Raw genomic sequence first — 72,089 nt, forward strand, 5'->3', positions numbered from 1 at the left:
TGAAACGTTATAGAGCACCAAGTGGACAAGCTCCAGGCAATACTTGCTCTTCAAACCGAGCAGCTCTGTGCCTGCCCTCCCCTGCAGCTGCTGTCGCAAAACTCTTTTCCATGCACCCCCCCACACACACACCCCACCAACACACTGTTATCAACCTCCTGGCTCCACCCACTACCCACTGCACTCAACACCCATCCCTCTGCAGTTTGGCACTCCTGAAGTACAGCACCCGCTGCATTATACTCAGAAGGAGAAGGCTGGATATGATCCCTGGATGTACACAAAACTGTAGCCGTCCCAGGACCCCTCCTCCTCTTGAGACTTTCCCTTCCCCCCATCCCCCTCCCTCCTGATGAATTTTTTTCATTGAACTCTCTCCTCCGGTTGTTGTCTTTTAATAGAAGAATTGTGTTGGTTTGAAAGCAATCTTTATTCTATTTAATGAAAGCAAAAAGAGCACTGCAAAGCAACATACAATTATGTTAAGGCCCCTTCTTGCATCATGTGCACCAATCACCTCCTAGCATTACAAGCACTGCAATCCCAAGCATAGCAACAAATTCATGCGTATTAATGTTTGTGGTCCCAGATTATATGAAACTACATTAGACTCTGAAATATTTTTCTTCATGGTGTAATACATCACCCTGGAGCAATGCAAAGCAGCCAGAGACCAGTTACTGAGCATACTAGATTTGCAGGTGCTTTGCATCACCAGAGCAATACAAACACGCAGCATGGACACCCCTGTTCCACCTACATCCTGTCCTCCACTTTCCCCTTCATAAATACACACCCTAGTTTGCTCCTGCCTCCTGGATCTCCACTCTCCTCTGCATCCCTAACCAGTTTCCCCTTTCTGCCCACACTCATGGGGGTTAGACATGGTACAATAGGTAGTTTTCTTGATGAAATCTTTAGGATTATTGACAGTTTTTGTCATTTTTCATAACTGACAATTTATTCAATAGCAGAGGCTGACACATAAAATCTCTTCCGAAACTCATACCGAATTGCTCACATTCAAAATGGCTGTCATCTCCTACTGAATAGGACTTAGGCCATACATGGCCCTCAGTTAACATGCCTTCTTTCAAAATGGTGACCATCTCCTTTTGTTCTCTAAGGAGCTGAGACCATGGCAGCTGGTGACCTCTCATTGTTTGTAACAGGAATGAAACCAAGCTTCCCTCAATGGAGATGGTGGCTCTCTAGGCTGTCAGGAGGCTGAGGGCAGCAGAGTGAGAAGACAATGAATGGGTACAATGGCCATCTTTGCTAAAGACAGCCTGTGGCCTCAGTCTCATTGAGAACAATAATAGCAGCCATTCTGAAAAAGGGCAGTTCTTCATGGAATTCTTTGAAGAAGACACTTTCAATTATGAAGAAGAAGAAGAAATGCCCATTAATGTTTTTACAAACTCTTCAGATGCAACCAAGCACAACATTTCAGTGGGATAACTACATGGGAAGTTTCAAGACTGTGTTATTCTGTTACTGAGGTCATCCAAAACAAATAAAAGATCTGACACCTAATGCTATAAAAGGACCTATTTAAATTCATTTTAATGCATTAACAAATTAACTAATTTACTTGTTCATTTTTAGAAAATTCATTCTATATTAAAAAGGTGAGTGCTATAAGTTTGGGACAGATGAACTGTAGCCTTCATATATGAAACAGCGGTTCAATCCCTGTATTAAGTACAAAACTCATTTCAGTGTCAACTGTGGACCTGTGACTGTTGCAATGATACTAAAAAAGGGTGCTAGGCATGTGTCATAAATATAAAGGGAAGGGTAAACCCCTTTAAAATCCCTCCTGGCCAGAGGAAAAATCCTCTCACCTGTAAAGGGTTAAGAAGCTAAAGGTAACCTCGCTGGCACCTGACCAAAATGACCAATGAGGAGACAAGATACTTTCAAAAGCTGGGAGGAGGGAGAGAAACAAAGGGTCTGTGTCTGTCTGTATGCTGCTTTTGCCAGGGACAGAACAGGAATGGAGTCTTAGAACTTTTAGTAAGTAATCTAGCTAGGTATGTGTTAGATTATGATTTCTTTAAATGTCTGAGAAAAGAACTGTGCTGAATAGAATGACTATCCCTGTCTGTGTGGCTTTTTTGTAACTTAAGGTTTTGCCTCGAGGGATTCTCTATGTTTTGAATCTAATTACCCTGTAAGGTATCTACCATCCTGATTTTACAGAGGTGATTCCTTTACTTCTATTAAAAGTCTTCTTGTAAGAAAACTGAATGCTTTTTCATTGTTCTCAGATCCAAGGTTTGGGTCTGTGGTCACCTATGCAAATTGGTGAGGATTTTTACCAAACCTTCCCCAGGAAGTGGGGTGCAAGGGTTGGGAGGATTTTGGGGGGAAAGACGTGTCCAAACTACGTTTTCCCAGTAAACCCAGTTAAAGTTTGGTGGTGGCAGTGGAAATTCCAAGGGCAAAGGGTAAAATTAATTTGTACCTTGGGGAAGTTTTAACCTAAGCTGGTAAAAGTAAGCTTAGGAGGTTTTCATGCAGGTCCCCACATCTGTACCCTAGAGTTCAGAGTGGGGGAGGAACCCTGACAGCATGTTAAAGAACAAATAATAGACCCAGTCCATGCACTCGGGAGCTTACAGGTTAATGACATAACAAATAGCAACAATAAGGATAGAGTAGAGCAGTAGGAAGTTTAGTCTTGTGGTGGAGGCACTGCTCAGGAGATCTGGGTTGAATTACTGGCTCTGTCACCTACTCTGTGTGTGACTTGGGGTAGGTTGCTGCATCTCTCTATACCTCAGTTTTCTCCATCTGTAAATGAAGGAAAATCATACTTCTCTGTCTCCTGAGAGTGTGGTGAAGATCTATTTATACATTCTTTGGAGACGCTCAGAAATTTCAATGGCATGTAAAAGCATAGCTAGAGTGAAAGTGTGGTGAGGGTTGCAATAGTAAGATGACGGAGTGTAGCAGGTTAGTGATCATCCCTCCCGCTCTGGCTCAGCGGGAGGCCACTCCACCTCACTACAACACTGGGGTACCAACCAGTATCAGGGAATTGGTGAATCAAGTTCCAGGGACCGAGTCCCCTTTGGTGGGTTAGGATAGAACAGCAAAGTAATCTAGGTAGCTCTGACCCTCAGGCAGGGTGGAGCAGTAATCAGTCTAGCTCTGGCCATCAGGCAGGACAGAGCACCAAACAGTCTACGGGTTCAGGCCCTCAGGTGGGGCAGAGCACCAACATTCTAGGGGCTCAGGCCCTCAGACAGAGAGGAGAACCAAACAGTCTAGGGGCTCAGGCCCTCAGACAGAACAGAGCAACAAATAGTCTAGGGGGCTCTCGCCCTCAGGTGGGGAAGAGCACCACATAGCATATCATCCTAGCTCTGGCAGATGGTAGACAAATGGAGGCCTCTTGACCTAACACTGGGAGGCAACCACTCCAGAGGTGGGGTTGGCAGCAGAGGGTTGAGGGACCCAGGCCCACTCTACTCCACTGTGTCCCAGCCCAGGGCCCTAACAAAGGCAGAGGGCTCCACCACTGCGTCAGCAGAGATCCCACTGCAACATGCTGACTCGGGTTCTGATACAAAACCAGACCAAAGTCTGCTTTCTCTGGACTATTTCCTACCAGCGTCCAGGTGAGGGGTTCTGTAGTCCATAGGTCCCCTGTTTCATCGGGGTATTCAACCACTGGCAATCCTGGCTGGTCTTCTCTGATCTCAGCTTCCTCTGAGGTCAGGGTGCTCCTCCTCCTCTGAGCCTGCACCCCTAGATGGATTCCTCAGCCCCCTCACTCTCTGGCACCCCAACCCCCTGCCCCATTCCAGAGCCTCTTCATAGAATATCAGGGTTGGAAGGGACCTCAGGAGGTCATCTAGTCCAACCCCCTGCTCAAAGCAGGACCAATCCCCAATTTTTGCCCCAGATCCCTAAATGTCCCCCTCAAGGATTGAACTCACAACCCTGGGTTCAGCAGGCCAATGCTCAAACCACTGAGCTATCTCTCCCCCCCACTTCCCACAACCTGAACCCCTCTGCCCCATCCCCCCACTTGGAGCCCCCTCCTGCACCCCCAACCCCTCATCCTTGGCCCCACTCCAAAGCCTGCACCCCCACCTGGAGTCCTCACCCCCTCCCACATCCCAAACCCCTGTCCCAGCCCAGAGCCCCCTCCCACACCCTGACCCCCTCATTTCTGGCCCCACCCTGAAGCCCCACACCCCCACCCCCTGTTCAGCCCAGTGAAAGTGAGTGAGGGTGGGGGACAGCGAGCCACCAAGGAAGGGGGAATGTAGTGAGCAGGGGGCAGGGCCTCAGGGAAGGAGTGGGGGCAGGGGGCGTGGCCTCAGGAAAGGGCCTAGGGTGTTCGGGTTTGTGCGATTAGAAAGTTGGCAACCCTACCTCCAGAACCGTTTTTTCCATGACTGCAGGCTAACTCCCTTGAACCCCTGAAACTCTTGACTGGATGCTGGACTGCCAATGACTGAGGGCAGAGGCTCAAAACCCATTTCCACTCCCAAGATAGCTTCCTTTATGTCTGATTGCCTGTGATGAAGGATCAGTCTCCCAGAAATCTCCTGTTGTGCTTGCTCCTGCTGTTGATGTCATCATAGAGATGTCTGGGTGGTATCTAAAGTTGCAAAGGGTTTCCCCATGGATTGGTGGCAGCTCCTGGTCTCTAGGAACATCTGCCCAGTGCTGATACCTAGAAAAAGTTTGTGTTTTATTATTCACATGATTTAATTTTCTCTTGATATCAAGAGTTCCCAAGAGCCCAGCTGTACAATCATGAGGAATGAACACTGCCATGAGTCCAGGAAGGAGGCTAACATGCCTGTAGGTGAGGATGGGAGTTCAGCCAGGTTTGGGGGTGCACACGTTTGCCAGATGGCAAGGAAGAGAGAGCCCAGCTTGCATGCTCCTGGGCCTTTGCAAAGGTTCTCTCCCCTCAGTGCCGCTCCCAGATATGTGACTGACAGATTTTTTATTTTCAGTTTTAAAGGCTGAATGCAACAGTGATTTTGTTTTAGGTTCACTAAAATCTAAAACCCCAGTGGAATTAGCCCAAAATCAAACTGCATCCAGAGTGTGACTTGTTGCAATCACCTTCCAAATGCTATGCATTCCAGCTGTCAGCACAGAGCACACAGAGAGCGCCGTGCTTGACCCATCACATTGATAAAGGCTCTCCATTTTCTCGCACAGAGGCAGAATCACAAATGAGAAGAATAAATGAACAAAAGGCTCCAGCAAGCTGGCTTCCATGCAGCAGCCAGAGTGTGTGAAGGAAGCAGAGCTTGTGAGAGACTGAACTGTGTACCAGTGCTTAACATAGACAAAAGAGCCACTTAGAGATCTTCTTGATGGGAGACAAGTGACAAACGAGACCGGTCTCCTAGCACTACACGTTAGCGTGTTTCAGGCCCTGCGATGCAGGTTGAGACAGGGCCGGGCTTCCTGCGTGTGAAGGTGAGCCAGGCACTGAATGAATGCACAGGAAGATGAGATCATAGAATCATAGAATATCAGGGTTGGAAGGGACCTCAGGAGGTCATCTAGTCCAACCCCCTGCTCAAAGCAGGACCAATCCCCAATTTAATCATCCCAGCCAGGGCTTTGTCAAGCCTGACCTGAAAAATATCTAAGTAAGGAGATTCCACCACCTCCGTAGGTAATGCATTCCAGTCTTTCACCACCCTCCTAGTGAAAAAGTTTTTCCTAATATCCAACCTAAACCTCCCCCACTGCAACTTGAGACCATTACTCCTTGTTCTGTCATCAGCTACTACTGAGAACAGTCTAGATCCATCCTCTTTGGAACCCCCTTTCAGGTAGTTGAAAGCAGCTATCAAATCCCCCCTCATTCTTCTCTTCCGCAGACTAAACAATCCCAGTTCCCTCAGTCTCTCCTCATAAGTCATGTGTTCCAGTCCCCTAATCATTTTTTTTGTCCTCCACTGGACTCTTTCCAATTTTTCCACATCCTTCTTGTAGTGTGAGGCCCAAAGCTGGACACAGTACTCCAGATGAGGCCTCACCAATGTCGAATAGAGGGGAACGATCACGTCCCTCGATCTGCTGGCAATGCCCCTACGTATAAATCCCAAAATGCCATTGGCCTTCTTGGCAACAAGGGCACACTGTTGATTCATATCCAACTTCTCGTCCACTGTAACCTCTAGGTCCTTTTCTGCAGAACTGCTGCCAAGCCATTCGGTCCCTAGACTGTAGCGGTGCATGGGGTTCTTCTGTCTTAAGTGCAGCACTCTACACTTGTCCTTGTTGAACCTCATCAGATTTCTTCTGGCCCAATCCTCTAATTTGTCCAGGTCCCTCTGTATCCTATCCCTACCCTCCAGCATATCTACCTCTCCTCCCAGTTTAGTGTCATCTGCAAACTTGCTGAGGGTGCAATCCACACCATCCTCCAGATCATTTATGAAGATATTGAACAAAACCGGCCCAAGGACCAACCCTTCGGGCACTCCACTTGATACCAGCTGCCAGCTAGACATGGAGCCATTGATCACTACCTGTTGAGCCCGACAGTCTAGCCAATTTTCTATCCACCTTATAGTCCATTCATCCAGCCCATACTTCTTTAACTTGCTGGCAAAAATACTGTGGGAGACCGTGTCAAAAGCTTTGCTAAAGTCAAGGAACAACACATCCACCGCTTTCCCCTCATCCACAGAGCGAGTTATCTTGTCATAGAAGGCAATTAGATTAGTCAGGCATGACTTGCCCTTGGTGAATCCATGCTGACTGTTCCTGATCACTTTCCTCTCCTCAGTGCTTCAGAATTGATTCCTTGAGGACCTGCTCCATGATTTTTCCAGGGACTGAGGTGAGGCTGACTGGCCTGTAGTTCCCAGGATCCTCCTCCTTCCCTTTTTTAAAGATGGGCACTACATTAGCCTTTTTCCAGTAGTCTGGGACTTCCCTGGATCGCCATGAGTTTTCAAAGATAATGGCCAATGGCTCTGCAATCACATCCGCCAACTCCTTTAGCACTCTCAGATGCAGCGCATCCGGCCCCATGGACACTTCTTTCTCCACAGAGGGCTGGTCACCTCCTCCCCATGCTGTGCTGCCCAGTGCAGTAGTCTGGGAGCTGACCTTGTTCGTGAAGACAGGGGCAAAAAAAGCATTGAGTACATTAGCTTTTTCCACATCCTCTGTCACTAGGTTGCCTCCCTCATTCAGTAAGGGGCCCACACTTTCCCTGACCACTTTCTTGTTGCTAACATACCTGTAGAAATCCTTCTTGTTACTCTTAACATCTCTCACGAGCTGCAACTCCAGGTGTGATTTGGCCTTCCTGATTTCACTCCTGCATGCCCGAACAATATTTTTATACTCTTCCCTGGTCATTTGTCCAATCTTCCACTTCTTGTAAGCTTCTTTTTTGTGTTCAAGATCAGCAAGGATTTCACTGTTAAGCCAAGCTGGTTGCCTGCCATATTTACTATTCTTTCTACATATCGGGATGGTTTGTCCCTGTAACCTCAATAAAGATTCTTTAAAATACAGCCAGCTCTCCTGGACTCCTTTCCCCCTCATGTTATTCTCCCAGGGGATCCTGCCCGTCAGTTCCCTGAGGGAGTCAAAGTCTCCTCTCTGAAGTCCAGGGTCCGTATTCTGCTGCTCTCCTTTCTTCCCTGTGTCAGGATCCTGAACTCAACCATCTCATGGTCACTGCCTCCCAGGTTCCCATCCACTTTTGCTTCCCCTACTAATTCTTCCCGATTTGTGAGCAGCAGGTCAAGAAGAGCTCTGCCCCTAGTTGGTTCCTCCAGCACTTGTACCAGGAAATTGTCCCCTACCCATACCAAAAACTTCTTAGATTGTCTGTGCACCACTGTATTGCTCTCCCAGCAGATATCAGGGTGATTGAAGTCTCCCATGAGAACCAGGGTCTACGATCTAGTAACTTCCGTGAGTTGCCGGAAGAAAGCCTCGTCCACTTCATTCCCCTGGTCCAGTGGTCTATAGCAGACTCCCACCACGACATCACCCTTGTTGCTCACACTTCTAAACTTAATCCAGAGACATTCAGGTTTTTCTTCAGTTTCATACTTGAGCTCTGAGCAGTCATACTGCTCCCTTACATACAGTGCAACTTCCCCACCTTTTCTGCCCTGCCTGTCCTTCCTGAACGGTTTATATCCATCCATGACAGTACTCCAGTCATGTGAGTTATCCCACCAAGTCTCTGTTATTCCAATCACATGATAATTCCTTGACTGTGCCAGGACTTCCAGTTCTCCCTGCTTGTTTCCCAGGCTTCTTGCATTTGTGTATAGGCACTTGAGATAACTCGCTGATCGTCCCTTTTTCTCAGTGTAACCCTTCTGCCTGTCAGAGTTGGCAGCAACAAGGGCCGGGTTCAGTATCTAGGGGTTGCATTCCAATAACACAATGCAAAACCGGCTCGAGCCCCCACCCAGTGACCTGGGACAAATATATACCACCCCCGCTGGACGCCTCCCAGAGGCAATACTTCCCTTCTCGCAAGCACAGTGTAACAAAAAGCCTTTTAATAACAGAGAGAAACAATATGGCATTATGTTGGGGAAACACCACCAACAGGATTCATAACACAACCCATGAGCAAAAAACCCACCCCAAGCAAATTGGGGCATGTCCTTTCTCTTTAGTTCTTGAGTCCAATGACCCAAAAGTCTCTGTCCCTGGTCAGGGCAGCCCCAGAGTTCAAAAGTTTACCTGCAGAGTTTTACCTCCCAACCTGGGTGGAGATTGCGGGGGGAGGGTGGTTAAGGGGCACCTTACGTTGTCCAAAGCTGATGGCCGCACCGCTCCATGGGGCTCCGCTCTGCCAGCCACCCCATGGGCTGCTCTAGGAATCCAACAAACTGCTCTGCTCCACCAGCCGCTCCGCTCTGCTCGCCATCCCGCAAACGGCTCTGCTCCACCAGCCGCTCCGCTCGCCGTCCCACAAACTGCTCCACTATATATCTTCAGGCTCCCCCACTACTTAACACAACACTCAGTGATCTCAGCTCTTAGTAAGTTTAGCTCTTTTGTGATTTCAGTTTGTAAGAGGGGAGCCTCAGTGCTGGTGCACTATTAGTCCAAAGTGAATTCAGCTCAGCAGCCTGTAACTAGACTCCTATTGGAATCAAAATTAGCTCTGATATTCCACAGTGGAGAGAGAAGGAAGTGCAATTAGCATACAAGGCCCTCACCAGGGGGCCCATACCACCAAGTATTAATACCTGTCCCCAGCCCCTCTCAATTAACAGAGTTTTGGAACCCACGTCCCTTGCCTAGCAAGTGCTACTTAGTTGATGGCGAGTCCCTCCATCATAACAAAAGGCCAAGTGCTGTTCCACTGTCCTTGATTCCCATAATCAGGGTAATAATTTATTCTTCCTGTCCCAATAACAGAGACACTGGGGATCCCACAGCAGTCAAAGTGACCGTTTGGGCAGCTATGGCCTCATTCTAGATGGGGTGGGTGTGCCTATGCAAATGAGATCAGCTCCTGAAGTTCTTTTCCACAACTTGACACACCTCACCACCAGATGTCAGGGTGGAGCTCATCCTGACTCTGCTTACATCAGTATGAGGCAGGAGTCCTGCCCTCTCGCGTGTTCCTGCTTCCTCCTGGTGTCCCACTTCCCCACTTAGCTGACGGCTTTGGTCTCCTTCCCCCAGTGAACCTAGTTTAAAGCCCTCCTCACTAGGTTAGCCAGCCTGCTTGTGAAGATGCTCTTCCCTCTCTTCGTTAAGTGGAGCCTGTCTCTGCCTAGCACTCCTCCTTCTTGGAACACAATCCCATGGTCAAAGAATCCAAAGCCTTCTCTCTGACACCACCTGCGTAGCCATTCATTGACTTCCACGATTCGACGGTCTCTACCCAGGCCTTTTCCTTCCATGGGGAGGATGGACGAGAAGACCACTTGCGCCTCAAACTCCTTTATCCTTCTTCCCAGAGCCACGTAGTCCGCAGTGATCAGCTCAAGGTCATTCTTGGCAGTATCATTGGTGCCCACATGGAGAAGCAGGAAGGGGTAGCGATCCGAGGGCTTGATGAGTCTCGGCAGTTTCTCCGTCACATCGTGAATCCTAGCTCCTGGCAAGCAGCAGACTTCTCGGTTTTCCCGGTCAGGGCGGCAGATAGATGACTCAGTACCCCTGAGGAGAGAGTCCCCGCCCACCACCACCCGCCTCCTTCTCTTGGGAGCGGTGGTCGTGGAACCCCCAACCCTAGGACAATGCATCTCATGCCTTCCAATTGGCGGAGTCTCCTTCTGTTCCCTTCCTTCAGATGTAGCATCTAGTCCACTATCCGCATTAGTACCTGTGGAGAGAACATGAAAACGGTTACTTACCTGTATCTGCGTTGCTGGTACATGGATGCTCCCCTTTCTTCTTCTGGAGGTCACATGCTGCCAAATTTCTTCACCGTCCTCCTGTCCCCGCTGCGCAGCCTGTTCTGAATTTTCAGAACATTGTGCCCGTAGAAGCATATCCTGAGGTCTGTCCAGGAAATCTTCAGTTTCTCTTATGCAATGCAGGGTCGATACCTGTTGCTCCAGACTTTGAACCTTCTCTTCCAATATGGAGACCAGCTTGCACTTTGTACAGACAAAGACGCTTCTGTCCTCTGGAAGAAAGACAAACATGGCACATCCAGTGCAGGTCACAACAGCTGAACACCCCCCCATCCATATTACCTTCCTTCTACGAGCTCACTCAGGAGTTGTAGTAACTACTCAGAGAAGCCAGCCAGATGTAAGCCTCAGCAGGCTCTCCCCAGGCGAACTCCCAGGCAAACTCCCTCTGTTAGCCGCTCTGCTGTTCGTCACTCAGCTGGTTCGCAGCTGACTGGCTTTTATACAGTCAGGCACACTCAAGGCTCACCTGGAACAAAGCACTCCCTATTCACACTTTTCAAACCACCATTCAAGCACACTGTCAAACTGTCCCCACAACAGGCACTCAGATACTCTCCAACACAGCCTCCTTAATGCAGCCCTTAGCATACCTCCTCTCAGGCAGATGTGGAGGGGAGCTGGGCCCTGCCTGGCTGAGTGTGTGGAAAGCTGTGCCCTACCGGGCTGTGGGTGATGGATCTGAGCCCTACCGGGCTGTGGGTGGTGGATCTGGGGCCCTACCTGGCTGTGGGTGGTGGATCTGGGCCCTACCTGGCAGTGGGTGGGGGGAGCTGGGCCTTGTATGGCTGTGTAAGGGGGAGCTGTGCTCTGCCTGGCTGTGTGCGGGGGGCGGGGGAGCTGAGCCTTGCATGGCTGTGTGTGTGGGGAGCTAGGCCCTGCCTGGCTGTGTGGGGGAGCTGGGCAGTGCTTGGCAGGGGGCAGGGGAAGGGAGCAGGGCTCTTCCTGGCTGTTGGTATGGGGGAGCTGGGTCCTGTCTGGCTGTGTGTGGGAAAGCTGAGCCCTGCCTGGCTGTGGGTGGGTGAGCTGGGTCCTGCCTGGCTGTGGGTGGAGGGAACAGGCTTTGCCTGGCTTTCTGTGGGGGAGCTGGGTCCTGTCTGGCTGTGGGGAACTGGCCCTGTCTGGCTGTGTGGGGGAGAACTGGGCCCTGCCTGGCTGTTGGCGAGGTGCAGGACCATGCTTGGCTGTGTGGGGCGGGGAGCAGAGCTCTTCCTGCCTGTGTGGGGGGGGAGGGAAGCTGGACACTACCTGGCTCAGTGTGAGGGAGCTGAGCCCTGCCTGGCTTAGTGTGGTAGAGATGGGTCCTGCCTGGCTCTATGTGGTGGATCTGGACCACACCTGGATGTGGTTGCGGGGAGCTGGGCCCTGCCTGCTGTGTCGGGGGGAGCTGGGCACTGCTTGGCTGTGTGTGGAGGGGGAGCAGGGCTTTACCTGGCCGTGGGGAACTGGCTCTGCCTGGCTGTGCGTGGAGGGGACTGGGCCCTGCCTGGCTGTGTGTGGGGGAGCTGGGCCCTGCCTACCTTGGTGTGCAGGAGCTGGGCCCTGCCTGGCTGTGGGTAGCGGGAGCTGAGCCCTGCCTGTGGGTGGGAGGGAGTGGGCCCTCTCTGGCTTTTGGTTGGGTGGCCTGTGCCCTGGCTGGATGAGTGTGGGGTAGTTGAGCCCTGCCTGGCTTGGTGTGAGAGCCCAGCTCCCCAATACACAGCCTGGTAGGGCCAGCTCCCCATCACCCACAGCCAGGCAGGGCCCTGCTCCCGCCCACCCCCTCATACCCAGCAAGGCAGTGCCCAGCTCCCCCCACACACATCCAGGAAGGGCCCAGGTCACCCATACGCAGCCTGGACCCTGCCTGGCTGTGTGTGGTGGGATCTGGGCTCTTCCTGGATGTTGGTATGGGGGAGCTGGGTCCTGTCTGGCTGTGGGGAACTGGCCCTGTCTGGCTGTGTGGGGGAGAGCTGGGCCCTGCCTGGCTGTTGGTGGGTGGAGTTGGGTCCTACCAGGCTGTGTGTAGGGGACCTGGGCCATGCCTGGCTGTTGGCGGGGAGCTGGGCCATGCTTGGCTGTGTGTGTGTGTGGTGGGGAGCAGAGCTCTTCTTGCCTGTGGGTGGGGAGGAGCTGGGCACTGCCTGGCTCTGTGTGGGGGAGCTGGGTCCTGCCTGGCTGTGGGTGGGGAGAGCTGAGCCCTGCCTGGCAGTGGGTGGTGGGATCTGGGCCATTCCTGGGTGTGTGTGGGGGGAGCCGGGTCCTGCCTGGCTGTGTGTGGGGGAAGCTGTGCTCTGCCTGGCTGTGTGTGTGGGGAAGCTGGGCCCTACCTGGCAGTATGGGGGGAGCCGGGCTGTGCCTGGCTGTGAGTGTGGGATATGGGCCCTGCCTGGCTATGTGTGGGGGAGCTGGGCAGTGCTTGGCTGTGGAAGGTGGATCTGGCCCCTATCTGGCAGTCAGTGGGGGCAGCTGGGCTCTGCCTGGCTGTGTGTGGGGTAGCTGGGCACTGCTTGGCTGTGTGTGGAGGGGGAGCAGGGCTTTACCTGGCCATGGGGAACTGGCTCTGCCTGGCTGAGCGTGGAGGGGACTGGGCCCTGCCTGGCTATGTGTAGGGGAGCTGGGCCCTGTCTGGCTGTTTGTGGGGGGATCTGGGCCCTTCCTGGCAGTATGGGGGGGGAGCTGGACTGTGCCTGGCTGTTGGTATGGGGGAGCTAGGTCCTGTCTGGCTGTGTGTGGGAAAGCTGAGCCCTGCCTGGCTTAGTTTGAGGGAGCTGGTCCCTTCCAGGCTGCGTGTGGGGGGAGCTGGGCACTTCCTTGCTGGGTATGGGGGAGTGGACGGGAGCAGGGCCCTGCCTGGGTGTGAGTGGTGGGGAGCTGGGCTCTGCCTGGCTGTGTACTGGGGAGCTGGGCTCTGCCTGGCTGTTGGTGGCAGGAGCTGTGTCTTACAAGGCTTGGTGTAGGGGAGCTGGGCCATGCCTGACTGTGTTTGAGGGGAGCTGAGCCCTGCCTGGCTTGGTGTGAGGAAGCTGGGCCCTGCCTGGCTTTTGGTGGGGGAGCTGTTCTGTGCCTGGCTGTGTGTGGAGGGAGCTGGGCACTGCCTGGCTGTGTGTCTGGGGGAGCTCGGCACTGCTTGGCTGTGGGTGGGGGACCTGGGACCTTTCTGGTTGTGTGTGTGTGGAGCTGGGCCCTTCATGGCTTTCTGTGGGGGAGCTGGGTCCTGCCTGGTTGTGAGGAGCTGAGCACTGCTTGGTTGTGTGTGGGGGGAGCAGGGCTTTTCCTGGCTGTGGGGAACTGGCTCTGCCTGGCTGTGCATGGAGGGGTCTGGGCCCTTTCTGGCTGTGTGTGGTGGAGCTGGGCCCTGTCTGGCTTTGTGTGGGGGAGCTGGGCCCTCTCTGACTATGTATGTGCAGTCGGTGGGGGGAACCTGTGCCCTGCCTGGCTGTGTGTGTGTGTGGGGAGCTCTGCCACCTCTGACTGTGCATGTGATGGGGTTGGGGCATGTAGCTGGGCCCTACCGGGCTATGTGAGTGGGAGGTGTAGCTGGGTCTTCTCTGGCTTTATATACGAGGGGAACTAGGCACTGCCTTGCTGTGTGGGGAGAGCTGAGCCCTGCCTGGCTGGGTATGGCTCCATTTCAGGGTTGTTGAGTTTGTTTGTTTTTTTTTTTGGAGCGGGGGGCAACTTTAACAGTTATTCCAGAGGCTACTTGGGCACCTGAAAACTCTTGTTTTTTATTTTTTTCAGATAATAACTTAGATACTGTGCTCCTGTCAGATAATAATTTCTAATTCCTATATAAAGAAAGAAAATTTAATAAATATTAGACCCACTCAGCTCTAATACAAACTTGTTCTGATATTTGTGTCAAGTCACTTTAGGGACACTGGTTAAGTTTTAAATTCTAATGTATATTCTTACTTTGTTACTAACTCTTGAATACAGCAATTGAAACAATTGTAGAAAAATCTAGATTACTTTCTATCACTTTTTTGCAGTTCATCAAGTTTGGAATAGATCATTTAAGTTTTGGAAACAAATAATAGGCTAGAAAGTGACTTTAAACAGTAGTGAAACTGACACTGTCAAATCACTTTCATAATATTGCCATCCCCAAAGGTTTAAAAATCAAGAATCAGTCTCACCAAAAATCATTAGATTGGCTTTAAAATAATGAGATTATGTAAAAATAATGGAATATGTGTTTTTTAAAAAATGTACATTCTGCTTTTTGAGCCTTTAAGGTGCACTGGGGTCATATTTTGGAGTTCTCTCCACAACCACAAGAGCTAGAAACTTCATTTTTCTTTAAGAATGAAGGCTGAAATAATCACATATCACTTGACTCCAGGAGCTGGGGCTTTAAGAAAAACAATTATCATCATGAGATTCATGACAAAATCATGAGAGTTGGCAACACTGCTTTCACTTCTGTTTAAAGGCTATTTACTTTCCAGAAGGGTCTTAAACACAACACTACAGTGGCTGAGTTGCAGTTTTCACAGGAGAATATTTTAAATCAAACACCAAGAAAAAATTGAGATTCCTGAGGTATATCAGGGCCACTGCAGACAGGAAAGGAAAATAAACAGGCACAGGAGCTGTGGGCAGCTCTTCAACTTGAAAGAAAGTTGGAGGGTAAATCTTCTAGTCCTTAATCAAGTAAAACTTCTATTGCCATCAGTGCCTCCACTCATAGGTATAATATGTGTGGTCAATAACTATACACTTCATACTTAAATATTTGAGCCATCTTATCCAGAGTTACACATGTTATATGCATTGGCTCAGGGACTACATTTTCTGGCATATTCTGAATAGTGCTGAGCACACAGATGAGTGCCCAGTGAAAAACACAAATCATGACAATAATCGTTGACTTTATGGACTCTGTGGATGCAATTTCTGTTCTTTGTTCTGGAATTGGCCCAAATACAGCTGAAACCCTAAGAATTTGATGTATAGTCACATCTGATATTCATACGACACTTTCTCATTCCTTCCTTTTCTCAAACTCAGAACAAAAAATGACAAAACAAAATGGTTTTCAGTTAAAATCTAAAATCGCACAGCAGGCATTGCTGTACAACTCAGCCTGGGGCAGAACTTGCCACCCATTGGTGGTTAAGTGCTCTCCGCTCATCTGACTCTCATTCTCTTTTTTCCTGATCTCTGTGCTGTTTCATATGGTCAACCATGACATATTTCTCAATCACCTGGAATCAATTGCTGGAGTCTCAGAGAACTAGCCTTTTGCTCCTGTAACCCTTCTGCCAGGCCAGGTTGATAGCAGCAAGGGCCAGGTTCAGTACATAGGGGTTCCCTCTCAACAATGCAATGCAAAACCGGCTCAAGCCCCCACAAAGTGACCTGGGAAAATCTTACACACACCCCTGGGCACCTCAAAGAGGCAATACTTCCCCTCCCGCAAGCACAGAGTCTTGGTGTGGCAGAAAATCTTTAATAACATGAGGTAAACGACATCAGCATTAAATTGGGAAAACACCACAACTAGGGTTCATAAACCAAACCATGAGCAAAGACCCACTCCAGCAAACTGGGCTGTGTCCTTTTCCTTTGGTTCTTGAGTCCAGCAACCCAAAAATCACCCAAAGTCCCAAAAGTCCAACAACCCAAAAGTCTCTGTCCCTGGTCAGTGCAGCCCCAGAGTTCAAAAGTTTATCTGCAGAGTTTTACCTCCCAGCCTGGGTGGAAATGGGAGGGGGGGGTTGGTTAAGGGGCACCTTATGTGGTCCAAGGCCAACTGCCCTGCCTCTCCGTGGGGTTCTGCTGCAGGCTTCACCACAAGCCGCTCCGCTCTGTGAACCATCCCACAAGCCACTCCGCTCCATCAGCCATCCCACAAACTGCTCTGCTCCACTCACCATCCCATGAACTGCTCTGCTCCACCAGCCACTCTGCAATATAGCTTCAGCCTGTCCCCCACTACTTAACACAGCACTCAGCAATCTTAACTCTTTAGTGATGTCAGCTTGTAGTAGAGGAGCCTCAGTGTTGGTGCACAATGGGCTCGACGTGAATTCAGCTCAGCAGCCTGTAAGTATTCTAATGGGATCAGAATTAGCTGATAGCCACTGAGGAGATTCATTTCCCCCCCCCCCCCCACCTAGTACAAATACCTATCCCCCAGCCTCTCTCAATTCACTGGGTTTTGGAACCCATGTCCCTTGTCTAGCGAGTGCTATTTAGTTGATGGTGAGTCCCTCCGTCATAAAACAGTTTCACTGTCCTTGGTTCACATAATCAGGGTAACAACACTTTCTTCTTCCTTCCCCAATAATAGAGAAACTGGGGATCCCACAGCAGCCAAAGTGACCATTTGGGCTGCTGTGGGCTCATGCTAGGTGGGGTGGGTGTGCCTATGCAAACAAGATCAGTCTTTGAAGTTCTTTTCCACAACTTGCCACAATTCACCACCAGGTGTCAGGGTAGAGCTCATCCTGACTCTGCTTCCACTCCCATACCTCAGAGGCCTCTTTTTTGCAGCATGCAGCAGAGAGAAATGCTGGTCCAGTGGTCACCTAGCCCTGAGAGACCTGCGTTCTACTCCGCCCCTCCCCATGGACTTCCTGTATGACCTCAGGCTGGTGCCTTAGGAACAGAGTTTCAAAAGTGTTTAGGTATCCGAAGATGCAGCTAAGCATCTAGTGGGGTTTACAAAGTACCTAACCTTCTAGGCGCTTTTGAAAATCCCACTAGGTGCCTAAATACCTTTGAAAATCTGGCTATTAGTCTTTCTGTGCCTCAGTGTCCTATCTGTATAATGGGGATAACAGCACTGCTCTACCTCACCGAGGAGCTGTGATGTGAGGCGCTCAGATACTACTACAGTGATAGGGCCACATAAGTACCACAGGTAGAGTGGGAACTTCTCTATACCACTGCTATCCCTTCCCTGGATTTTGGCCTCTTCTTTTCACTTATGCCCCTCATATCTTCCTCTTTTCTGAATGTAACCTTGGCTCAGAGGGCTTGGCTGTATTTCTTCTGAGTCCCCTATGTTCTCTCTTCAAAGCCCCCCCAGCCCCCCGCAGAGGCATTCCTGTTTTACAGGTTCATCTAACGACTTCCAGATCCTTAATTTAATTACCAGCCTTTTCTACTGACTCCCTGCCCCAGGGACACAAGCTGGGAGAAGCACAATCTCTGGAGAACTCACATTCCACACTAATGTGGTGCAATTAACAGCTCTGCCTGGGAGCACACCTCCCGTATGAAACTGTATGTACCTAACTGGCACCCTTGGTATGGGATGAAGCTGGGCCCTGCCTGGCTGAATATGGGGGTGCTGGTCCCAGTCTGGCTGTGTGAGGGGAAACGGCCCTGCCACCCTGTGCTAGTTTCTCTATTTTCATGTTGGTGTGTGTGAGAATGAGCAAGTGCCAAGGACCAGATGGTTGCAGCCTCAGCATTACCATAGTAGAATAGAGCAGTTATCTCCCATCTTGGCATCTCCTGAGTCCCAGTCCACTGAGCATGAGGTGTTAACGGGACCATTACTATGGACTCTGTTAGGAAGTGGCTGGACAGATGAGATATTGCAAGGGTTGGCCTGTGGCAGGGGCTGGCAATGCAGAATAGTAAAGAGGTCACAGAGAATCAATGAAGTAGGGTTGGTCTATCCTCTGTGTGTGAAGTGTGTAAGTAAGGGGCATGCTGCACTTTGTGTCATAAATTGACTTTGAGACATTAACGCCCAGAAGGGATCATTTTGATCATCCTGGTTGACTGACCACAGAACCAAGGCCAGGGAATGTCTTCCAGGGGTTCCTAACTCCAACTTGAAATACCTCTGGTTATATCAGGTAGGAGCAGGGGTCAGCAATGTGTCTGTAAACGGAAAGGGAAAATTTTGAGGTCTGTGGAATTTTTCAAAAAAATTGAATGGCTGAATGACATAACTGCCTCCCCCCAATGTCTGTCACTAATCACGGCAATTTTGTCGAGTGTGCATCGCGCAACATAGTGGTGCCGACCACTGGGTAGGAGGAGGGAGGTTATGTTACTTCTGTATAGTTTACTGACATAGCTTAATTGCTCAAAGAAGGTGCCTGGGACAACGTTAGGGTTGCCAACTGTCCAGGTTTTCCCCAGATAGTGCTTTTTTGAGGTAGATGTCCTAAGAAATCTGTCACTATGCTCAGTACTCACTGCCAGGTGGCCAGTTTAATGGCCTCAAGATCATTCCAAATGTTCCAGTTTTTTGTATCTCAGACTTGGCAACCTTAGATGGAGTAGCAAAGATACATTGGTGCCCCAAAAATGAGCCATTAATGGTTGCACTAGTACCTATATGTCACACAACTCACCAGTCCCTCTTTTCAGCCCATGATCATTTTTGTGTCTCCATCTTCAAGTCTCTCTTTTCCCAGTATTTCTGAGTATCAAGGTGCCCAGACCTGAACATAATGTACAATCTGGAGCCTCATCATTACTACAAGTCCATTATTCCTGGTTCCTTAATGTGCAGTGTTAATTAAACTCCAGTTTATTGCTGTACTGAAGGTAAAAGTCCCCTAGCGCATAGGCAGTTGGATCCCCTGACCTGGCAAACTGGAACGCACAGCATCTAGGCCTGTGGCACCAGGAATATCCATTCAGCATGCTATTCAAAACACAGATGCACATTCACTTTGCTCAGGTCTCATTTTTAATGTGGTAAACTGATGGTTTCAACTTCATCATTCCTGGGTGTTTTATGAGGCTCTCTGAGATGTCTGGGATATAATATAAGCTCGTGTACACAATACAGTCACACTTCAGTGTGTCAGGAAAATAAATCTAAAAGCAGACACAGAATCAAAGAGCCTCTGTCTACCCTACAATGTCCATGGCTACACAAGAGATCAATCAAGGTTATGAAACACCAAATATTTCAAATCAATGAGCTCAGCTAAAAGGTTCCTATTCATTATTTGAACTCAAGTTTAGCCTCATTTCACTGGTGGAACAAAAAGTTGTCAGATAATGAGAAGCACTGGACAGTAGCAGGAGAAGAGAATTATCCACACAGCACAAAGTATTATCTTGGACTCATTGGGAGTGCATCAGGGAACGGGAGTTTGGGAATGACAGAACACAAAAACCTTCTTGAAATAAGGAAAGAGAGCAACAACATAAAGGAAGAAAAAAGGCTATTTTCAAGGAAGACTAGGAATATAGGCCACACTTACAGAATGAAGGACTCTATCCTGGGAAGCAGTGACTCTGAAAAAGATTTGGCAGTTGTGGTGGATAATCAGCTGAATACGAGTTCCCAGTGTGACGCTGTGGCCAAAGGAGTTAATGTGATCACAGGATGCATAAAGAGGTAGCTTGAGTAGGAGTAGAAAGGTTATTTTACTTCTATATTTGGCACTGGTGCAACCACTGCTAGACTTCTGTGTCTAGTTCTGGTGTCCATACAGTTCAAGAAGGATGGTGATAAATTGGAGAGGGTTCAAAGAAAAGCAACGAGCATGATTAAAAGATTAGAAAATATGCCTTATAGTGACAGACTCAAAGAGCTCAATCTCCTACACGGAAGGCACACAGCTATGCTCCAGACAGTGGAATGTTGCAACTACCACTCTCCTTGGTCTTAGGAAGGATATTCTGGGTTGGGAGCCTGGAACATAGGAATTGCCAGACTGGATCAGATCCTGTGTCCATTTAGTCAAGGAGGCTGATCCGTGAGTTATCTGACAGCAGAACTGAAAGGCTACAAAAGAGCATGAGCTGATCTGCTGTACGGATCGGCAGCCATTTTCAGCAGTTTAAGCAGAGGGAAGCTGCTACAGGAGCCTGGGGGTGGGGGAGACCCTGCCTACCTGAACGGACAGCACCCGAGGACTGGGGAGTCCAATAAGGCATTTGATACAGTTCCACATGGGATATTATTAGTGGAATTGAAGAAGGTGGAGATTAATCCAAGAATTGAAAGATGGGTAAGGAACTGGTTAATGGGGAGACTACAATGGGTCATGCTGAAAGGTGAACTGTCAGGCTAGAGAGAGGTTCTTAGTGGAGTTCCTCAGGAATTGATCTTTGGACCAATCTTATTTAACATTTTCATTAATGTTAATGAAACAAAAAGTGGGAGTGCTAATAAAAATATGCAGATGAAACAAAGTTGGGAGGTATTGCCAATACAGAGGAGGACCAGAATATTATCTAAGAAGGTTTGGATGACCTTAAAAACTGGAACAATAGAAATGGGATGAAAATTAATAGTGCAAAGTGCAAGGTCATGCATTTAGAGACAAACAATAATAATTTTTGCTATATGCTCAGGATGTATCAGTAAGAAGCAACAGAAGAGGAGAAAGACCTGGATGTATTGGTCGATCATAGGATGACTATAAGCCACCAATGTGATGTGGCCGTGAAAAAGGCTAATGCAATCCTAGGATGCATCAGGCAAGGTATTTCCAATAGAGAAAGGGAAATGTTAATACCATTATACAAGGCACTGGTGAGACCTCATCTGGAATACTGTATGCAGTTCTGGTCTCCCATGTTTAAGAAAGATGAGTTCAAACTGGGACAGGTGCAGAGAAGGGCTACTAGAATGATCAGAGGAATGGAAAATCTACCTTATGAGAGGAGACACAAAGAGCTTGGCTTGTTTAGCCTATCCAAACGAAGGCTGAGGGGAGATATGACTGTCCTCTATAAATACATCAGAGGGATAAACACCAGGATGGGAGAGGAGTTATTTAAGTTAAGTGCCGATGTTGGCACAAGAACAAATGGATATAAACTGGCCCCCAACAAGTTTAGGCTTGAAATTAGACAAAGATTTCAAACCATCAGAGAAGTGAAGTTCTGGAACAGCCTTCCAAGGGGAGCAGCGGGGGCAAAATCCTAACTGGTTTCCAGACTGACCTCACTAAGTTTATGGAGGGGTTGGTATGATGAGGATGACTACAATGGCATGTGGCCCACCCACCACTGCCATTAGCAAATATCTCCCATGGATAGAGACAGGACACTAGATGGAGAGGGTTCTGAGTTACTACAGACAATTCTTTCCCTGGTGTCTGGCTGGTGGGTCTCGCCATATGCTCAGGGTCTTACTTATAACCATATTTGGGATCAGGAAGGAATTTTCCCCCAAGTCAGATTGGCAGAGACCCTGTTTTTTTGGGGGGGAGGGGGTTGCCTTCCTCTTTATCATGGGGCACTGGTCACTTGCTAGTTTAACTAGTGTAAATGGTGGATTCTCTGTAACTTGAAATCTTTAAAACATGATTTGAGTACTCAGGAACTAAGCCAGACATTAGGGGTCTATTACAGGAGTGGGTGGGTGAGGTTTGTGGTCTGTGATGTGCAGGAGGTCAGATTAGCTGATCAAGATGCTCCTTTATGGCCTTAAAGTCCACGAGCCTATGACTCCCCAGGGAAGGATGAGCTAGAGTGAAGGGCATTGCGTTCAGGGCACTTTTTGTTTTCTATATGTTCTGTACTCTCTATATTTCTCATTGCTATTAAGTAAAGAGTAATGGCATTAGAATTCTGTGCAAAGTGTTTGTGCGTTTCATGTGTTACACCTACTGAATCTCAGCAGGTTTACACCTTAAGTGGGATTCTGGGAGGGGTTTTTTAAGCTACAGGTGAGTCTGAGGGGTCGTACTTATTGCAGGGCTTGGGCACTGTGCATGTGTTGCTACTTTCAGGAAGGGGTGCTAAACAGAGGGTCTACACCTGAGATTGTGCCGAGGGACCCTAAGACATGGGCAGTGTCTGGGCTCTATTCAGACTTTGGAGGCTGAAAGCACCCAGGGATTGAGCAGCTGGATTCTCTCAGAGCAGTGTGGTAAGTGGCCCTGAGGGAATGCTAGGCTGGATTTCCTCACCCAACACCTCCTACTGCAGCCCAGCCAGCTGGCCGGGTGAGACAGCGAGCATATGCATAGCTTAGTAAGCATATGGATGGGCAAATCATTGAGCCAGCATCCTGAAGAGGTCAATAGGCACATGCATGGGTGAGTATGCACAAATTGCGACACACACAAAGGCCATGTCTACACTACAAAGTTAAGTCGACTTTATGTAAATCAACATCGAGCCTCTGATTTAAGCAAGTTGATCTTCCGTGTCCACGCTATGCTCATTGTGTCAGTGGAGTGCATCCTCACTAGCAGGGCTTGCATCAACACACAGAGCACTGCACTGTGGGTGGCTATCCCACAGTGCATGTAGCCGAGTGGAATTTTGGGTTGGGCTTGCAATGCCTTATAGGACCAAAACATTTGCGTGGGTGATTATGGGAACATGGCATTAGCCTCCCATGATGCACTTACCTCCCTCCCTAAGTCAACAGCAAAAGAAACCTTGTGCCTTTTTGCGCCTTTTTTTGTAAGCCTGGGTTACCCACGCACATACTATAGCACGATAAGCATGAACCCCTCTCAGCTGTACACTGTTGTTGTGAGTATTACAAACACCTCATGCCTTATCCTGCAGTATTTATACAGCCGATACAGGAGCTGCTGTGTGGAACAATGTGATGCCACACAAACAGCCCTGTAGGAAGTCATAGAGCGGAGCAATTTGCAGTTGCTGGCAATAGTCATGCACCACCTTGACACAGTTGAATGCCACTTCTGGGCCCGGTAAACAAGCACTGACTGATGGGACCACATTATTATGCAGCTATGGGATGACGAGCAGTGGCTGCAGAACTTTCAAATGCATAAGGCCACTTTCCAGGAACTGTGTGAAGAGCTTTCCCTCGCCCTGAAGTGCAGCAATATTAAAATGAGAGCTGGTCTGACAGTGGAGAAGCGAGTGGCGATAGCTCTGTGGAAGCTTGCAATGCTAGACTGCTTCCAGTCAGTGGAGAATCAATTCAGAGTGAGTAAATCTACAGTGGGATCTGTTGTGATCCAAGTTTGCTGGGCCATCAACAGACTTTTGCTAAGAAGGGTAGTGACTGTGCAACATGCAGGACATAGTGGATGGTTTTGCCATGATGGGGTTTCCTGACTGCTGCGGGGCTATAGATGGAATGCATACCCCTATCTTGGCACCTGACCACCTTGCCAAAGAGTAACATAAACCAAAAGGAGTACTTCTCAATGATGTTGCAAGCGCTGGTGGATCACCGGGGCCATTTCACCAATATCAACGTGGGATGGTCAGGAAAGGTCCAGGACGCGCACATCTTTAGGAACTCCAAGCAGGGACTTTCTTTCCAGACTGCAAAATAACCACTGGTGATGCTGAAATGCCAATCATAATCCTGGGAGACCCAGCCTACCTCTAGCTCCCATGGCTCATGAAGCAGTACACAGGCAGCCTGGTCAGCAGAAAAGAGCAGTTCAACCATAGACTGAGCAAGTGCAGAATGGTGGTAGAATGTGCCTTTGGATGTTTAAAAAGTCGCTGGCATTGTTTGCTTACTAGGTTGGACCTCAGTGAAAGCAATATCCCCATTGTTATTGCTGCCTGCTGTGTGCTCCATAATATCTATGAAACAAAAGGAGAAAAGTTTACGGTGGGGTGTGGGGTTGAGGGGAGATCACCTGGCAGCCAGTTTTGAGAAGCCAGACACCAGGGCAATGAGAAGAGCATCTCTGTGAGGCTTTGAAAACCAGTTTCAGCAATGAGCCCAAGTAATGTGACACTTATCCGTGTTGTTCCTTAACAAGCTGTCCCCTTCATTGCATTTTCTCCCCTGCAAATTCCATCCCCCTACACCCTCTGTGTGTCAAATGAATAAAGAGCCTTTTCTTCTCAATCCATTCAGTTTTATTATGCACACAATCACACAGAGACAGCAAAGAATAGTAACATAACTGGGGGCAAAAGGGCTGATAACATTGTGTGGGGAGAAACAAGGACAGCTTGCTTACAGATGCACTGCAATAACAATCAAAGGTGGGCACCTTATGGTCCTTGTACCCTCCCCTGGTGTTGAGTGCAAGGGATACCAAACTTTCCCCACCCCTGCCCCGCTTCATGGGATGTTTGGGGGAGGAGGATGTGGAACTAGGCAATGATGGCAGAAAGTTCAGCATAGGCTACAGAGGAACTCTAGCATCCAACTGCCTTTCTTGAACCTCAACCAGATGCCTCAACATGTCTGATTGCTCTTTCATAATCGGCAGCATTTCTTCCTGCATGGCACGCTCTTGTTCCCTGCGTGCTCTCCTGTCTTCCCTGTCCATGTCCAGGTTCTCAGACAGTGTAATCCTCCATGCTCTGAGCTCTGTCTTGTCATTCTTGGAGGCATGCATTAACTCATTGAACATGTCCTCCCGAGTCTTCTTTTTCTGCCTTCTAATCTGGGAAAGTCTCTGTCCCAGTGTGGAGGATGCCTGATGGTTTCAGGTTTCAGCTGCAAGGAATACAAAGCAGAAGGGTAGCATTGACAGTGCATACATTGTTTCTGGTGCAAGATTAATTCTTTTTATAAAAAAAACCCCATCCCTCAATGCACTTCCCTACAAGCCACAATGTAATCACAGCCACTGGCTACTGCAAGAGTCAGTTTGCCATTCCAACCATGATGATTAAGGCCACGAGGCATGGGCGAGAGGTCTTGTCCTGCAGCTTTTGTGAAGACATCCTTGGGATCACTGGTTGGAACTTCAGAAAAGCCCCCTTTACCATAGAAACCTGGATGGTGCTTGAGGACAGACACCAGTGTAAAGCTTCCCAGATAGCTTGCTTTTTATAAAAGCAGACCTGGTCCTTATGCTGCAGTGCTGTGTGCTGCAATGATGCCAGCACAGTTAATACTGGAGTGGCACGGAAAAGTGTCCTACTGTGGTGGATGAAATAAGGCAGCCCTTCCCAGAAATCTTCTGCAAAGGATTTCAGAGTACTTCCATGAAAGCTTCCTAGAGCTCTTTAGGGAGGATTCCCGGGCCATCCCCATGCATATAAACAGTCTTTTTTGGAGAGCACCCTCTGCATAGCTGGAGTGGCCTCTGATACACACTACACCTACTTTTTTGTTCAGATTAAACATAAAAAATAATAGCACATAACCCCTACAGTCTGATTGGGAATATGTATTCACCAGAGATGCCTTCCCCGGCATCATGCTGCACCACTAACTGGTCCTGTAAAGGGATAGGCTCCAGGATTAAAAACAGTTCTTGGCTGTCAGGGAGAATGGATCCTACACTTGCCTGCCTCACATTCTTCTCCTCCTCTTCCTTGCCAACAATGTCCTCCTCGTTGTTGCTGGAGGTCTCTCAGGGCTCCTGGGAGGTATCCATGGAGCATTTTGGGGTAGTGGTGGGGTCGCCACGCAGAATCACATGCAGCTCCTCATAAAAGTGACATGTCTGTGGGGCAGAACCAGAATGATTGTTTGCCTCCCTTGTCTTCTGGTACACTTGCTGAAGCTCCTATTTTCATATGGCACTGCTGTGTGTCCCTGGTGTAGCCCTTCTTCCCCATGCCCCAACAATCTTGGCATAGATGTCAGTGTTTCTTCTTCTCGATCAGAGCTCTGCCTGCACAGACTCTTCTCCCCACACAGCAATAAGATCCACCATCTCCTGTGTACTCCATGCTGGAGCACGTTTGCAGCCTTGAGCTGTGCTGGTGAGCTCTCCACGCTGATCAAACAGGAAATGAAAATTCAAAAGTTCCCAGGGCTTTAACAGGGGAGCAGCTGTTTCCTGTATACCTGACTGACATGCAGTGGAGTTGAAAGTGCTCTCCAGAATGGTTACAGCGGAGCACTGTGGGAAACCTCTTGGAGCCCAATTCATTCAAATTAAACAATGCAGCTTCTACACTATCCCCATGTCGACCCGTGGATGTAGAATCAAGTGCTACACCTCTCGTGGAGGTGGAGTACGGAAGTCAACTTTACAGGCCACTTAGGTCAGCGGAAGGGACTCATTAGTATAGACACATGCATTATTAAATAGACCCAACGTGGCTTATGTTGACCTAACTTTGTAGTGTAGACCAGGGGTAAGACAACTGGACACAGTGCTCAGGTCCACAGCCTGTGTGCAGGGGGTGGCATCTAGAAGTCTGATTGGGTGTTGACTTGCATTATAAGTACAGCACCATGTGCTATGATTAATATGCCTTGCAGCCTAGACCACATTGGGAGTAATGTCCTGTTTGTGTCAATTTATTTGAAGAAAGATGTTTTTGCACTGGAGAGAGCACAGAGTCAGGCCATGCAGATGATAAAGGAATGAGAGGATTTCCATGTGAGGAGAGATTAACCAAACTGGGATTATTTTGTTCTGAGAGTGGGTGATTAAGAGGCAAAATGACTGAAGTGTTTAAACTAGCTCAGGGTTATTATCAAATTAAGCTCTGTTGGAGATTGCTATGCAGCCATTACTTAAAGCAGAGCTGAGGGCTTCTCCCTGGGAGGGCTCTGCATCAGCTTCTCCCAGAGCACAGATCAGGATCCCGATGCTCTGACTGCTGCCAAGGGCACAGCATCATTGCTGGAGAAGGCAAATGTGCCTTGATACACCCGGATTTAGTAAGTAAGATTCTGGATGGGCTGGAGAGATGCAGGTAATGTGACCCTCTTCCATGCCTCTCATGGCTGCTGAAAGCCAGGGGAAGGACTGAGCCCATATATGACTGGGACTAGTGCCCCACTGGTGAATGGCATGACACCAGCCACCCTTAAGTGAGGGGTGATAAGGTCCACGCTGAAGGAGACATCACTTCACATTGAGAACCTTACCAGTGACTGTCTGCATTAGTCCTGGACTCCCTTGGCTTCCTGAATCCTGGACGTGGGTTCCAGCCTTGGACACAGTGTGTCATTGGTGGTGATCTTCTCTAGCGATAGGCCAGCAGGAGAGTTAAGAACAAGAGCCAGGTGGGCATGAGAGTTAGATAGGTATTCAAAATGCTCAGTTAATAATGTTAATGGATATTATGAGAGATGCTTGGTCAGAACAATGGCCTTCAGTATTAAATTGGGAGGCTAGCCCATATTTATCCACAATTGCAAAAACATGCCCATCCACCTGGAAAATAACATCCCCGATCTGTGGGGACAGTTTTTGCATAATTGTTACTATGATACCATGGGAAGGAAATGCAAATATGGTGGTCCCCTTCAACGCTATGGGATTAACTAGGGAAGGGGGGGAGCGCATTAGGAGCCACTAGGAAATAAATGGAGGGCGGGGGGGTAGCATGAGGTAAATTGGACTGTCATCACATTAAGCAGTTGTATATCCAGAGGAGGAATATGGATGTGCCCCTCTCCTATGACTATGGAGGAGCAGGACCAATGGCCTATTGCAAAGGGCAGGCGGGTATTTAGGGGTAATATATATGGGGTATGGTGTATTCTGTGGGGAATGTATGCAATCCTGCAATATAACATTAGGAGGCAAAATCCTTCCAGTATATGACCAAATTATGAACTTCCATACAGTGCCACCTGGACTATGGATCAGTGGACTTAATCGTTGTAAACAATCAAACCAGCACCTACTACCCCATGCCTTACCAAGTAGTTGAATTGGTTTGGACAATATCATATTTCACTGTGGATATTCAATGGACACACAATATGGACAAGAGTACACAAAGATTACAAGAGCAACTTGCTGCAAGCGCCAACAGTTGGACACACTTACAATACACACTACAGGATGGCGCTGACAAAATTTCAACCCTATCAAAGGAGGAGAAGCAATGTTTTTGGTGATGGCCAAGATGTTGGACCATACTGCAGTGGTCAGGACTCTCGGTGTTGCTGTTGATTATCATGGCAGCTGGTATATTGTTAAATGTATTTGTGTTATGTTGCATATGAAACGATCAAGGGGGGCACAACCCCCTAGAGAGCAGCCACTAATTATAACCTATAAGTAATGTAGTAAGCCCTCCCCCCAATGTACTAGACAACCTGGACCCAACCTGCTTGGGCCCACTATAATGGGAAGTCTGGAACACTAATTGGAATAGGTGTGGTATGCCTGTACGAGCGAAGGTGCAGGGCACGGTACTACGCAAGGGGCAGTGGGACAGATGGAATATTGACACGTTCCACCTTGATGCCTGGCCCTTTCAGGAAGTGTGTCACCATATGTCCTATGCTTTTCCAGGGATACCTGGGCAGGAGGATCCCAAAACAAACAAAAAAAAAAGGGGGTGGAGTGTTAGGATATAGATATGCAGGCCTGCCTGCAAAGGCCTATACTTTAAGAACTTAGGTGTATTTTTATCACTTAGCTAGTTATAGCGGTATAAAACAAAGAATCAAAATCACTGTCTGCCTGTGTAAGGGCCTTCTCTCAGTGTGACAGTCTGAGGCCCTGTACTTAAGCTAAGGCCTTTGGCTAAGCAGTGGAAGCAGCCATAAGTCCTCAAACATTTCAAACCAGTCATATTGAAATAAGGCAATCTGGGTCTGTTAGGAAGGTGATCCGATCTATCACCTCCAGATAAAGGGAAGAGCCTAGAAGATGTAAAAGGAAATTTAGTTTGATAGTTTTCTGTTTGGTAAGAACTCACTTAACAATAGACACAGCTGGGAAACCCTTATGTCTTTAAAGGTGTAGTTGTGAAATCCTCACTTCTGTATTGTTTTGTCATTATATTTCCCACTGTGCTATTGTTTATTTGCATGGTCTCTGTCTGGTTCTGTGATTGTTCCTGTCTACTGTATAATTAATTTTGCTGTGTGTAAACTAATTAAGGTGATGGGATATAATTGGTTAGCTAATCATGTTACAATATGTTAGGATTGGTTAGGTAAATTTCAGTAAAATGATTGGTTAAGGTATAGTTAAGAATATTACTATATAAATTAGGGGCAAACAGGAAGTAAATTGGGATTCGAAAATAAGGGAAAAGAACTTGGATTTAAGCTTGCTGGAAGTTCACCCCAATAAACATTGAATTGTTTGCACCTTTGAACTTTGGGTATTGTTGCTCTCTGGAAGACATTGGGGGGAATGCTGTGCTGTCCAGAAAATGATGGGCCAATTTCCTCTGGATACAATTCTCCTGGAACTCCTGCAGTTCTGACAGAGATGACTTTGCTCCATTATTTGCACATAAAATCAAACTCATTTATTTGTTTCTGTTATAATAACATCTTAAACTGCATTAAACTGCATCAAATGGTCTTTGAAATCACCCACATCATGCTCCCCGCATTGTGCTCTCCTGCCCTCCTTCTTCTCCCTCCCCCTGCCACAATATCTCCTGCCCACTGCTCTCCCTCATGCTACAAGTTTGGAGAATATTTCCCCTCCATTTTTAGAGTTTGTTTCCTTTTGCTTTAGTTTCTCCTCCTCAAGCTTCCCCCAAAACTGCCTTCTCTCCCAGACTTCCCCCCCACCACCTATTCCCCCCACTGTGCTGCTTTCTCCCCTCTCAATTCTACTATTCAGCCTCTGATTCCACCCTCATCACCATACTATATGAGCGCTTTCCAGTGACTGTCACCTGCCCTGTGTCATTCATTCTCTCTCTCCTCCTGTCCCCCAGAGGAGAATTGGGTGGGCAATGACATGATTTATTTTGTTTTTAAATGTCCATGGTGCTTTGTGTTTATATTGGAAAAGGCCAGTTGGAGAAGTGCACCTGGCACTGAGAGCGGAAGGTGCTGAGGTGTGGGATAGTCTTTAGCTCATGGGGAAGTTCATTCCAATGTCTAGGAATGGCTCCCTGGAAAACTTTGTGTCCTGCACAGTTGAGCTTTTGCCTTACAGTGGACAGCTCTTTGTGCCCAAGGGGCAGAGCTGTCGAGGGGTCCTCATCCTGGAGCTCGAGGCTCTTTTTGATATCCTGGGCACAGGCCATTGAGAGTCTTGAAGATAAGGACCGAGACTCTGACTGTAAGTCACTGTTCTACAGGAAGCCACAGAAGCCAGTGACCAGGTCTGATGTGCTCGCAGAAATTGGTGTTACTGAGGAGATGGGTTGCAGCGTTCTGTACCAGCTAGAGTTTCCTAAGCACTTATGGTTTCATGTCCCGGTCTACCGCATTGCTGCAGACCAGTTGAGCAGTGATGGAGACAGGGATAACTGAGGCCACATCATTGTCCACCATGAGGCTCCTCACTGGCCAAAGGTGGTAGAGAGTGTTACTTGCAAAAGCTGCTGTGTGTGAGTTCAGCATCAGTGAGGAATCCAGGAGCCTCTGAAGCTACGGACTGAACTGACCAATTGTGGGTGTGAATCTTTGACCAAAGGAGACAGTGCCGATGATGCAAACTCCTCCAAGGGCTTTCCTTTGCCCACCAGCTTCACCTGCAGCCAGCCATTCTTCATCCAGGAGCTGATTGTGTCCAGGCACCAGGCCACCTTGGTGGTGGTGGGGTGTGGTTGTATGTGGTGAAGGACAGGTAGAGCTGTGTGCAATGTTCTCTCTAATTTTTTATATCCATGTGTGGAATGAATGTTATTTGTGCACCAATATGGAGGTAATGTGTGGCAGGGGTGGGGCTGAGGGGTTCGGAGTGTGGGAAGGGGCTCAGGGCTATGGCAGATGGTTGGGGGGGTGTGGTCAGCCACGATGAGGTTTAGGGTGCAGGAGGAGGCTCAGGGTTGGGGCAGAGGGTTGGGAGTGCAGGGGTGAGGGCGCTTGGGGTGGGGCTGGGGATGAGGAGTTTGGAGTGCTGGCAGGCTTCCCCAGGTCTAGGGCCAGATGACTCTCCCCAGCCCTCTCCTCGCTGGCAGCATGGAGTTCCAGGGGAGGGGCCTGCAGCAGCCCTGCATACCCCAATTTGCTCTCCTCCCCAGTCCACGCCCACCCTCTACCTCTCTCTTCTCCAGGCCCCAGTGGCTGCATGGCCCTTTATAGCTTGTTGTGCAACCATGCAGCTTAGAGGGTACTTAGGCTGTGTGTCATCTTCATATTGTTGGCAAGGTGTCCTCCTCCTGTGATGTGCTGGCCTCCTTCCTTCCCACACCCCTTTGTCCCCCCACCCATGCCATTTTCTTTCCCTCCCCTAGCACCATCCCACACTATCTCACTCAGTGCCATCACAACACACACCCATACACTCACTACAATACAGCCAGTGCCTCCCAAAAGACACATTCCTTCCCTGCACAAAGCACCCATCCACCCAGAATGTGCACCCAGCCACACACCCTGCTACAGCCTTGCACTGGCCTTTCTGGACTGCCCATACCCAGAGACCACCACATATTCACTGCCCCATTCCCAAACACAGACATCATGCACCCACCACGCCATGCCCACCAGCACACCTATAGTCCCACACATGATACCTCACATCCTCCTCATGTACCGCTGGACAGGAAAATATTTCTTCATCCTCATGTGAGACGAGTATGTCATCTTCTCCTTTGAGGATACAGAACAGATACATTTATTGAACATTTCTGCCTTATCTCAGCATTATTAACACTTTTGTAATTGGGCCTATACCATTGCTAGAATTTCTTTTGTTCCTAATATACTTAGTGTCTTTAGCTCTTCGAACCATGGATTTTCCCCTGGTTTCCCTTATCAATTTTCTGCACTTCATGGTGGGGAATAGTATAAATTAGAAGTTATTTTTATATTTTACTGGTCAGGACTGCCCTCTGTTTGCCCAGATTGAATGTCCTGAGGCCATGGTCCTCAGGCAACCACCAGTGTCCAGGGCTGGGCTGGGCTCCTTTGCTAGGAGCTACAAGGACCAGTGGCTCCCTTTGTCTCCAGAGCAGGCCAGTGTTCCCTCTAATTTTTTACATCCAGTGGAATGAATTTGGTTATGTGCACTGTGGCGGGTTTTGTACCTTGTCAACCCCTTCAGTCAGGGAAGCGAGTGGTAACCACGCCTCTCTACGCCTATGTCTGTGTGTCCCCCTTCCCCCAGTAGTCACCACAGTGTGGCCCAATGGCCAGGGTCCGTATACTGCCTCTCCCTGAGTGGGGTAATGCAGCCTAGCGGCCGGAGTCCATGCAATCTGCCATTTGGGCAGTGCGGCCCAATGGCCAGAGTCAGTCTAATTTCTCTTCCCCTAGTGGGGTAGCATGGCCTAGTGGCCAGAGTCCATGCTGCCCCCTTTGGAGGCAAAACAGGGGTCAGGTAACTGGGGTCATCACAAGGGGGCGGTGACCCCTGGTAGGGGGGCCTGGACTCACCTGACTCCACCAGGTCCCAACCCAGGGCCCTGCCAGTGGCGGAGCAGTCCGCCACGGGGTCAGCCGGGAATCTTACCAAAATAGGCTGACCTCATAATGGTGGGAGGTACCACTCCCTTATTTTCCCTGGGTCACTTCCTACCAGTTCTCCAGCCGCAGTAGTTCATATGGCATCGGGGTCTCCAGGTTCCCCAGCACCAGACACTCCTTGGGGTTCTGATAGCATCAGGCCTCTGGTCCAAGTTTCTGGTTCTTCAGCTCTCATAGGTAAGAGCTGTAGCGGCTCCTGGGCTGGAGCCTCTGCCAAGTGTCCTTCTTCCTCGGCAGCCAGCCCTGACGGAGCAGCTCTGCAGGCTTTTATACCCGACTTCCAGTTGGAGCATGCCGAGCAGAGCCTCAGGGATGGTGCTTCCTCTGCTAGGAAGGAAGGGTTAACCCTTTCGGTACTAGTGTGGGACTGATCTGCCCCATCACACACCCTCCCCCTTAAAATGGTGGCCAGAGCTTCCACAGAAGTGCCCTCCTCCTGTCTTCCTCTTCCCCCACCTGGGAGAAAAAGTCCGCATTTCCGTGGGTCTTATCTGGCCTATGCAGCACTTGAAAGGAATTGGGCTGGCGACACATGTAGCATTGCACGATTCGGTCATTCGTCTCTTTCATGTTGTTTATCCAGCAAAGGGGGGGCGTGATCAGTCACTAAGAAAAAGTGGTTCCCCAATAAGTCATACTGCAACATGTCGACTGCCCATTTAACTGTGAGGGCCCTCTCTATGGTAGAGTAGTGCGTCTGGTGTGGGAACAGCTTCTGGCTGAGGTACAAAATGGGGTGTTCTTCCCCCCCATCTCTTGTGATAGTATGGCTCTTTCCTAAATATAAAGGGAAGGGTAACCACCTTTCTGTGTACAGTGCTATAAAATCCGTCCTGGCCAGAGGCAAAATCCTTTCACCTGTATAGGGTTAAGAAGCTAGGGTAACCTTGCTGGCACCTGACCCAAAATGACCAGTGAGGGGACAAGATACTTTCAAATCTGGAGGGGGAAAAAAAGGCTTTGGTCTGTCTGTGTGATGCCTTTGCCAGGAACAAATCAAGGATGCAAGCCCTCCAACTCCTGTAAAGTTAGTAAGCAATCTAGCTAGAAAATGCGTTAGGTTTTTTGTTTAAATGGCTGGTAAATAAGCTGTGCTGGAGGGAATGTGTATCCCTGTTTTTGTGTCTTTTTGTAACTTAAGGTTTTGCCTAGAGGAATTCTCTATGTTTTGAAACTGATTACCCTGTAAAGTATTTACCATCCTGATTTTACAGAGGTGATTCTTTTACCTTTTCTTTAATTAAAATTCTTCTTTTAAGATCCTGATTGATTTTTCATTGTTCTTAAGATCCAAGGGTTTGGGTCCATGTTCACCTATGCAAATTGGTGAGGATTTTTATCAAGCCTTCCCCAGGAAAGAGGGTGTAGGTCTTGGGGGGATATTTTTTGGGGGGGAAGACGTCTCCAAGTGGGCTGTTTTCCTGTTCTTTGTTTAACACACTTGGTGGTGGCAGCATAAGGTCCAAGGCCAAGGCAAAGTTTGTACCTTGGGGAAGTTTTTAACCTAAGCTGGTAAGAAAAAGCTTAGGGGATCTTTCATGCAGGTCCCCACATCTGTACCCTAGAGTTCAGAGTAGGGAAGGAACCTTGACAGCCTCTTGGCTACATTGTGCCTGCAATGGGTTCTCCCTGGCCAGGGTGCCCAGTTTCCAAACCCACTCTCTCAAACGGAGGATATACTGGACCGAGCCTCTGACCCGGGTCTCCTGCTCCTCCCAGGTGTCTCTCAAGAGGTCTAAGATTCCCCGGGGTTGCCTCCAGTGGAGGAGCTTGAATGGGGAGGACCCGGTGGAAGCTCCTGTATGGCAAAGAGGAGAGCCGGAAGTAACTTTTCCCATTGGCGGGGGGTCATCCTCCATGAATTTCTGTAACATCTTCTTCAGTGTCCCGTTAAAACGTTCCACCAGCCCATCCATCTGGGGATGGTAGACCAAGGTCTTGAGGGCATGAATGTTCAACAATCGGCAGAGCTCTGCCATCAACCTGGAGGTCACATTAGTCCCCTGATCCATTAATATCTTTTGTGGCAACCTCACATGGGAAAATATCTATAAGAGCTCATTGCGATGACTGGAGCCATGGCTGTTCGTAATGCTACTGCTTCAGGGTACCGAGTCGCATAGTCGACCACGACCAGGATATATCTGTGGCCCGAGCTGCTCTTTTCCAGGGGTCCCACCAGGTCGAGGCCAATCCACTTGAAAGGAGTGCCAATCACTGGTAAAGGTACCAGTGGGGCCCTTGGTATCCCCTTTGGACTGGACTTCTGGTATTCCGGACAAGAGGCACAGTAATCCCAGACCTCTTGATGCATGCTGGGCCAGAAGAACCGTTGGGCCACCCTTAGTAGCGTCTTTTCTCTCCCCAAATGTCTGGCCCAGGGGACTGCGTAGGCCAGGTGGAGTAGTCCTCTTTGGAACCTCCGTGGGACCAACAATTGGCATAACTCATCTCTCGTTTCCAGCTCCTGGGCCACTCGATAAAGCAAGTCCTTGTGTATCTCAAAATGGGGGCTTTGGGGCCAGTGTTGTAGAGGGTGGGCCTCTCTGGCCCAGCTTGCTGCCAGGCTCAGCTAAGGCTGGGGTCCCCTCTCTGTTCATCCAGGAAATCTCCATCAATATCCAGCCATTCCGGCTCTTCCCCTGTCGGACTGTTGGCCGGGGCTTGACTTTTCTTGGCTACTTTGAAGCCTCTTGATGTCCCCTCCAAAGGGTTCTGGGGCCCGGTTTGTCCTAACAAACCCAGCCTCCTGTGGCGTACTCTCCCGTTCTTCTCAGGCTGTCCGCTCCACCCCCATATAAGGTCAGCAAAACCCAGCCAGTTGTGCCCCAGAACCACGGGGCCACCCCAACTAAGCCACGCACTTCCTGTTGAGCAGCCTCCAGTCACACCCAGATGGTGGGGTAAAATTTCATGTCCCCACATATACATTGTAACTGTATTGGTGTCCCGGTGGGGTGGGAGTGCTCTACCAGTCCCGTGCGGATCACAGTCTGGCTGCACCCCAAGTCCACCAATGCCACGGTTGGAGTTCCCTCCACTCGCACCGGGATCACGATCTTCGGTGGCCCATCCTTCCGGGCGTGTTGGTCCACCGCCAGGACCTGCCCATAATTACAGTCCATGTAGGAAAAGAGTCCTGTGGCACCTTATAGACTAACAGACATATTGGAGCATAAGCTTTTGTGGGTGAATACCCACTTCGTTGGATGCAACACCCACAAAAGCTTATGCTCCAATACGTCTGTTAGTCTATAAGGTGCCACAGGACTCTGCCACTTTTACAGATCCAGAGTAACACGGCTACCCCTCTGATACTTGTGTCCATGTAGGGACACTCTCTCCTGAAGTGTCCCATTTGTCCACACTGGTAACATCGATCCCGGTTCCCTTCCGTGGGTGGGGTGCTTTGTGGTAGGCTCGGTTCCCCTGGCGATTCCTCCTGGCCCTGACACAGGCGTGCCCGAGGGGCCCTGTGTCCTGAGGGTTGTCGGGTACCACGTCCGCCTGGCATGCAACCGGGGGCTTCCCCCTCCTGTCTTAGGCATCGATCCCTCTGGGGGTTAGTCTCCCCCTCCTGAACTCCTTGTCTTAAGACCCGCCCGCTCCTCCTGCTCGACCGCCATGTAGTCTTCGGCAAGGGACATAGCCTCTGTAAGAGTCTTTGGCCAATGTCACTGCACCCACTCCTTCCTCCTGGCGGGCAGGATCTGAAGGAACTGCTCCAACACCACAGCCTCAGCCACTTGGCAGCTGGTGCAGCGCTTCAGCTCTAGACACCTCCAACAGAGGTCGCGGACCCTCTGGGCTTCTGCCTGTGGTCTGGCCCCCAGCAGATATTTCTCTCATCGGAGCCTCTGCAGGCACGTCTCCGGATTGATGCCTGTCATAAATATAAAGGAAAGGGTAGCCATCTTCCTATATACAGTGCTATAAAATCCCTCCTGGCCAGAGGCAAAACCCTTTCACCTATAAAGGGTTAAGAAGCTAAGGTAACCTAGCTGGCACCTGACCCAAATGACCAATGAGAGGACAAGATACTTTCAAATCTGGAGGGGGTGGGGAACAAAGGGTTTTTCTGTCTGTGTGATGCTTTTGCTGGGAACAGATCAGGAAGGCAGCCTCAGAACTTCTGTTAAATTAGTAAGTAATCTAGCTAGAAATGCGTTAGATTTCCTTTTGTTTAATGGCTGGTAAAATAAGCTGTGCTGAATGGAATGGATATTCCTGGTTTTGTGTCTTTTTGTAACTTAAGGTTTTGCCGAGAGGGATTCTCTATGTTTTGAATTGGATTACCCTGTAAGGTATTTACCATCCTGATTTTACAGAGATGATCCTTTTACCTTTTCTTTAATTAAAATTCTTCTTTTAAGAACCTGATTGATTTTTCATTGTTCTTAAGATCCAAGGGTTTGGGTCTGTGTTCCCCTGTACAAATTGGTGAGGATTCTTATCAAGCCTTCCCCAGGAAAGGGGGTGTAGGGCTTGGGGGAATATTTTGGGGGAAGATGTCTCCAAGTGGGCTCTTTCCCTGTTCTTTGTTTAAAACGCTTGGTGGTGGCAGCATACAGTTCAAGGACAAGGCAAAGTTTGTACCTTGGGAAAGTTCTAATCTAAGCTGCTAAGAATAAGCTTAGAGGGTCTTGCATGCAGGTCCCCACATCTGTACCCTAGAGTTCAGAGTGGGGAAGGAACCTTGACAATGCCTGTCTGGTCTAGAATGGCAGACTTAACCTTCTCATATTGCAGCACCTCTTGCGGGTCAAGATTGTGATAAGCGGCCTGAGCTGGCCCCATTAAGTATGGGACTAGAATAGTGACCCAGTGTTCAGGGGGCCACTGAGTAGCAGTAGCTACCTGATCAAAACTCACTAAGAAGGCCTCAGGGTTTGTCCCCAGGCCCCATCTTTGTAAGACGCACTGGTAGTCCCCCAAGGCCATCCTCGGGGTCCCCTCCAGCTGGGGTGTGAGAAGGACTTGATGCCGTCTTCAACAAGGCTGTTGGAAGAGCTGGTCTTGATTTACTTGCTGCTGGGTGGTCAACTCCCGAATCAGCTGTTGCTGTGATTCTTGTTGCTGGGCCAGCAGCAGTTGCTGTTGGGTAGCCAGTAGCTGTAGCAGCTGCAACTGCTGTTGCTGTTGTTGTGCAACTTGTTGCTGCTGGTTTTCCAGCAGCCATTTCAGGAGCTTCTCGGTCTCCATCCTGTAAGTGTGGGTCCTTCTATCAGACCATGGTCAGTGCCCATATTCTCCACCATGTGTGGCTGGTTTTGTACCTCGTCAACCCCTTGAGTCGGGGGGGGCAAGTGGTAACCCCACCTCTCTATGCCTACGTCTGTTTTTACCCTCCCTCCCCCCCCCGGTACTCAGCACAGTGTGGTGCAATGGCCAGGGTCCATATACTGCCTCTCCCAGAGTGGGGTAATGCGGCCTAGTGGCCAGAGTCCATGCAATGTGCCCCTAGGGCAGTGTGGCCCAATGGCCAGAGTCCGTCTACTTTCCCTTCCCCAAGTGGGATAGTGCAGCCTATCAGCTGGAGTCCATGCTATAAGCTCCTAGGGCAGTGCGGCCCAATGAATCATAGAATATCTGGGGTTGGAAGGGACCTCAGGAGGTCATCTAGTCCAACCCCCTGCTCAAAGCAGGACCAATCCCCAACTAAATCACCCCAGCCAGGGCTTTGTCAAGCCTGACCTTAAAAACCTCTAAGGAAGGAGATTCCACCACCTCCCTAGGTAATGCATTCCAGTGCTTCACCACCCTCCTAGTGAAAAAGTTTTTCCTAATATCCAACCTAAACCTCCCCCACTGCAACTTGAGACCATTACTCCTTGTTCTATCATCTGGTACCACTGAGAACAGTCTAGATCCATCCTCTTTGGAACCCCCTTTCAGGTCGTTGAAAGCAGCTATCAAATCCCCCGTCATTCTTCTCTTCCGCAGACTAAACAATCCCAGTTCCCTCAGCCTCTCCTCATAACTCATGTGCTCTAGCCCCCTAGTCATTTTTGTTGCCCTCCACTGGACTCTTTCCAATGTTTCCACATCATTCTTGTAGTGTGGGGCCCAAAACTGGACACAGTACTCCAGATGAGGCCTCACCAATGTCGAATAGAGGGGAACGATCATGTCCCTCGATCTGCTGGCAATGCTCCTACTTATACAGCCCAAAATGCCATTAGCCTTCTTGGCAACAAGGGCACACTGTTGACTCATATCCAGCTTCTTGTCCACTGCAACCCCTAGGTCCTTTTCTGTAGAACTGCTGCCTAGCCACTTGGTCCCTAGTCTGTAGCAGTGCATGGGATTCTTCCTACCTAAGTGCAGGACTCTGCACTTGTCCTTGTTGAACCTCATCAGATTTCTTTTGGCCCAATCCTCTAATGTGTCTAGGTCCCTCTGTATCCTATCCCTACCCTCCAGCGTATCTACCTCTCCTCCCAGTTTAGTGTCATCTGCAAACTTGCTGAGGGTGCAATCCATGCCATCCTCCAGATCATTAATGAAGATATTGAACAAAACCGGACCCAGAACCGACCCTTGGGGCACTCCGGTTGATACCGGCTGCCAACTAGACATGGAGCCATTAATCACTACCCGTTGAGCCCGACGAACTAGCCAGCTTTCTATCCACCTTATAGTCCATTCATCCAGCCCATACTTTAACTTGCTGGCAATAATACTGTGGGAGACCATATCAAAAGCTTTGCTAAAGTCAAGGAATAACACGTCCACTGCTTTCCCCTCATCCACAGAGCCAGTTATCTCATCATAGAAGGCAGTTAGGTTAATCAGGCATGACTTGCCCCTGGTGAATCCATGCTGACTGTTTCTGATCACTTTCCTCTCCTCAAAGTGCTTCAAAATTGATTCCTTGAGGACCTGCTTCATGATTTTTCCAGGGACTGAGGTGAGGCTGACTGGCCTGTAGTTCCCTGCATCCTCCTTCTTCCCTTTTTTAAAGATGGGCACTACATTAGCCTTTTTCCAGGGAAGGTAAGAGAGTGGGCCAGAGTCCATCTAATTTCCCTTCCCCTAGTGGGATAGCACAGCCTAGTGGCCAGAGTCCATGCTGCCCCCTTTGGAGGCAAAATAGGGGTCAGGTTACTGGGGCTGTCAGAAGGGGGCTGTGACCCCTGGTAGGGGGGCCCAGGCCCACCTGACTTCACCAGGCCCCAACCCAGGGCCCTGCCAGTGGCAGAGCAGTCCCCCACTGGGTCAGCAGGTAATCTTACCAAAACAGGCTGACCTCATAATGGTGGGAGGTACCACTCCCTTACCTTCCCTGGGTCACTTCCTACCAGTTCTCTGGCAGCAGCAGTCCATATTGCACCAGGGTCTTCAGGTTCCCCAGCACCAGACACTCCCTGGGGTTCCAATAGCTGTAAGCCTCTCATCCAAGTTTCTGGCTCTTCAGCTCTCATAGGTAAGGGCTGTAGTGGCTCCTGGGCTGGAGCCTTTGTCAAGCATCCTTCCTCCTCCACAGCCAACCCTGCCTGAGCAGCTCTGCAGGCTTTTATACCTGACTTCCAGTTGGAGCATGCCCAGCAGAGCCTCAGGGGCGGGGCTTCCTCTGCTAGGACGGAAGGGTTAAGCCTCTCGGTACCAGTGCAGGGCTGATCTGCCCCGTCACATGCATCACTATGGATGTGATGTGTGACACATCACCTTCATATTAGTGCACATAACAAAATACTTGTGGTAGGGGTTGGGCTGAGGATTTTGGACTGTGGGAGAGGGCTCAGGGCTGGGACAGAGGGTTCGGGTGTTGGGGGATGAGGGCTCTGGCTGGAGGTGTGGGCTCTGGGGTGGGGATGCAGATGAGGGGTTCATGAGGGGGCTCAGGGCTGGGGTAGAGTATTGGGGTGTGGGGGATGAGGGCTCTGGCTGGGGGTGCGGGCTCTGGGGTGGGGCCAGGGATAAGGGGTTTGAGGTGCAGGAGGGGGCTCAGGGCTGAGACAGAGTGTTGGGGCACAGGGGTGTGTGGGCTGTAGGGTGGGGTTGGGGATGAGGGGTTTGGGGTGCAGGTTGCCCCAGGGCTGTGATGGGGAGAGAGGACTCCCCCCAGCCCTCTCTCGCCCCAGCAGCTTGGGGCTGGGGCAGAGGTGCCTCTTCCCGGCTGCAGCAGCTCCGGTGGGGCTGAGCTTGGCTGAGGGAGGGGCTCCTCTCTCCCAGCCATGGCAAGTCCAGGGTAGGTCTGGCTGGGGCTGGCAGTGAGGGGCGCCTCTCCCCGCCGCGGTAGGTCTGTGCTTTGGCTGGCGGGGGAGGGGGGGGCGCCTCTCCCTGCTGCAGCCCTTAACCCCTGCACAGGGCTTAATAGGCATCTGCGCTGCTGCGTGGCCATGCAGCTTAGCAGGAACTTTTCTGCAGGCAGAGGGCTTGGCTGTGCTGCTGAATTTTCCCTGCAGTGCTTATTGCAGATCTCTACTGGCCCTGGAGGCTGTTGTGTGGCCTCAAGGCCACTCCCAGCAGGGTCAGGTTAGCTTGGCCTTCAGCAGTCTGGCCCCTTCTGTTCAGGGGTATTCACAGGGAAGGTTATCTCTGCTTAGACGGATAGCATGGGATTCCACCTTCCTGGTCAGTGTACATGGTGGCTCAGACACTGATATGTGTGGGGCCGCAGTGCTGTCACAGTGCTGTGGGGCTGGAGTTTGTGGGGCTGTCACTCGTGGGGGGCTGTGGTGTGTGGGGCTGGTACTGTGCTGAGAACACTGCTCTCCTTGACTCCTTTCCATGTTGCCAAGCGCTCTCTGTCCTAGCAAACTTTCCCTAACTGTGAGGTCAGCTGTGAAAAGTGAGTGTTATCATAACCTAGAACAGGTGGTGATGAGAAAAGTTCTGAAAGTGAGACAGATAGAGAGACACGACAGACAGACTGAATTAGACCAAACAAAACGGCCTCCTGAAATAATGCAAGGACTGTACTAGGATCATGCTGGATGAACAAGCAAAGTGTGGAACCAGAAATCAGTGAACCAAAATTGGTGTGTTGGAAACTAGGCCTAATTGGTTAACAAAATAATGAGGGGACACAATGTGCCAGCCACCATTACCTTTGCAAGTCTCTCCCTTAGGTGAGAAAAGCTGGCTACTGGAGCAAGCTTCACTACCATATCAGTGTTTTCCCCAGGAATTGAAATTAGGAGGGTGTTCAAATTTACAGGGGGGAGGGGGAGGGCTGATGAGGGGTGAGACCATGAGGGCAAAGGTGGGCTGTATGGTACTACAGTAAAAACTGAAAAATGTTTTATAACCATTTTATTAGATTTAACTCATGTTTTAAAATCATCACACATTAAAGTTGACTACACAAGCCTTCTATGAAGCGCTACATCTATATCCCTCTTGGTTTCTTGTAATTTTGCACAACTCTGTTAATGAACTTCTCGAATACAGGGCATTTATCTTTGGTGGCTTCTCATGTGTCCTGTACATTCAGTCCTTCATAATATACTCATGATCAGGCAAAAGGCGACTTTTCAGAATACAAAATTCTATTCAATGAGGAAAAAGAATACTCAACTGTTGCTGTTGTGACTGGGAGTAGCAAGAGATGAATCTTTCATCCCAGGAAACATAGCACAAAAATTGTGTCGAACCACTAGTGATGATAAAGAAGACGTTGAAGTCAAATCTTCATTCGTTCACCGTATGACATTTCACTCTGTGTTCAAATTCTCTAGTCTGTCCTGATCACATGGCAGCCCCATTGCTGGTAGTGCCTCACTCCACTCAATGGTCAATGTTTTATAAGACAGGCATCTGTAAAAGCTACGTAGAGGTTGAGTAGAATCCAGAAGTCACTACTGTAGATCTGTAAGAATCAAGTCTGTGTACTTTTTCAGATGGCTTAACACTTCTTCTCCTCTTCACTTAAGGATTCAGTGTAAGTGACTTCATTAGTCAACTTTAGACTGGAGTCTTTGTTTCTTCCAGTATGTTTTCAGTGGATATCTCTCTAATTGATCCAAGTGTAGCTTCTATTGCTGGACAATTATCTACTACTGTTGTAGCAGATGCCAGGATGCATAGTTTAATGACCCAAGTGGTTTTATCAGTAGACTTACAAGAGGGAGAATGGCAACCGTCTTCTTTGAACAAAAAAACTTCAGAAACAGACTTCAAAGAGAAACAGCAGAACTAAAATTCATTTGCAAATTCAACACCATTAATTTGGGCTTGAATAGGGACTGGGAGTGGCTGGCTCATTACAAAAGCAGCTTTGCCTCTCCTGGAATTGACACCTCCTCATGTATTATTGGGAGTGGACTACATGCACCCTGATCGAACTGGCCCTGTCAACACTGTTTCTCCACTTGTGAGGTAACTCCCTTCTCTTCATGTGTCAGTATATTTATGTCTGCATCTGTAATTTTCACTCCATGCATCTGAAGAAGTGGGGTTTTTACCCACGAAAGCTTATGCTCAAATAAATCTGTTAGTCTTTAAGGTGCCACCAGACTCCTTGTTGTTTTTGTGGATACAGACTAACACGGCTACCTCCTGATAATAGTCTTCTTTGAACTTAGTAGCAAAAGTAGTTCACCAGCCTCACTAAGATCTGTCTCATCTTGGTAGATATTTTCCAAAGCCAGTAATAACAGTTGCAGTAATTTTAAGACAACAGCCAAGGATCGCTCATGAGAAAGCCAGCACGTTTTCCCAGGTTGGACTTCAGTCCCAGAATATCTTCTGTTTTTTCCCCAGACATTCAGTCCTTTTAGACTCTTGCTGAAAAAAAGAGTATAATGAAGACATTAGATTTAAGTTTTATTAATGCCTTGTGACGATTCTGCAGCTTACACTAGTGCTAGCTGGAGTAGATGGTCTCTGCAGTGTGTATAAGAGACATCAGTATTACACTTTTCTCTGAGCAAAGCTTGTACTCCATTATGTCTTCCAGAGAATATTGCAGCTCCATCAATTGCACAAGCAGCCATCTATTCAATTTACAAGCATTTAACTCTTCTGAGATGAGGGTTATCACAGATGTCGCCAATTTGTCTTCTATAACATGAACATCTAGAAATGCATCTACTGGCCTACCACTGATATGAAGATAACAGCAATGACCTAACACTTGATGCTCATTTGCATAAGTGCATTCATCAGCGATGTATGCACATTTTTTGAATGTGGTGAGAAAGTTCTTCACTTTTTTAACTGCTGAGTCTTTCACTGTTGCACTGCATGCTACTAGCCAGTCAGCTGAGTTCCTTTCAGAAAGATAGTGAGCATTTTGAGCATGATGAGATTACTGATTCTGTTATGATGAGATTACTGATTCTGTGGATGAAGGGAAAGCAGTGGATGTATTGTTTCTTGACTTTAGCAAAGCTTTTGACACGGTCTCCCACAGTATTCTTGTCAGCAAGTTAAAGAAGTATGGGCTGGATGAATGCACTATAAGGTGGGTAGAAAGTTGGCTAGATTGTCGGGCTCAACGGGTAGTGATCAATGGCTCAATGTCTAGTTGGCAGCCGGTGTCAAGTGGAGTGCCCCAGGGGTCGGTCCTGGGGCCAGTTTTGTTTAATATCTTCATAAATGATCAGGAGGATGGTGTGGATTGCACTCTCAGCAAATTTGCGGATGATACTAAACTGGGAGGAGTGGTAGATACGCTGGAGGGCAGGGATAGGATACAGAGGGACCTAGACAAATTGGAGGATTGGGCCAAAAGAAACCTGATGAGGTTCAATAAGGATAAGTGCAGGGTCCTGCACTTAGGATGGAAGAACCCAATGCACAGCTACAGACTAGGGACCAAATGGCTAGGCAGCAGTTCTGCGGAAAAGGACCTAGGGGTTACAGTGGACGAGAAGCTGGATATGAGTCAGCAGTGTGCCCTTGTTGCCAAGAAGGCCAATGGCATTTTGGGATGTATAAGTAGGGGCATAGCGAGCAGATCGAGGGACGTGATCGTTCCCCTCCACTCGACATTGGTGAGGCCTCATCTGGAGTACTGTGTCCAGTTTTGGGCCCCACACTACAAGAAGGACGTGGATAAATTGGAGAGAGTCCAGCGAAGGGCAACAAAAATGATTAGGGGTTTGGAACACATGACTTATGAGGAGAGGCTGAGGGAACTGGGATTGTTTAGTCTGCAGAAGAGAAGAATGAGGGGGGATTTGATAGCTGCTTTCAACTACCTGAGAGGTGGTTCCAGAGAGGATGGTTCTAGACTATTCTCAGTGGTAGAAGAGGACAGGACAAGGAGTAATGGTCTCAAGTTGCAATGGGGGAGGTTTAGGTTGGATATTAGGAAAAACTTTTTCACTAGGAGGGTGGTGAAACACTGGAATGCATTACATAGGGAGGTGGTAGAATCTCCTTCCTTGGAAGTTTTTAAGGTCAGGCTTGACAAAGCCCTGGCTGGGATGATTTGATTGGGGATTGGTCCTGCTTTGAGCAGGGTGTTGGACTAGATGACCTCCTGAGGTCCCTTCCAACCCTGATATTCTATGATTCTATGATTCTATGATTTGCTGGTCTTTTTCAGAGCCAATGTCCAGCTTCAGGATTAACAAGTGAGAATGGACACTCTCTCTCCCTTTTTCCTTTTGTCTAATAAGAGCCAGAAGACTGCATATTTCGCAACACTGCTGTGAGCCTGTGACCAGAGAGACAGCTCAAAGCAATGCCCTAAATAGCCCCATGCTGGTCCAAGTTTGCCAGGTGTCGGAGGGGCTGTTTGCACAACTCCCCTGGGGCTGAGATTGGCATCTCCCACTAGAGACAACCCTTGTGCCAGTGACCATGTCACCTCCCCATTACACAGGGGGTCTTGGCCAGAACATGTGCAGCTGTCCACAGCCTGAGAGCCACAGGAAGCCCATGACCGGTGGGTTCTGCTGCCCTCTCCCCCAGACCTGCCTTCCTGCCCTCTGAGACACCAATGCCAGCCCTTCCATGCCTTGGGCTCACTTCTCCAACAGCAGGCCCAGGATGCATTTCAGAGGGCAGGAAGGCAGGTCTGTGGGAGAGGGCAGAAGAACCTACCTGTCTCCTGCTTCCCCATGGATGGTGGCACAGGCAGTCGCTGAGCCCCCAGCACTCTCCTCCCTGCCCATCACACCTGCACTGGGCACAGGCAGAGCTTGACGAGCTGCCGTCCCGCACACTGCACATGCTCAGTGAAGCAGCTCAGGTCCCTGGAACCTGTGACATGAGGCCACTGGCTCGGAGGGGCACATTCTCAGCCAGGCAATGGCTGAATACATTAATGCCATTAGCTGTGCATAGCCCCCTCCCCCGCAGCCTACAATGACTCTAACAGGACAGTCAGCAGCCAGGGTCAGGCTAGCAGCTCCTAATGGATGTGCTCGGGAACCCTCTTAATGAAGGCCACTGATAGCTCGCCATTAGAGTCCCTCTGTGACTTACCACACTGTCACTGAAGTGCACGCAAGGAGCCAGCCAGACCTGAGTTCTGGCCTGTCTGTGCACTCTGGGGCACAAGCGAACAGGCTGCCGGGGTGGGCAGAGAAGCTGGCACAAGCCTGTCAGCTGAGCCATAGGAGCTGTGGGGAGCTCTGCTAACAGACATGATGCAAACTTGTCTGCACCTCAGCAGGCCTGAGCTGACAGATGGGGCGGGATGCTGACAGACAGACAGCATGGGGGTGGGCTCTGCTGACAGATGGACAGAGAGGATGAGTGTCCTGATGATGGACAGACAGCATAGGGACACGGTGCTGACAGACAGACAGAGATGGCAGGGTTTGCTTACAGACAGTGTGGGGATGGGGTGCTGACACATGGACAAAGGGGCCTGGGTGCTGACAGGAGGTGGTGTGGGGGTGGGGTATGCTGACAGATGGGGCAGGGTATGCTGACAAACAGATGACGTGGGGGCAGGATGTGCTGACAGATAGACAGGGGGGCGGGGTGTGCTGATGGACAGACAGAGAGGGTGGAGTGTGCTGATGTAACACCGACAGACCCCGGTTGTCGGCCGAGATTGAACCTGGGACCTCTGGAACTTAGTGTATGAGCCTCTACTGCATGAGCTAAAAGCCATGTGGCTCTTACCAAAGGCTGTAGAGCAGACTCATTAATCTCTCTCTCTAAGTGGTCTCGGTGCCACTAGATGGGACAGAACACCACACCCAGGAGGTGTGTGGGTTACACTGACAGCCGGACAGAGGGGCGGGGTGTACTGACAGATGTACAGCGGGGGCGGGGTGATAGATAGATGGACAAAGTGGCGGGATGTGCTGACAGATGGACAGTGGGGGCAGGGAGTGCTGATGGACGGACAGAGGGGGTGGGGTCTGAGAAACAGATGCATGGGGGGTGCTGACAGGCAGTGTGGGAGCAGGTGCTGATGACACTGCGGAGGGGACGCAGAGAAGCGTGGTTGGTCTAGGACCCTCCCGAGGGGTCTGCACCAGTGATGCAGAAGTAGCCCTAGTGGCTGTGAGACCTGAGCCAGGGCTGGGCTCCAGGTCAGCCTGCCATAGCCTGCTAGACCAGGCTCCTCGGCTGCAGGGCCCATGGCCTGCTCTTAGCCCTGTGCCTGCCGGAGCCGGTGGGTAAAGAAGCAGGCATGTGAGCAGGCAGGCAGACTGCGCCCCCCTGTGCATCTCAATCCTATCCACCGCAGTTCGGCCCCACACCAGCCTGGGGCCAGCTCCCCAAGCACACGCTCAGCTGCAGCCTGCCATCGCCTGGGCAAGAAAATCCCTGGCTCCTTCCTGGGGAGTGGAGAATCCCGCCCTTCAGGAGCTGCCATCTCTGGGTTCTGGGGGCCCCTCCTCACCAGTTTGCCCACTGTGCCTGCTGACAGGTGCCACACTGGCCACCAAACTCCCTCCCCTAGATATTCGAGACTGAACCTTTTGGGAATTCATTGACTTCAAATGTCTCCAAGTGTGTTTCCCATACCAGTGCAAAGAGCAGAGTAGCCCTGATGCCCTGAAACCCTGCCCACCTCCCTGTCCCCATGCCTGCCTCCCTGACCCTGCCCACTCCCTGCCTACCTGCCATCCTGGCCCCTGCTCCACTGGTATTTTATTTGCTAGTACTCTGCATTTGTGATCCTACAGAGTGAGCTGATCTTCCCCCATTGACCTCCACTGAGATTTTGCATTCTGCCCACGTCACACCTAGCCTGTGCTGAGGTCACTGCTGCCTGGCCCAGTTCCCCTATAGCTCAGTGTCATTTGGACCATTCTGTTCCTAGACAAATAAATAATCTTTCCCTCCATTCTCCTGGCAAGGTGTCCCAACAGGGTGAGGAGAAGGGTGTCTGGGAGGCCGGGGAGCCCATTCACACAGCACAGCCCGGCCGATGGCCAGTGCCATGGAGGGCAATTTTGTGTATCTCTTGAGATGGCGATGGTGAGCCACACTAAGAGCAGAGTGCACGTGTCTACTGCTGACGTCCATGCCACGGGGAGCCGTCCTCACAGACACAGGGCAGCAGGGATGACCTTGAAGACCCAGGAGATAAGGAATGGGGTGTGGAGCTGGCGTAGGCAGCCCTGAGCCCCAGCTATCCCAGGCTGCCACATAGCAGAGAAGCCTGGTCACTGGCACTGGGGGGCTTCCAGCACAGAGCAGGCGCAGAGGTGTGGGGCTGAAAGCCAACTCTAGGGCAATGAAGTCCCCTCTCTTATAGTGAGAGTAACTGCGCAGCCAAAAGGGACAAAGACTTTAATATAGGTGCTTCCCACCTCATCCACTGAGCCACACTGCCCGTCAGAAATAATGAGCCAGATCTATATGCTTGGCGATGCTGTCTGCCAAGTGGGGCTCCCCCACACTCCCACCTTTACAAAGTGCTGAGAACCACAGACTAATGAGTATTATATGAACACAAAGCCTCATTTAACAGACACATTGTACCCAGGAGGCCTGATTCACAGTGTCCTGCCACAGTCTTTTCCCCCAGCCAGAAAGAGGGCCTAGGGGGACAGAAACAGAGCCCAGTGCTCACCGCTGTCCGGCAAAGAGCATCACATCATGGAATTACTTTATTTCTCACATACGAACATGCTAGAGGCTGCAAGCAGGGAGTGGGCTCTGGGGGACCTTATGAGGTTAGCTGAGCAGGGCTCCACACTCTCAGACCTTTCAATTTGACGCTCATTAAAGAACCGGGAAATTTCCTTGCAAAAACTTTGGTTAAAAGAGATAAGTGTGCTGGGGTTTTTCAGTGGAGTCCTGCAAACACCCAGACACTCACATCCCTCTTTCCTGCTAGACACTCTGCAAGGAGGGGTCACTGTCCTGGAGACCTGTTGCCATACACCATCCCCACCCTGGCGCACACGCCAGCAGGACAGGCGGGAGGAGGGGATTTGCAATGCCAGAGCTGTGGGTGGGGAGAGCCCAGGGCTCAGATAACAGGGGGCCGTGGATCAGGATTGATGGGCACTGGCAAAGCTGTGTGTGTGGGCAGCCTAGGGCTGGGCTAGCAGGGGGCTGCGGATTGGGCTTGAGGGGCAGCAGCAGAGGTGGTGTGAATGTCTTTGTCTGGAGCTGAGCAAAGTTTGTTTCTCCTGGAAGGAGAATGTGGCTCTAACCCAGTCGCGGCAGTAGCCCAGCTTTCCTCTAATGAACTAGAAAATAGTTTTCCTTTAATATTGGTTATCCAGGAGTTTGGCTGACAGGGATGTGATTTACATAGAGATGAACCAGCTCTGCACAGCCTCCCTCAGCAGCATGGTGGTGCTGATAGCCCACGTCATACACCTGGGGTGGGCACCATCTGGGACACTACACTCCAGACCGCCCCAGCCACCCTGTGGCTGCTCCACGACCCATGGGATTGCCCCCAGCCACCCCATGGCCACTCCATGACCCATGGGGCTGCCCCCAGCCACCCCATGGCACCTCCACGACCCACAGGGATGCCCCCAGCTACCCTGCAGCCGCTCCATGACCCACGAGCTGCCCCCAGCCACCCCGCGGCCACTCTATAACCCACAGAACTGCCCCCAGCAACCCCATGGCCGCTCCAGGCACAACTGTAACATATATGTTGTAATAATAATAACTAATAATCACAGCCTGAATTAGGTCCAGTAGGTGAGGCACATGGGCCCGTCTGTCTATCCATCAGTTCGCTGGTGTGTGACACCCAGTTGGAGCAGGTTGGAGGATGTCAGGGTTTTCCAGAGAGCTGTCACCACTGCTGCAGAGTCCCTTCATACCTAAGAATGAACCACACAATCCCGCTCCTCATGGGGGTTGCAGACATGGCACTTTCTCTGCAGATGAATGTCCTAGCCCAGCTGTCCGTTATCTGTCCAAGGTCCTCAATCAGCCCCTTCATGACAGTGTCTGCACACCTCCTGATTCCACAGCGCGTACCCTTATGCAGCCCAGGAGCAGCGGGCAGTGTGTAAGCCCCAGAACAAATGCTGTCCTGTCCCCATTTACAGAGAGGAACTGATCCACAGAAAGCCAGAGCTATGGGCACCTAATCCCCCATTTAAGCAGCTACACTTAATATTTCAGCATCACTGACATGCACAACCCCCTGCTCAGCTTAACCCTGTGGGCACATAAATTCCCTAGGGCCCAGATCAACATAAGAAAATAAGAACAGCCATGCTGGGTCAGACCAAAGCTCCATCTAGCCCAGTGGCCAATGCCATGTGTCCCAGAGGGAATGAACAGAACAGATAACCTTCAAGTGATCCATCCCCTGTCACACATTCCCTGCTCCTGGCAAACAGAGGCTAGGACACCATCCCTGCCCATCCTGGCTAATGGCCATTGATGGACCTATCCTCCATGAACTTCTCTAGTTCTTTTTTGAATCCTGTTATAGTCTTGGCCTTCACAACATCCTCTGGCAAGGAATTCCACAGGTTGACCATGTGTTGTGTGAAGAAATACTTCCTTTTGTTTGTTTTAAACCTCCTGCCTATTAATTTCATTTGCTGATCTCTAGTTCTTGTCTTATTTACTTTCTCCACACCAGTCATGATTTTATAGACCTGTATCTTATTCCCCCTTAGTCGTCTCTTCTCCAGGCTGAAAAGTCCCACTCATATTAATCTCTCCTCATATGGAAGCTGTTTCATACCCCTAATCATTTTTGTTGCCCTTTTTTAAGCTTTTCCAATTCCAATGTATCTTTTTTGAGGTGGGGCAACCACATCTGCACGCAGTATTCAAGATGTGGTCGTACCATGGATTTATATAGAGGCAATATAATATTTTCTGTCTTGTTATCTATCCCTTTCCTAATGATTCCAAACATTCTGTTCACTTTTTTGACTGCCACTGCACATTGAGTGGATGTTTTTAGAGAGCTATCCACAATGACTCCAAAATCTCTTTCTTGAGAGATAACAGCTAATTTAGACCCCATCATTCTATATGTCTAGTTGGGATTATGTTTTCCAATGTCCATTACTTTGCATTTATAAGCATTAAATTTCATCTGCCATTTTGTTGCCAGGTCACCTAGTTATGTGAGATCATAGAATCACAGAAAATTAGGGTTGGAAGAGACCTCAGGAGGTCATCAAGTCCAACCCCCTGATCAAAGCAGGACCAACCCCAACTAAATCATCCCAGCCAGGGCTTTGTCAAACAGGGCCTTAAAAACCTCTAAGCATGGAGATTCCATCACCTCCCTAGGTAATCCATTCCAGTGCTTCACCACCCTCCTAGTGAAATAGTTTTTCCTAATATCCAACCTAGACCTCCCACACTGCAATTTGAGACCTACTTCAGCTGCTCCTTGTTCTGTCATTTCCCACAACTGAGAATAGCCGAGCTCCATCCTCTTTGGAACCTCCCTTCATGTAGTTGAAGGCTGCTATCAAATCCCCCCTCACTCTTCTCTTCTGCAGACTACATAAGCCCAGTTCCCTCAGCCTCTCTTCTTAAGTCATGTGCCCTAGCCTCCTAATCATTTTTGTTGCCCTCCGTTGTACTCTCTCCAATTTGTCCACATCCCTTCTGTAGTGGAGGGACCAAAACTGGACACAATACTCCAGATGTAGCCTCACCAGTGCCAAATAGAGGGGAATAATCACTTCCCTCGATCTGCTGGAAATTCTCCTACTAATGCAGCCCAATATGCCGTTAGCTTTCTTGGCAACAAGGACACACTGCTGACTCATATCCCACTTCTTATCCACTGTAATCCCCAGGTCCTTTTCTGCAGAACTGCTGCTTAGCCAGTCGGTCCCCAGCCTATAGCGGTGCATGGGATTCTTCCATCCTAAGTGCAGGACTCTGCATTTCTCCTTGTTGAACCTCATCAGATTTCTTTTGGCCCAATCCTCCAATTTGCCTAGGTCACTCTGGACTCTATCCCTACCCTACAGTTTATCTACCTCTCCCCAAGGTTAGTGTCATCTACAAACTTGCTGAGGGTGCAATCCATCCCATCATCCATATAATTAATGAAGATGCTGAACAAAACCAGCCCCAGGACTGATCCCTGGGGCACTCCGCTTGATACCGGCTGCCATCTAGACATTGAGCCATTGATCACTACCCGTTGAGCCCAACGATCTAGCCAGCTTTCTATTCACCTTATAGTTCAATCATCCAATCCATACTTTTTTAACTTGCTGGCAAGAATACTGTGGAAGACCATATCAAAAGCTTTGCTAAAGTCAAGGAATAACAAGCTTCAGGACTGGTTGCCTGAAAAAGATTTTTTTCCTTCCCGATGCATTATTGCGATTTGTTTTGTTTGTTTTCCCATCTTCCGAAGACACACCAAAGATCTGCCACAGCTGGAGACAGGTCACCGACTTGGATGTACCAGTGAGCAGAGGTAGGCAGAGAATCCTCTCTCTAGCTGTGTGGCTGGTGGGTCTTACTCATATGCCCGGGATCTAAGTCAGAGGTGGGCAACCTGCAGCCCGGGGGCCATCAGAGTAATCCACAAGATAGTTTGTTTACGTTGGCCGTCCACAGTTCCCAGTGGCTGCGGTTTGCCGTTCCCGGCCATGGGAGCTGTGGGAAGCAGTGGCTAGCATGTCCCTGCAGCCTGCGCCGCTTCCCGCAGCTCCCATTTGCTGGGAACAGCAAACTGCAGCCGCTGGGAGCTGTGTGTGGCTGTGCCTGCAGACAGTCAGTATAAACAAACTGTCTCACGGCCCACCAGCGGATTACCCTGATGGACCGCAGGTTGCTCACCACTGGTTTAAGTGATCAACAGATTTGGGGTCAGGAAGAAATTTCTCCCAGTCAGATTGGCAGGAATCTTGGGCATTTTTTGTCATCCTCTGTAGCATGGGGTGTAGTTGATCTGTTCATCATCTCAACATGTTTTCACTTAATCAGTTCTCTGCCTGTGGTTTACAACAGTTTAATCTTCTGAGGACTGAAATGCTTTGGTTTAACTGAACTCACTGGGCTACATAGGGGGTATCTGAGTGCAACGCTACAGCCCGTGATGTGCAGGAGGTCAGACTACATGACCTAATGGTCTCTCTGGCCTTCAACTCCATGAAAGTGTGAAAGCATTAGAACCATGACATGGATAATTGGTAACTAACATGACTTTCCCAATATGCACTTAATCCTTGCTGTCACGTCAACCTCAAGAGTTTGCAGCTACAAGGAAGAGTCTTAAAGAGGCTAACAGGAGAGCACCTGGTTTTGATTTTTTTTAAAGTAGCCTGTAGAACTTGAATTTAGAGTTTGAGCTTTGATAGCTGTAAATGTCTGTTCAGAGGATAGTTTGTGTGGGTGTGGGGCCTGTACAAGAAGGATGGCAAAGTATTTCTTGCATGTGTTCTGTAAGTGTTTTTGTACTCTTTGTATTATATGCACATATTTAATGTTGGCTGGTGTTAACTTTTTATGCTTTAGCTGGTGAGGTTTTTTTCAAGTCAAAACAAAGGTTGTTTATGGCATGATCCATGTGAAGTTTATGGGATAGCCTCTGTCATGTTGATAGGAATACACAGGAGGAAAACCTTAAATTATAATAACCACATTTTTTACTTAGTAGGATATTTTCCCCAATTAGTAACTGTTTTTATTTACTTGTGAATGTTACTTTATCTAGCAAACTTAACTGTAAATTAGCAATGTTTTTTCAGCTGAGAATTTCTCACTATCTTAAAGGCCTTTTTTAGTAACCATGGTCAAGCTTCATTATTATTGGTTGTTTGCACTGCAGTAGTGTTGTTAATATGCTGGACTCCACTATAGCATATTATGGAGTATATTTCTTAAGCAATGTTTCTCCCTATCTTGTTTTCTAGCCAGCTGCTGACTGTATTCCTTTGTTCCTGGTCACTCATTCTTGCTTTATAGTATAATAAAAAATACAAACATCCTGGCAATATTGTCCAAGAAAAGTGTATGCAGTTACATATACATGTTTGTGCATGCTGCCTGAATGCATACAGACACTGCCATGTCCTTGTCCCCAAATGGTGCATCTCAGCTTTCTAGGAGCCCCTATACTGCCAAGCTCCTAAAGGCTGCAGCAGTTGTAATTTAAGACTAGATTCTCCACAGAGACCAAGAACCTCAAAGAAGCTGCTTGCTGCTCCATGACCCTGGAACTGGTTCTACACCAGCCCTGCCACAGATTAGAGCAGGCTCAAGCCTTGGCTGACTGTGAGCTGCAATGATCTGCCTGTCCTCTGGAGTCCACCAGAGCACAGCTCACTTTGGCCATGCACACACTCCCCTTGTCCAGCCATCAGACACGCCCTGCATAGGGGGTTGGACACAGAGTGGGCGGTGCAGGAGCCGGTTAGAGTAGTTCTACGACAGCAGGTGACTCTTCCTGGCTGGTGGGATCACTACATGAGGAGAACCGGCTGCTGTCCTGTTGTTCTGTGTGGCCCTTGGCTTTGGGGAACTCCTAAGCTTGACAGCCGAGGGTTCCATAGGAATGTTTTGGAGGGGTAGGGATCCAAACCCCAAGGCAGAGCTGAAGGGGACAGCTGGCCTCTGTTTCTGTACTGTGCCAAAACAAACCTCAGCTCTGAATCCCCTTGCGCATGGGGTTGAAATACAGAGCTGGGTCCAAAGTGCTGCATATTTAGACTTGTGGAAGAAAAGTGGGATTCCTTTTGTATAACATTCTATTGTGTTATTGTGGCTAGACCAATCATTTCCCTAGAGCAAACAGCAGGTCACTGGGAAGCTGATTTTCACCTCCATTGTAACTCTAATAAAAAATCTTTTTAATTCAAAATGTTGATGTTAACTCTCAGCTGAAGGAGAGTTTTTGCTGGAATTTAGATGGAAATGGAAAAAACACTTTTCCAGATAAAGAGAGTTGGAAATGAACCTTGTGTTGAATCTTTGTGAAACCCTCTATCATTCATTAATCTCACGCAGTGTTGAAAACAGAGGCAAACTCTGGCCTCAGGGTTGATTTGGTAAGTAGCTCCCGTCACTGACTTGTGAACAGCCTAGTTTTCATGCACCCTGTGACCCAAGAGACAGGCCCGGGCAGGTCTACACTACTTCCTAAGTTGAAGTAACTTAAGTTACTAGAATGCTCTCCCGTCAGCATAGGGCATCTTCACCAGACATGCTACCATTGCAGCCACATTGGCGCAACTGTGCCAATAGTGCTTCTAGTGTAGACCTGTCCTTAGAAATAGCATTGTTCAAAACCTCTACATGAGTTCCTGACACTTAAACTACAGAAGGACACCCTCAAACCATCCCCCTATGCCAATGAACCACAATATTGCCTTTCCCAGAGCACTGGGGGGCATAACCTGCTGGAATGAGACCCTGTGATCTCACCTCCTCCACTGGAACAACTAGCCTGGAATGTGAACCCAGTGTCCCTGCTCTCACATCTGCCCTGGCGAGTGAACCTTCCCCCACCTTACTTCTTCAACACCTTTCCTCTTTTTCTCCTTTTGTGGCCAAGAGTCTGCTTTAGCCAGGCAGGTCAAACCCCTGGTTGCCATGCTGCTGGAAATAAGGGCTCAGCTCAAAACAGCACCTTAGTCCAACATTTCTAAGCCTTTACCATGTCACAGAGCTGCCAAGAAAAGCATGTGCTGGGTTTATCATCTTCCAGCAACTACCCTGCATGTAGCAGTGAGAGGGAAGCAGCATTTTCTTCCTCTTTCCCACCCTACTCTTGTTTCCTGCGTGAACCTCTACCTGCCTCATCTCATGGAAGCTACAATTCTAACAAATCTGCAGCTGCCACTACGGGCTCTGCCCCAAGGGCTCTTCACACCAGCTGCGGGACTGCGGAGGAAAGGACTGTCCCTTTAAAAGATTATTTACGTTAAAATGGGGGAAATTATTCAACTGAAGTTTTAATTAACTTTACACTTCACATGCTGTTTTCCTCCCTTCTCTTTAGATCTGTATCGAGCTGGCTCAAACCCTGTTAGGGTGCTTATTTGCAATGGACATGAGCCAGCTCTAATTTAGGCAAACATGGTGCCACAATTAATTGTTTAATGTCAAACCAGGATTCTAAAACACCTTAACCCCTTCAAGACCAAAATCCCTTCTCTGCCCTCAGCCGGCTCTGGACTGATAAATGCCCGGTATCATTGGCACAGCTATACTTCAGTGTTACAGAGCAACCACTGCTTAAATGCTGCTTTGGGCTAGAAATTTCTCATCACCCATGTGAGCCTGGCAGTGTGAAACAATGAGCACAGGAAGGAGCTGAGTGGAAAGCACAGAGGCCAGAGCTCAGTTTTAGGCAAATTCCTGACTTTATGCAACTTGACTTCTGTGCTGAAGGAATCAAAACCAACACTCTCCTCCTGGAAAACTTCTCCACAGCTTTCTGGGCTTCAATGAATATTGGATAACAGACATCAAAGGAAACAGAGGAAAATGCTGAGATGGACCAACAAGGAAAACTGTCTCCCCAGGCCTGTACCCAGACATCTCCATCAGCTGCATTGGGCTGACAGTGGAGGGGGAACAACCCTGGAACAGCTTGAGTCATATCCCCTCCCAGCAGTCCTCCCCCTTCTGGAAAGCAGGGCCCTCCCAGAAAGAAGCAGCACTTCCGCTGTTCCTCCACTCCTGCCTCTGCCTCTCCCTGCCCGGGGACCTCCCTGGCTTAGCTGCTCCATATACAGGGGGCCCAGCCACCCCATGTGACCAAGCAACCTGGGAGCATGTGACACTGCATACCCTCTCCACGTGTGGCCTCTGCTCTTTGCCCCTGAGGATCCAGGCCAAGGCCAGCGCCCCCCTCGGCTGCCTGAGAAAACAGCATGCCTCACATTCAAAGCACATGGCCTGCCCACCTAGCATGTATGGTTGCAGGGCCTCTGCTTTCCTTCCTCTCCAGCTCTGACCCTATGTGTCTCACTCCTCTGTTCTAATGCCCTCTAGCTGCTGTCTGCTCACCTGTCCCTCCCTCCCATCACACAAAATCCTCTCCCAAGATTCCAGGTGCTTTTCCCTCCTGTAGGCAGGGGAGGGAGACCTGACTCCCCCCACCACTACACAGGAGCTGACATGCTGCAACTCCCTGCCCTGCCAGGTCTCACACTGTTCCTCCCCCTGCAGCGCTGCAGGATGGCCCCTCGCTCTGGGACACTCAGGCAGGGAGCCCTGGTGAGTTGTCTGGTAAGAGCATTAGAGAGTGAGGCCCAGCCAGGCAGGCTGCAGGAGAGAGAAGCAGTCATACCCCTTATTAACCCTGTGATTTTGTGCTGTCTATAAAGTACATGTATAGTGACATACTTAGTAACCCAATTAATACTCCACTACTGAGATTTTCATGTAACTGATCCCAGACTGTACAAGCTTGTTGCAGTGTTGTAAATGCCTTAGCACTGGCCTATTGACCTGTATGGCCATGGCCTGTCCCTGCACACAGCTCCACCCCCTCAAGCCCTCCTCAGGAGTGCCCCCTCCCTCAAGTCACATGCCACCACCCTCTTCCCACACGGCACCTGGCAGCTTCCCCAGGCTGCTCCGCATTTCCTCGAATCCCCCTGGACGTCATTAGTCACTGCTGTGTACATGGTGCGATGAGAAAGCAGCCATGGTATCAAAGGGAAATAAAGGTTGAAAGGAATGAGGCTGTGATGCCTTTCACAGATTCATAGATTCATAGATATCAAGGTCAGAAGGGAAGATTATGATCATCTAGTTTGACCTCCTGCACAACGCAGGCCACCGAATCTCACCCACCCACTCCTGCGATAAACCTCTCACCTATGTCTGAGCTATTGAAGTCCTCAAATCATGGTTTAAAGACTTCAAGGAGAAGAGAATCCTCCAGCAAGTGACCCATGCTCCATGCTACAGAGGAAGGCGAAAAACCTCCAGGGTCTCTTCCAATCTGCCCTGGAGGAAAATTTCTTCCCGACCCCAAATGTGGCGATCAGCTGAACCCTGAGCATGTGGGCAAGATTCACCAGCCAGATACCCAGGAAAGAATTCTCTGTAGTAACTCAGATCCCACCCCATCCCAGGAAAGGTTTCACATTAATGATGTGGAGGGTGTGGGGTCAGCTGGAGGAACTGAAATAGCTTGACTGCCTCATGGCTGGAGGGCCACTGGGAGCCACATGCTGCTCCCCAGTCTGTTGCCTCGCGCTACCACCTCGGCCATGCTGGAGAACTCAGGAAACAATCCTTGGCTGCACAAAGCTGAGTGCCAGCTGAGGGCTCGAGGCCCCTGCAAACCATCACGCACCTGCTCAACCCTAAAGTGAAGCCACCCAAAGCAGCACCCAGGGCATGAGGGCTGGAGGCCGACTGGATGTTCCAGCCCTCGGGAGGATGGGTGCCACCTGGATGTGCCAGGATATGGGGGCTGGGTATTGCCTGGTAGGGTTGCAAACTTTCTAATTGCACAAAACCGAACACCCTTGCCCTGCCCCCTTCCCCAAGGCCTCTCTCCTGCCCTGCCCCTTCTCCAAGGCCCCACCCCCACTCACTCCAGCCCCCCCCCTCATGACATTGCACCCCATAATGCTTTATAGAAATATGCTTATGAGTGTAAATATGACATAACTGGAATATGTTTTATGCTAGATATGCCATGTAACATATCTTTGCAAAGGCTATGATCTACTGAATATATTCATCCTATTTATATGCATGTATCATTTTTATATCTGAAGTTATGAGTGCTGGCTCTATGCTTGTATTTAAAGTGTTTGCTGTTGGAAGCACATAAGGCAGATTTGATCAACATAGTGTGAAGGGGTTATTCAAGTAATTAGGAGTACTTAACTAGCAATGGACTTTGGGAGATGCCAATCCACATCTGAGCTTTCCTGGAAATGTTCAAACTAACATGTAAACAATGGTGTTGGCCTGCAAAAAGCTGAATCATTCATAGACATGTGACTTGCCCAGGTGGCTACAGACTCCATCTTGTTGCTGTGATCTTGCATAGGAGAACAAAGGGGTTTCCGCCCACAAGAGAAAGAATATAAAAGGCCCTGGAAACCCCTCCATTTTGTCTTCAGCTGGCTCAAAAGATAGCCTCTCCACCACAAAGAGATGCCTGAAAGAAACTGGAACAAAGGACAGTAACTACAGGGGTGTGAGTGATTGCTGGACCCAGATGAAGAAGGAGTCTAGTCTGTGAAAGAAGCTTATTGGAACATCTCTGAGGGTGAGATTTACCTGTATTTAGTTTCCTACTGTATTTTCTTAGACTTACGTGTTTTTGTTTTATTTTGCTTGGTAATTTACTTTGTTCTATCTGTTATTACTTGGCACCACTTAAATCCTACTTTTTATACTTCATAAAATCACTTTTTGCTTATTAATTAACCCAGAGTAAGTATTAATACCTTGGAGAGCAAACATCTGTGCATATCTCTCTATCAGTCTTTTAGAGGGTGGACAATTTATGAGTTTACCCTGTGTAAGCTTTATACAGAGTAAAACGGATTTATTGGGGGTTTGGATCCCATTGAGAACTCAGTGCTAGAGACAGGAGCACTTCTTAAGCTGTTTTCAGTTAAGTCTGCAGCTTTTGGGGGACTTGGTTCACACCTGGGTCTGTGTTGCAGCAGGCTAGCGTGTCTGGCTCAACAAGACAGGGTACTGAAGTCCCAAGCTGCCAGGAAAAATGGCCTCAGAGATCGTCTCAGCACATCAGGTGGCAGTCCCTGTTAGAGAGCTTATTCCTTCACTCTCCCAGTTCCCTCGTCCTTCTCGCATGAAGAGAGAGCAACAATACCCGAAGTCCAAAGGTGCAAACAATTCAATGTTTATTGGGGTGAACTTCCAGCAAGCTCTTTTCCCTTATTTTCGAATCCCAACTTACTTCCTGTTTGCCCCTAATTTATATAGTAATATTCTTAGCTATACCTTAACCAATCATTCTACTGAAATTTACCTAACCAATCCTAACATATTGTAACACGATTAGCTAACCAATTACATCCCACCACCTTAATTAGTTTACACACAGCAAAATTAATTATACAGCAGACAGAAACAATCACAGAACCAGACAGAGACCATGCAAATAAGCAATAGCAAAGTGGGAACTATATTGACAAAACAATACAGAAGTGAGGATTTCACAACTACATCTATAAAGACATAAGGTTTTCCCAGCTGTGTCTATTGATAAGTGAGTTCTTACCAAACAGAAAACTATCAACCTAAATTTCCTTTTACATCTTCTAGGCTCTTCCCTTTCTCTGGAGGTGATAAGATCAGATCACCCTCCTAACAGCCCCATATTGACTAGTTTGGAATGTGAGGATGTTGTTAGGATATAGATATTCAGGCCTGTCTGCAAAGGCCTGTATTTTAAGAATTTAGGTGTATTCTTATCACTTGGCTAGTTATAGAGGTATAAAAGAAAGAATCAAAATCACTGTCTGCCAGTGTAAGGGGCTTCTCTCAGTGTGACAGTCTGAGGCCCTGTTCTTAGGCTAAGGCCTTTGGCTAAGCAGCAGAGGCAGCCATAAGCTGGGAAGTGAACAGTCACATCCTCACATTCCAAACTAGTCACATTGAAATCAGGTGCTATTGGGCTGTTAGGAATACAATCCTGTCCTGATAATGCCTATCGCTTCCAGAGAAAGGGAAGTGCCTAGAAAATGTAAAAGGAAACTTAGTTTGATAGCATCCTGTCTGGCAAGAACTCACTTATCAATAGCTGGGATGTGAAATCGTCACTTCTGTATTGTCTTGTCATTATAGTTCCCACTTTGCTATTGTTTGTCTGTATAATCTCTGTCTGGTTCTGTGATTGTTCCTGTCTGCTGTATAATTAATTTTGCTGGGTGTAAACTAATTAAGGTGGTGGGATACAATTGGTTACATAATCATGTTACAGTATGTTAGGATTGGTTAGTTAAATTTCAGGAAAATGATTGGTTAAGGTATAGCAAAGCAGAACTCAAGTTTTACTATATAGTCTGCAGTCAATCAGGAAGTGAGTGGGTGGGTGTGTGTGGGGGGGTGGAAAATGGGAACAGGGAATGTGGGTAAGGAAATTGGAATCATGTTTTGCTAAAGGGGGAGATGGGAACAGGGAATGTGGGTAAGGACATTGGAATCATGTTTTGCTAAAGGGGGAAATGGGAACAGGGAATGGGGGTAAGGAAATTGGAATCATGTTTTGCTAAAGGGGGAAATGGGAACAGGGAATGGGGGTAAGGAAATTGGAATCAAGTTTGGCTAAGGGCAGGAATGGGAACAAGGACACAGGTGTAAGGCTCTGTGGTGTCAGAGCTGGGAAGGAGGACACTAAGGAAGGAAACTGGAATCATGCTTGCTGGAAGTTCACCCCAATAAACATCGAATTGTTTGCACCTTTGGACTTCGGGTATTGCTGCTCTCTGTTCATGCGAGAAGGACCAGGGAAGGAAGCGGGTGAAGGAATAAGCCCCCTAACAGATGTGACCGTTCGCTTCCCAGCTTATGGCTGCCTCTGCTGCTTAGCGAAAGGCCTTAGCCTAAGAACAGGGCCTCAGACTGTCACAGTAAGAGAAGACCCTTACACAGATTCTTTCTTGTATACCTCTATTACTAGCTAAATGATAAACATATACCTACATTTTTAAAGTATAGGCCTTTACAGGCAGGCCTGAATATCTATATCCTAACAGTCCCCAGGAGGTCTCTGTGACCCAACCCATCACACCTCCCTCTGTCACTCACTCTCCCACACCCTCACTCACTTTCACTGGGCTGGGGCAGGGGGTTGGGGTGTGGGAGGGGATGAGGGCTCTGGCTGGGGGTGCAGGCTCTGGGGTGGTGCCAGGGATGAGGGGCTTGGGATGAAGGAGGGGGCTCCAGGCTGAAGCCAAGGGGTTTGGAGTGAGAGAGCGGGCTCAGGACTGGGGCAAGGGGTTAGGGTATGGGAGGGGGTGCTGGATGTGGGCTCTGGGAGGGGGCTCAAGGCTGGGGCAGAGGGTTGGGGTGTGGGATCTGGGAGGGAGTGAGGGTTCAGTAGGGGGTTCCAACCTGGGGTGCAGGTTCCAGGCAGGAGGCGCTAACCTTAGGTGGCTCCCAGTCAGTGGTGCAGTGGGGCTAAGGAAGGCTACCTGACTGCCCTGTCTCCGCACGGCTCCTGGAAGTGGCTGGCATGTTCAGTTCCTAGGCGCAGGGAAGGCCAGGCAGCTCCGTGCCCACAGGCGCAGCCCCCGCAGCTCCCATTGGCTGTGGTTCCTGGCCAATGGGGATTGTGGAGCTGGCGCTTGGGGCAAGGGCAACGCGCGGAGCCCTCGTGGCTGTCCCACGCCTAGGAGCCAAGCATGCTGGCTGCTTCTGGGAGCTGAGCAGAGCCAGGGCCGGCAGGAAGCCTGCCTTAGCCCTGCTGTGCCACTGACCAGACTTTTAATGGCCTGGTCAGCGGTACTGACAGGGAACCACCAGGGTCCCTTTTCCACCGGGCGTTCCGGTCGAAAATCAGACACCTGGCAATATTATTGCAACCGAGGCTGCTGAGGGAATTTGCTGATGTGATTGCAGAGCCATTGGCCATTATCTTTGAAAACTGGTGGCGATTGGGGGAAGTCCCAGACAATTGGAAAAAGGCAAATATAGTGTCCATCTTTTTAAAAGGGAAGAAGGAGAACCCGAGGAACTACAGCCTCACCTCATTCCCTGGTAAATCATGGAGCAGGTCCTCAAGGAATCCATTTTGAAGCACTTGGAGGAGAGGAAGGTGATCAGGAACAGTCAACATGGCTTCACCAAGGGCAAGTCATATCTGAGCAACCTGGTTGCCTTCTATGATGAGATAACTGGCTCTATGGATATGGGGAAAGTGATGAATGGGATATATCTTGACTTTAGCAAAGCTTTTGATATGGTCTCCCACAGTATTCTTGCCAGCAAGTTAAAGAAGTATGGATTGGATGAATGGACCATAAGGTGCATACAAAGCTGGCTAGATTGTCGGGCTCAATGGGTAGTTGGCAGCCAGTATCAAGCAGAGTGCCCCAGGGGTCAGTCTTGGGGCCAGTTTTGTTCAACCTCTTTATCAATGATCTGGATGATGGGATGAATTGCACCCTTAGCAAGTTCGCACATGACACTAAGCTGCGGGGAGAGGTAGATATGCTGGAGGGTAGGGATAGGGTCCAGAGTGATCTAGACAAATTGGAGGATTGGGCCAAAAGAAATCTGATGAGATTCAACAAGGACAAGTGCGGAGTCCTGCACTTAGTAGAGAAGAATCCCATGCACCGCTATAGGCTGGGGACTGGCGGGCTAAGCAGCAGTTCTTCAGAAAAGAACTTGGGGATTACAGTGGACAAGAAGCTGGATATGAGTCAGCAGTGTGCCCTTGTTGCCAAGAAGGCTAACAGCATATTGGGCTGCATTAGTAGGAGCATTGCCAACAGATCAAGGGAAGTGATTATTCCCCTCTATTCGGCACTCATGAGGCCACATCTGGACTATTGCGTCCAGTTTTGGGCCCGCTGTAATGATGCAGCCTCTGGCAGGACACTACTGAGAATATCAATTCAGGACAAATTGCTTAGAGCAGGGCAGTCACAACCCAAGGCTGGTGTTCCTTTACTACTAAGGCACACCAAACCAGCCAAACAGAGAGGACTTCGGTTTTACCCTACTGGCTAACCAGAAGTCATACTAGCAATTCCCTCAGACACTCCAGTTTCCCAGTATCACCACCAGCACCACTCCTTATGGGGATGAATGGTTATGAAAACCAGTACCCCAGTAAAAGAAAAAAGGTTCCCCCAATCCCAAAGGACCAAGCCCCAGACCTAGGTCAATATACAAGTCAGATCTTGCCCACAAATCACGTTGTTGCCAATACTTTAGAATCTAAAATCTAAAGGTTTATTAATAAAAAGAAAGAAATATAGATGAGAGTTAAAATTGGTCAAAGTAATCAATTACATACAGCAATGGCAAAGTTCTTGGTTCAGGCTTGTAGCAGTGATGGAATAAACTGCAGACTCAAATCAAGTCTCTGGAGTACATCCACAGATTTGGATGGGTCATTCAGTCCTTTGTTCAGAGCTTCAGTGTAGCAAAGTTCCTCCAGAGGTAAGAAGCAGGATTGAAGACAAAATGGAAAAGAGGCAGCTGCCTTTTATAGTCTCTTGCCATGTGGCCTGTGCTTCCTTTGTTCCAAACACAAGCTGCCCAGCACATGGCTTGAAAGCCTTAGAGTTCTTAGATATCCTACATTCCTTGCTGAGTCATAAGGTGTATCTGCCTTCTCTCAATGGGTCAGTTGTATAGCTGATGGTCCTTAATGGGCCATCAAGCAGGCTAGGCAGTGCTGATGCCAAACTATCTAGGGTGTCACCCAGAAACATAGCACAAGTTCGAAATACAGACAGTATAGAGCCAATTTTTATAACTGTAAATACAAAAATGATACCTGCATACAGATAACATAATCATAACCAGAAAATCATAACCTTTTCATAGATACCTTACTTGACCTCCTTTGTACAAGATTTGGTGCCACTATAGGACCTTGGTTGCAACAATGATCTATACAGTACCAGTTCATGTCAATAATGTCACCCTCCCCTCCCCCCAACTACAGAAAGGATATGGACAAATTGGAGAGAGTCCAGTGGAGGGCAACGAAAATGATCAGGAGGCTGGGGCACATGATTTATGAGGAGAAGCTGAGGGAACTGGGCTTGTTTAGTCTGCAGAAGAGAAGAATAAGGGGGATTTGATAGTAGCCTTTAACTACCTGAAGGGGGGTTCCAAAGAGGAAGGAGCTAGGCTCTTCTCTGTGGTGGCAGATGACAGAACAAGGTGCAATGGTCTCAACTTGCAGTGTGGAAGGTCTAGGTTGGATATTAGGAAACACTATTTCATTAGGAGGGTGGTGAAGCACTGGAATGGTTTATCTAGGAGGTGGGAGAATTTCCATCCTTAGAGGTTTTTAAGGCCTGGCTTGACAAAGCCCTGGCTGGGATGATTTATTTGGTGTTGGTCCTGCTTTGAGCAGGGGTTGCACTAAATGACCTCCTGAGGTCTCTTCCAACCCTAATCTTCTATGATTCTATGATCTCACAAAACTAGGTGATCTGTCAACAAAATGGCAGATGATTCTATTCTATTCTATTGCCTGGATGTGCTGGGGCTTTGGGTCTAGATATTGCCTGGCTGTGCTGGGCTGTGATATGCTGCAGCATGAGGGCTGGGGGCTGCCTGCTCTATGGCTCAGTGGCTCTGACTATGCCACTCCAAACTCTCTTTGAGACTATATTGCAATGCATGTTAATGTGGAATTTGCTGAGCTCTGTGCCCTCCACATCATTGTCTGGAGGACCTGTTACAAACAGAACACAAGCAGTCCCAGTCCCTGAGACAATCCTGTTATGTTCAGAGAACCTGACAGTGGCATTCAGCTTGGAGAATACAAGTTCATGGTTCTGGGGTAAATAGTCTAAATTTCCAAAACTCCATGGGAGGCAGAAACCTGCGGGCAGGAATGTGAGTTGTGGGCCTTGGTGTGGGCAGGCTGTAAATGCTTAGCACAACCCTGCTGCGTGCACAGCAATGTTTCCAGTTTCCAATGACGGTGGGATAGTAGCAAATCATAGAACCAGAGGGCTAACAGGGACCACAAGGGCCTCGTCTAATCCTGTGGTTCTCAAAGCTGGTCCGCCGCCTGTTCAGGGAAAGCCCCTGGCGGGCCGGGCTAGTTTGTTTACCTGCCACGTCAGCAGGTTAGGCTGGTCGTGGCTCCCACTGGCCACGGTTCGCTGCTTCAGGCCAACGGGGGCTGTGGGAAGGGCGGCCAGCACATCCCTTGGCCCACGCTGCTTCCCGCAGCCCCCATTGGCCTGGAGTGGTGAACCGCAGCCAGAGGAAGCCGCGATCGGCCGAACCTGCGGACGCGGCATGTAAACAAATTGGCCTGGCCCGCCAGGGGCTTTCCCTGAACAAGCAGTGGACCAGCTTTGAGAACCACTGGTCTAATCCTCTGTCAAGATGCAGGATTTGTTGTGTTTAACCATCCAGGATGGATGGCAATCCAGCCTCCTTTTGAAAACCTCCAGTGAAGGAATTTCCACAACCTCCCTAGGCAGTCTGTTCCATTGTCCTGCTGTTCTTACAGCTAGGAATTTTTTCCTGTTTAGTCTAAATCTGCTATGCTGTAGTTTGAACCCTTTGTCTCTTGTCGTGCCCTCTGTGGTAAGAGACAGCAACTTTTCTCCATCTCTTTTAGGTCAACCTTTCAAGTATTTAAACACTGCTATCATATCCCCCCTTAATCTCTTTTCCAAATTAAACATAACTAGTTCCTTCAACCTTTGCTCATATGGCTTGCATTCCATCCCCTTCATCATCTTTGTTGCTCACCTCTGGATCCTTCCCAGTTTCTCCACATCCTTTCTATACACTGGTGACCAACATTGGTCACAGTACTCAACTGAGGCCTACCCAGTGCCAAATACAATGGTACTATCACCTCCCCTGACTTGCATGCTATGCCTCTGTTAATGCAACCTAAAATTGCATTTGCTTTTTTTGCAAAAGCATTGCATTGCTGACCATGTTGAGGTTGTGATCCACCACAACTCTCAGACCCTTCTCAGCAGTGTTGCTGCCAAGCCTGTTAACCCCCATTCTGTATTTTGTGCATTTGGTTTTTCTTCCCTAAATGTAGCATCTTCCATTTGTCTTTGTTGAATTTCATTTTATTGTCTGGTTTCAGAGTGGTAGCCATTAGTCTGTATCAGCAAAAAGAACGAGGAGTACTTGTGGCACTTTAAAGACTAACACATTTATTTGAGCATAAGCTTTCTTGGGCTAAAATCCACTTCATCAGATGCGTAGGAAGATATATATACACAAAGAACATGAAAAGATGGGTGTTGCCATACACACTATAACGAGAGTGATCAATTAAGGTGAGTTATTATCAGCAGGAGAAAAAAACCTTTTGTTGTGATAATCAGGATGGCCCATTTCCAACAGTTGACAAGAAGGTGTGAGTGACAGTAGGGGTGGGGGGAAATAAGCATGGGGAAATAGTTTTACTTTGTGTAATGACCCATCCACACCCAGTCTTTATTCAAGCCTAATTTAATCGTGTCCAGTTTGCAAATTAATTCCAATTCAGCAGTCTCTTCTTGGAGTCTGTTTTTGAAGGTTTTTTGTTGTAATATTGTGACTTTTAGGTCTGTAATCGAGAGACCAGGGAGATTGAAGTGTTCTCTGACTGGTTTTTGAATGTTATAATTCTTGACATCTGATTTGTGTCCATTTATTCTTTTACGTACAGACTGTCCGGTTTGGCCAAGATGCATGGCAGAGTGGCATTGCTGGCACATGATGGCATATATCACATTGGTAGATGTGTAGGTGAACGAGCTGCTGATAGTGTGGCTGATGTGATTAGGTCCTATGATGGTGTCCCCTGAATAGATATGTGGATAGAGTTGGTAATGGGCTTTGTTGCAAGGATAGGTTCCTGGGTTAGTGTTTTTGCTGTGTGGTGTGTGGTTGCTGGTGAGTATTTGCTTCCGGTTGGGGGGCTGTCTGTAAGCAAGGACTGGCCTGTCTCCCAAGATCTGTGAGAGTGAGGGATCGTCCTTCAGGATAGGTTGTAGATCCTTGATGATGCGCTGGAGAGGTTTTAGTTGGGGGCTGAAGGTGACGGTTAGTGGCATTCTGTTACTTTCTTTGTTGGGCCTGTCCTGTAGCAGGTGACTTCTGAGTACTCTTCTGGCTCTGTCAATCTGTTTCTTCACTTCAGCAGGTGGGTATTGTAGTTGTAAGAACGCTTGATAGAGATCTTGTAGGTGTTTGTCTCTGTCTGAAGGGTTGGAGCAATTGCAGTTGTATCTTAGGGCTTGGCTGTAGACAATGAATCGTGTGGTGTGGTCTGGGTGAAAGCTGGAGGCATGTAGGTAAGTATAGAGGTCAGTAGGTTTCCGGTATAGGGTGGTGTTTATGTGGCCATCGCTTATTAGCACTGTAGTGTCCAGGAAGTGGATCTCTTGTGTGGGTTGGTCTAGGCTGAGGTTGATGGTGGGATGGAAATTGTTGAAATCACGGTGGAATTCCTCAAGGGCTTCTTTTCCATGGGTCCAGATAATGAAGATGTCATCAATGTAGCACAAGTAGAGTAGGTGCGTTAGGGGACGATATCTGAGGAAGCGTTGTTCTAAGTCAGCCATAAAAACGTTGGCATACTGTGGGGCCATGCGGGTACCCATAGCAGTGCCACTGACTTGAAGGTATACATTGTCCCCAAATGTGAAATAGTTATGCGTGAGAACAAAGTCACAAAGTTCAGCCACCAGGTTTGCCGTGACATTATCGGGGATACTGTTCCTAATGGCTTGTAGTCCATCTTTGTGTGGAATGTTGGTGTAGAGGGCTTCTACATCCATAGTGGCCAGGATGGTGTTTTCTGGAAGATCACCAATGGATTATAGTTTCCTCATGAAGTCAGTGGTGTCTCGAAGATAGCTAGGAGTGCTGGTAGCGTAGGGCCTGAGGAGGAAGTCTATATAGCAAGACAATCCTGCTGTCAGGGTGCCAGTGCTTGAGATGATTGGGCGTCCAGGATTTCCAGGTTCATGGATCTTGGGTAGCAGATAGAATACCCCTGGTCGGGGTTCTAAGGGTGTGTCTGTGCAGATTTGTTCTTGTGCTTTTTCAGGGAATTTCTTGAGCAGATGATGTAGTTTCTTTTGGTAACCCTCAGTGGGATCAGAGGGTAATGGCCTGTAGAATGTGGTGTTGGAGAGCTGCCTAGCAGCCTCTTGTTCATATTCCAACCTATTCATGATGACGACAGCACCTCCTATGTCAACCTTTTTTATTATGATGTCAGAGCTGTTCCTGAGACCTCTCCAGAGCATCATCAAGGATCTACAACCTATCCTGAAGGATGATCCCTCATTCTCATAGATCTTGGGAGACAGGCCAGTCCTTGCTTACAGACAGCGCCCCAGACTGAAGCAAATACTCACCAGCAACCACACAGCACACAGCAAAAACACTAACCCAGGAATCTATCCTTGCAACAAAGCCCGTTACCAACTCTGTCCACATATCTATTCAGGGGACTCCATCATAGGACCTAATCACATCAGCCACACTATCAGCAGCTCGTTCACCTACACATCTACCAATGTGATATATGCCATCATGTGCCAGCAATGCCACTCTGCCATGCATCTTGGCCAAACCGGACAGTCTGTACGTAAAAGAATAAATGGACACAAATCAGATGTCAAGAATTATAATATTCAAAAACCAGTCAGAGAACACTTCAATCTCCTGGTCTCTCGATTACAGACCTAAAAGTCACAATATTACAACAAAAAACCTTCAAAAACAGACTCCAAGAAGAGACTGCTGAATTGGAATTAATTTGCAAACTGGACACGATTAAATTAGGCTTGAATAAAGACTGGGTGTGGATGGGTCATTACACAAAGTAAAACTATTTCCCCATGCTTATTTCCCCCCACCCCTACTGTTACTCACATCTTCTTGTCAACTGTTGGAAATGGGCCATCCTGATTATCACAACAAAAGGTTTTTTTCTCTTGCTGATAATAACTCACCTTAATTGATCACTCTCGTTATAATGTGTATGGCAACACCCATTTTTTCATGTTCTCTGTGTGTGTGTGTATACACACACACACACATATATATATATTCTTACTGTATTTTCTACTGCATGCATCAGATGAAGTGGGTTCTAGCCCACGAAAGCTTATGCTCAGATACATGTGTTAGTCTCTAAAGTGCCACAAGTACTCCTCATTCATTTTATTGTCTATAACCCAGTTCTCCAATTTATCAAGATCCTTCTGAATTTTAGCTCTATCCTTCAAAGTATTCACAAACCCCCACTCAGCTTTGTGTCGTCTTCAAATTTGGTCAGTATGCTCTCTATTCCTACATCCAGGTCATTAATAAAGATGTTAAAAACACTGGGCCAGAACAGATCCCTGTGGAACCCCACTTGAGACTTCCCTCCAATCTGATGTCTTTCCATTAATAGCTATTCATTGTTTGCCATTGTTTAACCAATTCTGTATCCACTTAATGGTTGCTCTGCGAAACCTTCATTTCTCCAGCTTACTTATCAGAATGTCACATGGGACTGTGTCAAGAGCCTTGCTGAAATCTGGGTACATTATGTCCACACACTTCGCCCTATCCACCAAACCAGTTACCCTGTCAAAGAAGGAAGTCAAGCTGGTTTGGCAGAATTTGTTCTTGGTAAATCCATGCTGGCTGCTAGCGATAACCCTTCATCCTCTAGGATTTTGCAAATTGAATGTTTTATACATTGCTCTAGTAGCTCCCCAGGTATCGAGGTCAGGCTGACTGATCTATAGTTCCCCAGCTTCTCCTTTTCCTCCTTTTTAAAGATGGGCACTATGTTAGCCCTTCTCCAGTCTTCTGGGACCTCCCCTGTCATCCATGAGGTTGCAATTATTATTGTCAGTGGCTCCTAGATTTCTTCAGCTAATTTCTTCAGTACCTTGAGTTGAATAGCATCAAGCCCCGCTGACTTGAATTCATTCAAATTGGTCAGAAAATCTGATTTCTTCTTTACTTATCCTGATCTGCATCCCTTCCCCATTATTGTCTGTGGTAACTTGGCTAGTTGTCAGTCATGTTATTTTTTTTTGTGAGAAGACTGAAGCAAAATAGACACTTAGCAGCTCTGCCTTCCTATCATCCTCCGTTCCCAGCTCACCTTCTCTACTGAGCAGCGGACCCATGCTGTCCTTGATCTTTCTTTTTTATCCCAAATAAATGAATGGGATTTGGAGCTCCCCATGCAGGGGCCTCCCTGAGCCCCAAGAGGTATAAAGATAGGGTGTGTATGTGGCGGGGGCTTGTGAAGCTGCTGGTAGGAGGGAGAGGAGTGCCGAGACAGGGGTATGCTGGGGAACAGAGAATTTCCTAGGGATGTGATATCAGGGAGAAGGGCTCATGTGTGGGGAGGCAGAGGAGTGCAGGGATGCTGGTGGTGGATGAGAGGGAGGACACTCCTGGGAATGTGTCGCAGGAGGTTCCCAGGAGTTGGGCAGGAGGTCCCAGAGGCTCGGCATGGGGCAGTGTGGTGTTAGTGCAACAAGGCTCCAGGCAGAACATTTACACTTTGCTTCCATATTTACTGTACTTGCAAAAGCTGCATTTTCATTATTCATCCCCCTTTAGGGGAAGTATCTCTTTATCATAAAAACATCAAAAGGAATACACAGATACATACATACATACATACATACTCTGAACAAGAAGGTGCTGCTAATGTGCAATGGGAGACAGTGATTTATGGCCCAGGAGAGCCAGCGGCTGCTATGCTAAAACTTCCTTCCTCATTAAGGGGACTGCCATTTCCTAGAGGGGCTGCAGTGCTGCCCTCACCAACCCCATGCTGCAACCAGACCAGGGCAGGGCCTCAGCCAGCTGCTGAGATACCACATTGGTGATGATAGACGGATAGACAGACATGTATGGGGATAGATAGATAGATGGATGTGTGTGGGGACAGACAGACAGATGGATGTGTATGGGGATAGATAGATTCTCCAATGCTCTCATGATACTTTGCCACCTCTAGCTCCATGCTCTTCATCTCATGCAGCATCACCAAACCTTTTGTGCCCTTTGCCCACTTTTTTGTGCCCTTTGCCCACTTGTGCCTCTGTGCCATCTGCCATCTTCACTCCTCGTTCCTGGGACACCCTCCCTGGATAAAGTGTCCAAGCCTTCCTGTCCTCTTCCTTCCAGCCCATCCTAACCTCCCCTGTGTGATGGGTGACCACCCCACACAAGGCCTGAGGAGTTAAGCCAGAGAGGCAGGCCAATTAACTGCCCAGGCTGCCTGTGGAGGAGGAGCCAGGGAGCAGGATTAATAAAATGAGGCTCAGCTGTCTGGGAACAGGAGGCTCCTGTGTAAAGCCCAGGAGCTGAGACCAGCTGGGGGCCACAGGGAAGCAGTCTGCAGTCACTCCCCAGAAGGAGGGAGTTTGGCCTGGCAAACCCAGAGTCAGAAAGTAAGGACTGGCTCAGGGAAAAGCAGCAAGGGCTGAGGTACAGACCTTGACTGCTGACCAGAGAATCCCTAGGCTGGAACCTGGGGAACTGGCACAGACCAGGCAGTGGGGAGCAGCCTGCCTCGGACAGTTTGCCCTGAAAAACTTGGATATCCCAGAAGGGGAGGACCC

Source organism: Chelonia mydas, chromosome 8, assembly GCF_015237465.2.
Source record: "Chelonia mydas isolate rCheMyd1 chromosome 8, rCheMyd1.pri.v2, whole genome shotgun sequence".
NCBI classification, from domain to species: Eukaryota; Metazoa; Chordata; order Testudines; family Cheloniidae; genus Chelonia; species Chelonia mydas.